Source organism: Rutidosis leptorrhynchoides, chromosome 4 (genome assembly GCF_046630445.1).
Source record: "Rutidosis leptorrhynchoides isolate AG116_Rl617_1_P2 chromosome 4, CSIRO_AGI_Rlap_v1, whole genome shotgun sequence".
NCBI classification, from domain to species: Eukaryota; Viridiplantae; Streptophyta; class Magnoliopsida; order Asterales; family Asteraceae; genus Rutidosis; species Rutidosis leptorrhynchoides.
In genome coordinates this window covers 383807031-383879119 of record NC_092336.1, presented here as the reverse complement: position 1 = coordinate 383879119, position 72089 = coordinate 383807031, and the positions used below count along the sequence as shown (strand labels likewise).

The following is a 72089-nucleotide window of genomic DNA, read 5'->3' as shown; positions in this document are numbered from 1 at the left end:
CCCTAGATTACTCAAAATTTGAAGTTTAAGGCTTCTAATCATGTTAAATAGCATCAATCTAGGTTATACAAGCATAATACATAAACAATTTAAGCATAATTACACTAAAAAGCATCAAAATCAAATTGGGTATAAAATTGCTCAAGAACACTAATTTTTGGATTAAATGGTGTTTAGGTGTAGAAATTTACCGTTTTTCTTGAGTAATTCCTTGATAGCATCCTTCTCAACATGATTTTAGTAAAAGATTTGATGATTAACGGTGAAAAAATTCGATTTTTGTGTGATATTTTCGGGTTTTTTCGCAGTATGTTTTATGGGTGTTGTGTGGACTGAGCTGTTCCAGCTCCTTTATTTTTTTTTCTGTAATTCGGTCCCTCCGCGAGTCGCGGTGTTTGACCCTTCAAACTCCGCGAGTCGCGGAGTTTGTATTTTTTTTTTTTATATATATCTTAACTAATTAAAACAATTAAGTAATTAATTCTAAAATTTTGTTTCCCTTGTTATTTAGGACGAGGTCGTTTCAGATCGATGTCCTAGTCCGTCCTTCAACAAAATTTTAAAATTTGTCTTTTTGTAGCGATTGTTTTAAAAGCTAAGATTTTTGGTTTTTTTTAATGTTTTTGGCATATTTTAATTCAATAAGATTAAAAATAATGATAATAAAAGTTCTCGTCCCTCCCTCGGGTAAAGCAATTTCGGTTTAAAGACCTAGTCTTCAACTTACGACGAATTTTAAAAATCATATTTTTAACTTAACGAAATAAAGTAAATTTTTGTTTTTAAATTCACACAACTTAAATATAAAATTCAAAATTAATATTAAAAATTCACACCAAACTTACAATTTAAAATGCATAAAAATAAAATTCATATTTTAAAAATTAAAAATTCACACCAAACTTAATTTAAAAATTCATATTATAAAATCACACCAAACTTATATTATATTTTTCAAATATTTACAATTTTAAATATATTGTTTTTACAAAGTTTACAATATTAATTTAAGATTTATATATTAATTTTAAAAACATGGTAAAAATAAAATTAAAAATCTTTTTGGCTTTTTATCCCACTTTTATCAATCAAATATTATCAAAAATATGCGCCCCTCTTTTCGGTAAAGTAATTTCGGTTCCAAGACCTAATTTAACTCATGACGAATTTTTGAAATATTTTGGGTTGATTGATTAAAGATATTTATACCTTAAGAATAAACATTAAATTTCGCAGTGATGTAATAAATTTTTGAATGATATCAATAATTTCGGTCGCCAAACCTAATTTTATTCAATACCAATTTAATACTTTATAGCGAACAAATTAGCATTTATTATCAAAAGGTTAAAAATAAAAATAAAAATAAAAACTGTACAGACTTACCTGTGAGATAGTATTCTTAGTTATATGATCTATCCCATTCATAAGATAGTCGGTTTAATTGGTTTTCCATGGTTACATAGGCGTAACCTCGAGCATTCAGTGTTTTTTCTTCTAAACATATGAACGGTCCGTCTCTGCATAAAGTAACAAATTCGGTATTTGAATAGGTTTGATTATTTGAACATTTACCTCCATGTGACCATTTTCCGCATTTGTGACATCTTTCTAGGTGTCGTGCTCTTCTTTTTGCTGCGGATTTTGATTTTCCTTTACCAAATTGTAACTTATTATCTTCGCATCTGGATTCTTTTCTTACTCCGTCCAATCTTTCTCTGATTACTGATACTATTTCACTCGGTAGTTTGTCATTATTACGTTTAGTGATCAAAGCGTGTAGCATTAGACCATGGTTTAGTTTACAGGCAGTCTTCATTTCGTAAAAACCTAAAAAAAATAAAAATTCAGAATGGGGGGAGAAGACTAGTTCTTTTGGGTCTGCTAGGGAAAGACCATTCGGGTTCCATTTTCGAGAACTACACGAAAACAGACAATCTAACTCTAACAGAAATACATATTTTCCTTTAAAGACTTGATTCTCCCCACACTTAGTTAGCTGTGGTATCGAAATTGTGATTAACTTCATTGTCAACTTCCATCGGACCATGTATGTAATGTTTAACTCTGTGACCATTAACTTTAAATTCAATTCCATTTGAATTTATTAATTCTATCATTCCATATGGGAAAACTCTTTTGACTATGAATGGTCCAGACCATCTTGATTTCAATTTTCCAGGAAATAGCTTGAATCGTGAATTGAAAAGAAGAACTCTGTCTCCTTCTTTAAATTCTTTTGAACTTCTGATTCTTTTATCATGCCATTTCTTCGTTCTTTCTTTATAGATTAACGAATTTTCGTATGCTTCATGTCTTAATTCTTCTAATTCGTTTAGTTGACTTAATCGTAGACGTCCAGCTTCATGTATATCAAGATTACATGTCTTCAAAGCCCAAAATGCTTTGTGTTCAATTTCTACTGGAAGATGACATGCTTTTCCATAAACAAGTCTAAAAGGTGTGGTTCCAATTGGAGTTTTGTAGGCTGTTCTAAAAGCCCAGAGTGCATCCTCCAATTTAATGGACCATTCCTTCTGATTTGATCCTACGGTTTTCTCTAGAATACGTTTTAAAGCTCGGTTTGTATTTTCAACTTGTCCACTAGTTTGTGGATGATAAGCAGTGGAGATTTTATGAGTTACTCCATATCTTTTAAGAACTTTCTCAAGTTGATTATTACAGAAATGAGTTCCCCGATCACTTATTAAAGCTTTCGGTGTTCCAAACCTTGCAAAAAGATGTTTTAAAAAGTTGACTACAACTCATGCATCATTAGTTGGGAGAGCTTGTGCTTCCACCCATTTAGATACATAATCAATGGCTACGAGAATATATAGATTACTATGAGATTTTGAAAATGGACCCATAAAGTCAATACCCCAAATGTCAAATACTTCACATACTTGGATGACATTTTGTGACATTTCATCACGTTGACTTATTTTTCCGGCCCTTTGACAAGCATCACAGGATTTGCAAAGAAGATGTGCATCTTTGTAAATTGTAGGCCAATAGAATCCAGCATCATAAACTTTTCTTGCTGTTAGTTGAGGCCCATAATGCCCTCCTGTTGGTCCTGTGTGACAATGGTTTAAAATTTTACTAGCTTCATCTCCGAATACACATCGGCGTATTATTCCATCTGGACAACTTTTAAACAGATGTGTGTCTTCCCAAAAATAGTGTTTTATATTACTAAAGAATTTCTTTCGTTTTTGGTACGATAATCCTTTTTCAAGGAATCCACAAACTAAGTAGTTTGCATAGTCTGCAAACCATGGAATTTCATTATAATCTATCTTCAATAGATATTCATCAGAAAAGTTGTCTTGTATGGCCGATTCATTTAGAACTTCTAATTCGTGATTTTCAAGACGAGAAAGATGATCAGTGGCGAGATTTTCTGCTCCTCTTTTATCTCGGATTTCAATATCGAACTCTTGTAAGAGTAAGATCCAGCGGATTAATCTTGGTTTAGCATCTTGTTTTGAAAATAGGTATCTAAGAGCAGAATGGTCGGTATAGACCACCGTTTTCGCTAGAACGAGATATGATCGAAATTTGTCAAAAGCAAAGACAATAGCAAGGAGTTCTTTTTCAGTAGTTGTATATTTCGTTTGTGCTCCTTGTAACGTCTTACTAGTATAATATATAGGTTGAAATCGTTTTTCAATCCTTTGTCCTAAAACGGCTCCCATTGCAAAATCACTTGCATCGCACATTAGTTCAAATGGTAGATTCCAATTTGGTGTTATCATGATCGGCGCATTAGTGAGTTTCTCTTTAAGAATATTAAAAGATTTGATACATTCATCTGAAAAGATGAATGGAGCATCCTTTTCTAGGAGTTTATTCATAGGAGTGGCAATTTTAGAAAAATCTTTTATGAAACGTCGGTAAAAACCGGCATGCCCTAGAAAACTCGTAACTCCTCTAACATTGGTGGGGTGTGGAAGTTTAGCAATTACATCTACTTTAGCTCTATCCACTTCAATTCCTTCTTTTGAAATTTTATGTCCAAGAACGATGCCTTCTTTAACCATGAAATGGCATTTCTCCCAATTAAGAACTAGATTTGATTGTTCGCATCTAATAAGCATTCATTCCAGATTAACTAGACATGATTCAAATGTATCACCGAAGACTGAAAAGTCATCCATGAAAACTTCCATACATTCTTCTATCATGTCGTGAAAAATCGCCATCATGCACCTTTGAAAGGTTGCAGGGGCGTTGCAAAGTCCAAATGGCATGCGTTTGTAAGCAAAAGTACCATAAGGGCACGTGAATGTGGTTTTTTCTTGATCTTCGGGTGCTATTGGAATTTGAAAATATCCGGAAAATCCATCAAGAAAACAATAGTAACTATTTCCGGCTAATCTTTCCAACATTTGATCAATGAAAGGTAAGGGAAAGTGATCTTTTCTGGTGGCGTCATTTAATTTTCTATAATCAATACATGCACGCCATCCTGTTACAGTCCTAGTAGGAATAAGCTCATTTTTCTCATTTGTAATGACAGTCATGCCACCCTTCTTAGGTACGCATTTAACTGGGCTTACCCATGGACTATCAGAAATTGGATAAATTAAACCTGCATCTAGCAGTTTAATAATCTCCTTCTTAACAACATCTTGCATATTAGGATTTAGTCTTCGTTGGCGTTGCACATACGTTTTATAACCTTCTTCCATAAGGATTTTATGTGTGCAATACGAAGGACTTATTCCTTTAATATCATGAATCTTCCATGCAATGGCTGGTTTATGAGCTTTCAACACAGAAATGAGTTGTGATTTCTCATTTTCAGTAAGAGAAGACGATATTATTACAGGTAATTCAGATTCACCATGTAAATTAGCGTATTCCAAATGGTTTGGAAGTGGCTTTAACTCTAATTTCGGAGGTTCTTCTATCGATGATTTATATCGATATCTGTCTTCTTCTTTTAGCATTTGAATTTCTTCTGTTGTTGGTTCATATCCATTAGCTATAAGTGTAGCTAACATTTTAGCTTCATCAATTGGTTCATTACCTTCTCCTAAAGAACATTCTCCTGTTCCTTGTAATTCTGGAAATTCTTCTAACAATTCTGCATGTGCATCTATAGTTTGAATATAATAACATGTATCATCTGCAGATTGTGGTTGTTGCATTGCTCTATCAACTGAAAAGGTAACACTCACGTCCTCTATACTTAGGGTCAGTTTCTTACCAAACACGTCTATCATTGCTCTAGCCGTGTTTAAGAATGGTCTTCCTAATATGAGAGGAACTTGAGAATCTTCTTCCATGTCCAGAACAACAAAATCTACTGGAAATACTAAAGTACCAACTTTAACTAGCATATTCTTCATTATCCCTCTAGGATATTTTATTGATCTATCGGCTAGTTGTATGCTTATTCTTGTTGGTTTCAATTCTCCAAGGTCTAGTTTAGCGTATAGTGAATACGACATTAGATTTATACTAGCACCTAAGTCTGCCAATATTTCTATTGAACTAAGACTACCCAGAAAACATGGAATTGTGAAACTTCCTGGATCAGATAGTTTTTTTGGTATCTTATTCAACAGCACTGCTGAACAATTAGCATTCATAGTAACAGCCGAGAGTTCTTCCATTTTCTTTCTATTTGAGATTAGATCTTTCAAGAATTTAGCATATCTAGGCATTCCTGAAATCACATCAATGAAAGGAAGATTTACATTTATCTGTTTAAACATATCCAAAAATTTGGATTGCTCGGCTTCAAGTTTCTCTTTCTTCATTTTACTCGGGTAAGGAAGTGGTGGTTGGTATGGTTTAACATAAGGTTTATCCTTAACTGTATTATCTTCATTAACCTTTTCAACTACCGGTTCTTTTTCCTTATCTTGATCAGGTTGTGGTTCTTGTGGAGTAGGAATAGCTTCATCAGAAGTTACAGGTATTTCAGGTGGTTTAAGTGTTGTACCACTTCTTGTGGTAATAGCTTTAGCTGTTTCATTCCGGGGGTTAGCATTTGTATCACTAGGTAAACTTCCCGGTTTTCTTTCACCTATTAATGTTGCTAGGTTACTTACTTCTTGTTCCAGATTTTGAATAGAAGCTTGTTGATTTCTAAATGCTTGAGCATTTTGTTCATTAGTTTGTTTTTGAGATGTGAAAAACTGCGTTTGAGTTTCAACTAGCTTCGTCATCATATCTTCTAAATTCGGCTTTTTATCATCGGGTTGTGGTGGTTTGTTTTGAAAATTAGGTCTTTGCTGGTTGTAAGTATTATTAGATACTTGTTGATTGCTAGGACCTTGTTGGTTGTTGTATGGAATATTTCGGTTATAATTCTGGTTTTGATTGTAAATCGTCTTGGCGGTTGATAATTATTCTGATAATTATTTCTAGGCCTTTGGTTTATGTATGAAATATTCTCTCTTTGTTCCATTGTTAATTCAATACTGAGACAATCTTTTGTCAAATGTGGTCCTCCACACTGCTCACAACTAATTCGTATTGAGTGAATATCTTTAGTCATCTTTTCCATTCGTCTCTCGACAGCATCTATCTTTGCGGAAATGAAATCTAAGTCATGGCTAGAATCGGCTCTAGCTGCTTTAGATGATCTAACGATATCTTTTTCTTGGTGCCACTCATGTGAGTGGGAAGCAGTGTTATCAATAATTTTGTAAGCATCAGTTTCGGTTTTCTTCATAATAGAACCACCAGCTGCTATATCTATGTCTTTCCTTGTAGTGATGTCGCATCCTTGGTAGAATATTTGTACTATTTGACAGGTGTCTAAACCATGTTGCGGACATCCTCTTAATAACTTTCCAAATCTTGTCCACGCCTCATATAGAGTTTCATTCGGTTTCTGTGTGAACGTAACAATTTCTCCTTGAAGTCTTACGGCTTTAGATACAGGAAAAAATTGTTTAAGAAATTTTTCAACTAAAACGTCCCATGTATCGATCGCCCCTTCAGGTAACGATTCCAACCAATCTTTGGCTTCTCCCTTTAAAGTCCAGGGAAATAACATGAGATATATCTGTTCATCCTCTACTTCTCGGATTTTAAATAGTGTGCAGATCCTATTAAAGGTACGTAGATGTTCATTTGGATCTTCCTTCGGCGCACCACTAAATTGGCATTGATTAGTCACCATGTGTAGAATTTGTCCTTTCATTTCATAATCTGGCGCATTAATGTCTGGATGAGTAATTGCTTGACCTTGGCCAGTGCGTTTAGCTCTCATTCGGTCTTCCATACTTAAAGGTTCCAGATTCTCCATAATTGAATTTGTTGAATCGGAATCACTAGAGGATTCTGATTTAATGGTTCGTTCCTCAACAATCTCTGTTTGAATGATTGGTGGTTCCGGAGGAAAATTTAATGGTTCAGGATCTATGAATCGTCCCTGAATATTCTCCGGATTCTTAATTGTGAGGTCGGGTTCAAAAAATGGATTATCGAAAATTTGAACTGGAGTACTTGGTCGACTGGATGACGATTCTAAAGAAAAATCAACGGCGGTAATATTTGCTAAATGTCTTGATCTAGTTACAGGTGGTGAACGTACAAAAGGTGGTGAACGTCTTGCTCGGTGCATTCACTGAATATCCTATTAGTTTTTGTAACACCCTAGGCAAATCCCACATCGCCCACGAACATGAGTGATTGTAACACCCTAGGCAAATCCCACATCGCCCACGAACATGAGTGATCATGGGATTATAAGGTAATACTCACGCTTAAATGACACAACGCGTTTTGGGATCACATGCTGAGTAGAAGTGCGAGTACGTTGTGGTTAAGCGTGCTCGGGCGAGAGCACTACCAGGATGGGTGACCTCCTGAGAAAGTGCTTCTCGTGTGTGGTCGCCAAGAAAAAGCCGTGCGCCTGCGGGCAAAGCGGACAATATTGTGGTCATGTTAAGCTGGGGTGTTACAGAATGGTATCAGAGCCACTCATGTGCCGTTGGGGGTGGTGGGGCAAACCTCATCGAGGACGATGAGTCCCTAAGGGGGGGGGTGAATGTAACACCCTAGGCAAATCCCACATCGCCCACGAACATGAGTGATCATGGGATTATAAGGTAATACTCACGCTTAAATGACACAACGCGTTTTGGGATCACAGGCTGAGTAGAAGTGCGAGTACGTTGTGGTTAAGCGTGCTCGGGCGAGAGCACTACCAGGATGGGTGACCTCATGGGAAAGTGCTTCTCGTGTGTGGTCGCCAAGAAAAAGCCGTGCGCCTACGGGCAAAGCGGACAATATTGTGGTCATGTTAAGCGGGGGTGTTACAGTTTTTAAAAGGAAAGAAAAATTATAATAAGTTATCCAATTAATAGACTTTTCTGATTTTGCCCACGTTTCGAATAGCCAAAAGATGCAGCAGAGGGGCAGGATTCGTTTGGTCTCAATATAATTGAGGACTGTTTGGCTCCAATAACCCGGTCCACGTACAAATCCAACTATTACTACGAACCAGAAAATTTTGATGTCTATCAATTTAACCACTTAAAATAAATTTTCGTAATTTTAAGAAATTTAGATAAGAAGTAGAAAAAAAAATCTATGTCCTAAAAACTAGAATAGCGAGAAATAAGAAAGAAAAAGAGTGCGTCGGAAAAAGGTCGAAAAAGAAAAGATCTAAAAAATAAAAGGCGTCGAAAAATAAGAAATAAAAAAGAAATGACTTATAGAACTTAAAAACACTCGACTAACCCAACCTTATTACTATCACTAACTTAAAATTATAATCGCAAATTGAGATTACTAATTGGAATGATAATTGATACATAGGTAAAAGGTGTCTAAAAATATTAAAGCTTACAAGAAAAACTATATCCCAAATGGCAATAACTTAAAAAGAAACTAAAACTTAAAAAGGCGTCGCAAAATTCTAAAGCACCTAAATCTTAGTCTAAAGAAAAAGCACTTAAGGAATTTTACGGCAAAGTCTAAAAATCTAGAAAAATAACTATGGCAAAAACTAAGTCTAAAACTAAATATGAGCTAAAAATACAAATATTACGCTAAAACGATTAAAAAGGGACAAAAATATAAAAATATACAAAAAGTTGTAAAAAGTACAAATTTTATAAAAATATTATTTTTATATTAATTATTTATTAAAACTATTAATTTTACAATTTAATTAAACTAATTTAACTAAAATATAAATTAAATAAAAAGTAAAACTAATTATAATAATAATAAGTAATTAAGGTTAATAATAATAATAATAATTAATTACTCCGTATTTAATACGAATTAGGGTTTCAGTCACGGGTGTCAGGGCTGCTCCGCGAGTCGCGGTATTCGAGGCTACAAACTCCGCGAGTCGCGGGGTTCCAATTTTCAACTCTGGTACAGTTTAAAATTCGACGTGTTTTTTTTTTATTTTATTTTTTTTCTGTTTTCTGTTTTAAAATCTAAAATATTTATATAATAAAAACTTATATTTAAAAACTAAAATAAAAATAGAACTACTTTATAATTTTAAAAATATCTTAAAAATAGATTTATATATATATTAATTTTTTTTAAATAAAAATATTTAAATAAAACTTATATATTTATAAAATAAAAATAAAGAAACTTTATAAAACTTAAATATTTGACAAAATCTTAAAAAATATATATAAATTTTTGTTTTCTTTTTATATTTTCGAATAATAAAAAACGTATTTTTACAAAAGTGAATTTTAATAAAAGTAAACTAAAAATAAAAATCTTTTTTTTTATTATATTTAGCGTTGCGCTTTCGGCGTTTAAGATTCCCCGGCAGCGGCGCCAAAAATAACTTGATGTCAAAGCTAAGGGGTATAAAATACTATTAAATTTTAGCAGGAAATACTATTAAATACGATACAATTTTACACAAGATATTTATTTATTTATTGAATGGATATACTTAAACCTTGCTACAACACTTATAGGCAGTGTACCTAATCGTACAGTAGTGTAGTTTTTAGTAAGTCCGGTTCGTTCCACAGGGAATCTTTTTCACAAAGCTTAACGCTATATTAGTTTAAATTTATAAAAATACAAATATATATATAAGTAATATTATTATTATAAAGGGGGGTTTTTACCGTTTAATGACCGGTTTGTCAATTTTAAAATTTTAGTCGCAGTTAAAACCAAATGTAAAATATTAAATAAAAGACTTAATTTAAAGCGTAAAGTAAATAACGATAATGAAATTACGAATAATAAAAGTGCGATAAAATAAACTTGCGATAATTAAAAAGTACGATAATTAAAAGTGCAATTAAATACAATAACAATAAATAAAAGTGCTATAATTAGAAGTGTAATTAAATATAAAATAAAGGAAATTAAATATGAAATAAAAGAATTATGCTTATTTAAACTTCCATAATCATGATGTTTGACGTGTTGATTTTAGTTTTATGCCCATGGGTTAATTGTCCTTTGTCCTGGATTATTTAATATGTCCGTCTGTCCATAACAGTCCATCAGTCATAAATATAAAGTGCGAGTGTCCTCGTCAAATTATTCTTATACCCGAAGTTAAATATTCCAACTAATTGGGGACTTAAACTGTAACAAGATTTTAATACTTTGTTTAATAATTACACCAGGATGTCGACTGAGTGTAACCCAAGGTTTTAATATTTTGTTATCAATTATACCAAGTGTCCTTGTACATAATTTCACCCCTGTTTTAGTTATTCTAGTGGCTATTAATCCATTCCCGTGTCCGGTTAAATGAACGATTATTCGTACATATAAATACCCCGCCCATCGTGTCCGATCGAGTGTATATGGTAATTTATAAGTACGTTCAATTGTAAATCTTTATATTAAAATTAACAAACTATCATTTAGTTAAACAAATATAAAGCCCATTAATAGCCCATAGTCTAACTTCCACAAGTGTTGTTCTTTTGTCCAAACCCCAATTATGGTACAAAGCCCAATTACCCAATTTTAGTAATTAGCCTAACATCATGATTACTTCGGATTAAATAAGCATAATAATAACTTAGCTACGAGACATTAATGTAAAAAGGTTGAACATAACTTACAATGATTAAAAATAGCGTAGCGTTACACGGACAGAATTTCGACTTACACCCTTACAACATTCGCTAACATACCCTTATTATTAGAATTATAATTAAAATTAAAATTAAAATATAAATATAAATATATTTACGTATACATATATAGAGAGAGATTGAATTTGGATGGTTTTTGCGATCAAACTGCAATTGCTTTTATAGGGAATTGAGTTCGGGGGGTCTCCGCGACTCGCGGCATTTTTTGCCTTCAAACTCCGCGAGTCGCGGAGTTTGAAATTCCAGCTCATTCATCCTTGGCTCTTTGTTTGCCGACTATTTATTTTATTAATATAATATATATATAATTTTTAAGAATTATTTATATATTATATTATATTCATGTGCATAGTTGACTTGTAATTTTTAGTCCGTTGCGTCGAGCGTTGAGAGTTGACTCTGGTCCCGTTTCCGGATTTTCGAACGTCCTTGCGTACTATTTTATATCTTGTACTTTGCGTTTTGAATCTTGTACTCTTGTAATTTCGAGACGTTTCTTATCAATAATTGGAACCTCTTTGATTGTATTTTGTACTTTTGAGCTTTTTGGTCGTTTGCGTCTTCAATTCGTCGAATCTGTCTTTTGTCTTCACCTTTTAATATTTAAACGAATATCACTTGTAAATAGAACATTTGCAACTAAAAGCTTGTCTTTCTTGGGGAATAATGCTATGAAATATATGTTCGTTTTTAGCATTATCATGACCCCACTCATGACATTTGAAGCACTGGATACCCTTCACGCCGTCTCCTGACCTAGACCTACTGTTATCACTAGATCTCTTCTCGGCAAACCTTCCCCTTCCATGACCAACCATAGCAAACCCATGCTCAAAAATGGTCACTGGATCTTCGTCTTTTATCCTGTGATAAGAATACCGGTACTATATCCTCCATCTTTACAGTAGCCTTACCATAAAGAACAGTAGTGACCATAATATCATATGAACTGAGAAGAGAGGCAAGAAGAATAAGGGTCGCACTGGATACCCTTCACGCCGCCTCCTGACCTAGACCTACTGTTATCACTAGATCTCTTCTCGGCAAACCTTCCCCTTCCATGACCAACCATAGCAAACCCATGCTCAAAAATGGTCACTGGACCTTCGTCTCTTATCCTGTGATAAGATTACCGGTACTACATCCTCCATCTTTACAGTAGCCTTACCATAAAGAACAGTAGTGATCATAATATCATACGAACTGGGAAGAGATGCAAGAAGAATAAGGGTCTTATCTTCTTCCTCAATATAAACCTCAACTTTTCCAAGTTGATCTACCGGACCATTAAACACATTCATGTGTTCAATTATATCCCAATCGTCATCCGCCATCTCAAATGGCTCCACCTTAAATTGAATACCGCCGTTTCTCGCCATCTTCAAACAAAAACTATCCGATAAACCTGGATATGCTCTGATACCACTTGTTATGACAATTTGCCTAGCGCACCCACACCAACGAAAGCGTGGATATAATTGTTTGAGGCAAACTTGCGAGAAATAATAAATGCAAAATAAAGTAACTGATAACACGACGATTTAACGTGGTTCGGCAAAACCCTGCCTACATTCACCCCAAGAGTCTCCTTTATTCTTATAATATAAAAGTACCCGGTACAAGAAAAAGTACACTATGAGTTAAACCCAAACCCAAGCCCCTTAGATTTTAGTATAAAATCTAAGTTTCTCGTAAACTCTTTTACACTCCTTACAAGAATAAAACTCTCAACCTCACAAAGAAAGGTTCCCGTTGATATTACCGATCAACTCCATATCTACTTTGTGATACCCTCACAAATAAACACACTCCGTTGATAAACCCTATCAACTATGTTTTTCTCTCATTTGTGATATCTTGATCCTCTCTCTCTTTTGGATCACTTGATCCACTCTTCGATGATCTTCTCATATCTTCATGCTATGTATTTATAGATCAACATATACATGTGAAAACTATATGTGAAACCAATAACCAACTTGACATGTGAAGATGCAAAATACAAATCAAACTTTTCCTTTGACTTCAATAAAGTTAGGCAAGCATGTGAAAGCATATAATAGTCATAGCTACTTGTTTAGCAAGCAAACTTCAATTCCAATTTGACAACATAAATGTTTGTCAATAATTTAGACTATGTCCAACAGGTTTCATAGATCCTTCTGCTGGTATTTTGTTGTCTCATTCGGATGTGGGTTTAAATGTGGGGGTGCAATCTAATTTCGGAGATCAAGATGGTAATGGTCACCTTGATTGTGGTGATACAAATAGTAAGGGTCACCTTGATTTTGGTGAAAAAAATGGTAAGGGTCGCTATGACTTTGGTGATTAAAATGATAGTTTGGGTGATGATTCTGCCATGCTTCATTCTAATTTTAATTCGGAATCCGCTAGTCGTAATGAGTACAATTTGGTTAACTTTAATGATCCAATTTCTTCACAAGTGAATGAACCATCAATGGTGGATTCTCCTTTGTTTTGTCCGGTCCAGGCAATTCAGCCCGTCAATGATGCAATGTGGGTTGTGATCCTATTATTTATGTTTAGTGTCCGGTTTCTGTGGATCTGATTGTTGTAGGTTCGAAGGTTATTTTGTCGTCAGTTTCTTGAGCGTTATATAAAGATATTAGATATTCTTAACGGGAGCTATCTATCAAGTCCCTGATTTCGACAGAGAATCGAATGGTTTGGTTGATATCAATGTGGTTAATGGCTCTTCGATTGGGAACTTTTGTAAAGGATCATCTTTGGGCCTTGCTTTGGTTGATCACGAATAAGAGATCTTTGGTAACGTTGATCCTTTTAGCGGTGTTAAAGGGCTTTCGTGTTAGAATGTTATAATTCACCCATGATTCTTATTGATCAAAGGTGCCAAATATATAGTACATGATCTGATCTCATATCCCTTGATTTTAGGGATCCTACATTTAATATGAGATATGGATAGATATGCCTACATTTAATGCTAGATATTACATAAGATATTGTCTACGTCTAATATCCGTTAACATCCCCCCACAGTTTGAGGGGGAGAGGAATGAACGGTCAAACTGGATTAAAACGCTAAAAACTAAATAACATTCTTCTTTCTGAGCAGACTGATATTCGTTGATGTGGTTGCGTATTGCTTGACTGCGTTTCCTTTTCTGTAACGTTTTTTTTACGCCGTGGCTTGCTTTGCCTATGGATTGAGCAGGACTTGGGCATAGAACTTTGTCGACGATAACCAGTCTTTATCGGAAGAGATTATTATTCTTATTATTAATTTTTTTCGAGGTTTGGAACCTAGTCTAGCTAGGCGGCTCATCCTCACACCGATTATAAATTAAATATGTATATATAAAATGATAAGTGGGGAGTGGGGTAGTTAAAAATTTAGTGGTGTAGTGGGTCGTAGTTGGTAAAAGTAAACAGATAAATAAAAGGTGATTGATTAAGGAATAAGACAATAAGGAAGAAGACTTTATTTATCATTTCCACATCTCCTTTTTAAGCCGCTCTGTTTTTGTTTTTCTTCACTCTTTGTTTTAACTTCAAAATTTCTGAGTGAAAGATCTGGAGAAGACAGTAGCCGGTTGATGGACGGAAAACATGGTGATGCCACGGTGTATATTTCAACCTTGATTTGGATGTTGTTTGCAAGAAATTGAGAAAGAAAAGAAATATAGAAGACGGGAGCTGAAACGGTGTATATTTCAACCATTATGTTGCTGCTCCGGTGGGGAGATGACGGTGTAAATTTCAACCGTGATGTGGATGCTTTTTGCAAGAAATTGAAAAAGAAAAGAAAGATAGATAGAAGACCGAATTAAAGGTTCGGTGGTTGATTGGAAGATTTGATGGGTGGTACAGCAGAAGCGGCACACATTCGGCCGACTAGGTTTTGGATCAAACCCTCTGATACCATGTTAGAATGTTATAATTTACCCATGAATCTTATTGATCAAAGATGCCAAATATATAGTACATGATCTGATCTCATATCCTTTGATTTTAGGGATCCTACATTTAATATGAGATATGAATAGATATGCCTACATTTAATGCTAGATATTACATAAGATATTGTCTACGTCCAATATCCGTTAACATTTCGGATTTAGTGTCCGTGGCAAAAAGATTGGTTAGGAACAATGGAAAAAGCCCTATTGCTATTGAGCCAATTTCGAGGTTCCTAACAGTATTTCGAGCTCCTCATTCACAGGTTTTGATGAAATAATGAATATATGGAAGGTGTTGAGAAGGGTGCTTTAATTATCAACTCTTCAAATCCGTCCTTGTCGTCGAAGAAGCCGAAGAGACCTAAAAATAAAAGGATTGTTCGAGGTGAAGAGATGGCACAATTTCCGACCTCGCAAAAGACATTTGATGTCCATTGTTTGTTTGGCGTGTTTTGTTCCCCCTCTTTGTTTAGCTTGATCTCTTTGATGTAAGTTTAGTTTATATTTGTTTCTTTGTGGTGTGCTCGAGTTTAAGTTTTAGTCCTTGTTGAGCTCGAATGTCTTTATTATCTTTGGATGTATTTAGAGCTTCATTTTTTGAATGAAGTTTTCCCTCTCGTTTACAAAGTTTCTAGTTTTTTTTTTTTTTTTTTGCCAAAAAAGTGGTAAATGAGACTATTATTACAGAATCTCCGACTATTTTACGATACAAGAATGTGAATGGGTCACATAACCATTCAAAAATATTTAATTGACTAAAATACACTTTTTAAAAAAATTTTGTCACAAAATACACTTTTTAAAAAAAAAATTTGCCAATATACATCATTGAGTCGACCAACGTTTTGGTCGACCACAATATACCTTGGTCGACCACCTCATTTTTCAAGGTGGTCGACCAAGCTTCATTGAGTTTCTGGTCGACCACCGTGTAAACATGGTCGACTACGTCTCATTTTTTCATGGTCGACTACCCCAACAAGAAAAAATGTGGGCGACCCAATACATGGTCGACTACCATGTATTGTTGAGGTGTGGAGACATTAAACAAGCTGGAAAAAGTGTCACTAAAAACTGTTAATAGACTTGCACGAATTTTGCAGATTTCGGGATGCGTGAAACCTGAATCCAGAGAAGTCGACCAACTCATTGGTCACCCGCGTTGTTTTTTTTTGCTTTGTGGTCGACCATGTGTAATTGAGGTGGTAGTCGACCATGTTTACATGGTAGTCGACCATGCTTTGAATTAAGTTTGGTCGACCACCTTGAAAAATGAGGTAGTCGACCAAGTTAAAAGGGTAGTCGACCATATTCTTGGTCGACCTAATGGTGTAAAAAGACAATTTTTTTTTCAAAAAGTGTATTTTGACGAATATCCCTTTGAAGAATAAACTTAACATTCAACTGTAATAAGATAACATTTAAGCGGGTTCATGTGACCTCATAAACTTAAACATAGCTTAGCCTCTAAAGGTCCTTGGTCCAAATCTAATAATCATGATGATCTATCAAATCATGCAAAGTCATTTGTGGTTTGAGTTGTGTATAGAGATGTCTTTTGAAAGTATCATTTTGATGTTACGTTTTCATTGAGCTGGCACTTTATTGAACGGGCTCAACTAATTGTCGTCTCCGCTACGAGCTAACAATTTGTTGAGTTGACTATTCGTTGGCTTTCAAGTTATCGTCTCTTCGTAAAATTGGCTTAGTTGAGCAGGATCATTTGATGTTGGCTCCTCGCTGAGCAACAACATTTAGTGCCGTCTCTTTGCTAAGTTGCTTGCTGCTTTAGCCACAGAGGTGGATTTTGTTAAATGACATCTTATTAAGTGTGTTGGTCGTCTTCTAGAGAAATGTATTTTATGATCTTACGTGTTTACTCGGTCATATGCATATTAAGCTTGTCTTCATCATCAAAACAAAGATCATTATGCTATTTGAATATTCGCATTGGTATACCACCAACATAGACTACTAAATCATAAGAGTAACTTTTAAATTTGTGTATTTGGTGTAATACACTAACAAATCTTAGTGTCCACTATTTTGGCTTTAGTTTGTATTTGGTTAGGTTCGGTTGGATACTCGGCCCGTAGTTTCGTTTGTCTTGTTTAGGTTGGGCCCGTTTTGTTATATTCTTGTCTGTTTGTGTTGGTGCATAATCCCAAGTTCTATTTTGTAATGAGTTCTATTCGTATTGTATTGTCTATTTTAGTCATGTGAGGATTACGTCATTAATACAATGTGTTTGGATTGTTTAATATGATGACGTGAAATGGTTCGAGCAGTTTGGTTGGCTGCTCAGACCATCGACCGATGGTAGAGACCATCGGTCGAGGGACTATCACCATCGGCCGAAGGTCCCAGACCACCGGCCGATGGTCACTGTGATTATATATAAATACGGGTTTTGGATTTCATTATTAGGTTACACACCATACACCCTCTAGCCGTTGTTTATTGCTGTGATCCTTGTCCTAGACCAAATCCCAACCGAATACAATCATCTAGGCGTCGTTTGTATCAACATATTGTTGGTTAGATCGATCCCGAAAGTGTAACTCGTATTCGATTCACCCTAGTTATTGTTTTCCGCCTTTAATCTAGGCTCTACGTTTGATCTAAGATCCAATTAGCACTTACAAAGTGGTATCAGAGCAAGACGTTGCTGATCCAAACGTTTTTGAATCGAATTCATTGTTTTTATTTTAGGGTTTTTGGTCTAAACGGGTTTTTAATCGAAAGTTGAGATTTTTACGTTTAAATCTTGTGTTTTTGGGTCTATTATTGTTCAAGGGTGTTTTTCTGAAGTTTCTATCGGTTTAGTTTAAGTCTAGAACGTCAAAATCGATCAAAATTGAAGTTTTTGTCGAAAACCCTAGCTTTTTTGCCCAGAATTCGTAAGAACAACCCTTGGCTGATTGTCTTAGACCATCGACAGTTAGTCCCGACCCTCGACCGTACGTCATACACAATCGACCGATCGTCTAGCAGTGAACCGGAGGACAGTCTTTCATAACTTAGAACCGTTTGTCTTAACCATCGGCCGTACGTCTCTTGACCTTCGACCGGTCGTCTTCTACCATCGGCCGATCGTATCTTCCATCGAATGAAGGACTAAATTTAAAGATTCTGTTACAAGTCTACACCTCCGACCGATTGTCTTGTCCATCGGTCGATCCTCTTTGGAGACAGAATCTTTTAATTGCACTTAAGTAATCTTAATCAATCTTAATCAGTCAAAATATCTGACACTAATGAACAAATGACAAATGAATACAGTGCGTTAGTAATTGCACCTGGACTACAAAAACTGTTACTTAATGAAAGTGAATCTGGATCAGCAAATAAAGTACCTAGACTTGACAATCTGAAAGACTTCTTGGACTAGAAAGTTAGGTTTGTTATTTACTTAAATGGTGTTGATTCTAGACTATGGGAATGTATTGAAAATCCGTTTATTTGGCCTTGTGAAGGTGATGGTGAACCCAAAGAAACTCAACAGTTTAGTCCTACAGAGCGTGAACAGTATAATCTTGAGTGTAGATGTTATGCTTAGCTAACACAAGCATTGTCAAAGGACATTTTCCAGCAGTTCAAAAACCGAAACAAGACCGCATATACTCTTTGGTTGGCCCTTCAATCTGCAACAGAGGGTACAGCTACTTATCGTGCAACTAAGGGTAAGATTTTGAGGGATGAATGGAGGGTGTTTGTTGCTCTTCCATCAGAGTCACTGGGACAAACTTTGGAGAGATATCGTTTACTGGTTGCAGAGATGGCAGATTATGGAATTAATGTACCCGATGATAAGGCAGTCAAGGTGTTGAAAGATGGTCTTCCAGAAAGGTGGGACCATGAGATTGAAAAGATTCAGAGCATGTACAGTACATCAGGTCGTACGTTAACGTTGACAGCTTTTACTTCCAAGCTGATGGAGAAGGATATTCAGGTAGAAGTGAAGAAGAAGAGACTTGGTTCTGTAGCTACTTCTGCATCTACTTTGGCTTCATCTTCTGGTCATGCTCCATTGCAGACAGCATATATCACAGCCAATGCTTCTCAAATGTCTGCACCACTGTCTCAGTCTGGATACTTTAATGCTAAATCACAAGCTCAGAATTCTACAATTAAGATGACTGAATCTTCTCCGACTCAACATACTCAGACTCAGACTCCTGTGTTTCAAACTGAGAATATCAAGAAGAGGCCTATCGAATCAATTCAGGAAGATATGGCTTTGGCAGCTATCCTTGTTAACTCGTACAACGATATGATTAGTGGACAACTGCTTAATAGTCATCTTGATAATGAAGACTATGATCAGATTGATGAGGATGAGCTTGAGAGGATGGATATACTTTACTGCATGGGAAGCATTGTGAGACGTGCTAGGAAGTACTTGAAGCGAACCAGACAGAGGTCGTTAAGTTTGAATCGCGATTCGAAGTTTGGTTTTGATATGTCAAAGGTTAGGTGCTACAATTGTGATGAGTATGGTCATTTTAAGAAGACTTGCACAAGACTACCCAAGCCTGGTTTTTCGGATCCTTTTCACAATACAACCATTTCAGTTACTCCACAACATGTTATTGTTGAGAAAGAATCGTCGGGTTCTGTTCAGTCTAAGGCTTTGACTACCACGTATGCTGATGAAGTGTGTGACTGGTCCATCACAGCAGATACACATAAAGCTAATGTTGTGTTTGTAGGTAAAACTGAAGCTGAAATTGAAGAAGAAAGAATCGCTAGGAGAAATGCAGGTTGTACTGGTAAGGATAATCCGAATTGCACCTGCTATGTGTGCAAATGTGATGCTAGATTGAAAAGGGCTGAGGAGATTATGAAGTTGTGCCTCAGAAATAGGATTAAAGATCGACTGTATGATAAGTTTCGCCAAGCTCGAGACCTATCAGATTTTGAGTTTACTACTGATTCGTCAGATGAAGATGATGGGATGAGTAGTCATGTTGGTACTTGGTTCAGAAAAGAGTTGGGACACTTGCTCAACCGCGATCTTGGAAGTGGTGATGAGAAGATGGTTACGGTTCAGAGTCCAGTTTGTTCAGATAAAGACGAGGGCAAAGGAGGTTATGAGGCTGATTATTCGGACAGTACGAGCTCAGAGTCTGAATCAGAATCAGATGAAGACTCTCAGGTTGGGATTCATAACTATGCATTCATGGCTAATACGTCCGGAAATGATAAGGTATGTAATGACTCAGACTCTAACTGTTCTAAATGCATAGATTATGAACAGGAAATTGAGAGGCTTGAATGTGTAATTTCTAAGCTTAATGAGATATATGTTACATGTGAGTCTTGCCCTAAGCTTAGAGTTGAACTTAAGAACCTAAGTTTAGAGAATCAGACCAACAAAAAGAACTATGATGATGCACTTTTCTACCTTAACAAACAGAAAGACTATGTTGATGTGATTAAGTCTTTAGAAAATCAGGTAGGTCACTTAAAATCAACTGTTATAGATGATGGAAAAGTGATTACTATGTATTTGGGACAGATAGAGACTCTTAAGGCAGAAAGGGACTCATTTAAATTGAAATACGAGTCTGAGAAAGCTAGGATTGACAATTAGCAGAGGATGTCTTATATGAAACAGACTTTGAATCCTCCCAAACAGCAGGGTTTAGGTTATAACCAGGTTGCCCCGCCACTTTTAGGTGAGTATATTAACAAACCAGTTGAGAAAAGTAAGGGTCCAGTTGTAGAACTAGAATATGGTAAGCCTAAAGAAACACCTGTTGAAAGTTCTGTTAAAATAGTTGAGTCGAAGAAGCCTTTAGATGTTGTCTATGAAACAGAGTCAGATACTGATATCGACACTGAGAAAGACAGCAAACCTTTTGAGCTTGTCACTAAACCGGTTACAATTCTGAAAAATCATGCTAATGCTGGTAAGATGACTGAAAGTCAAAAGGCTCAGTCTAGGAGAACTGTAACTCTCAAAGAGAATAAGAAGAAGAACACTCAGGGAGTGTCACCTAAGTTTTTTAGTAAGGGAAGGATAGATGAATCTGGTCCTAAGGTAGAACAATCACCAACAGGTGTAAGTTCCAAATCTGGTAGTGTGTCCAAGTATGTTCCGCCTGGTCGTCGACAGACTGTTAAGCAACAAGTCTCGTCACCTCCTACGACTAGACAACATACTGAATCACCTAGGAGACAGTTTTCACCAATTAGAGGCAAATTGTTTAATTCTCATGATTTTGATAATGTTAACTGCTTCAATTGTGGGAGGTTGGGACACAGGGCTATGAATTGTAGATCCATTCTACAGACACAAAGAAGGAAGGTTGATCTTAGTCCAAATCGTTCCTGTTACAGGAGATCACCTTCACCAGTGTTTAATTCTTTTTCTGTGCAAACAAATGATAAAAAGGTCTTTCAAACTAATGATTATTATAGAAAACCATTACCAAATAACACAGTTTGGAAACCTAAATCAGAAGTTAAGGGTGTTCAAAATCCTGAAGGTCATTCTGGATCTAAAGGACAATGGGTGGAGTTGCCAGTTGTTGGTGTTGATGGGAAACCCACTGCCATTCGAGCATGGGTGGCCCTCTCTAACTAATCCTCTTACTTTCATGTGCAGGTCGCCTACAATCCACGCTGCAGTACTTGGATTGTTGATAGTGGGGCGTCCAGGCACATGACAGGGAACTTGTCCTTACTTTCTAATGTGAAAACAGTGGATGGAGGACCAGTTTCTTTTGCAGGTAGTGAAGGAGGATTTATTACTGCTCAGGGTGTTATTGCTAATGAGAACGTCAGCTTTGATAAAGTTAATTTTGTAGAACAGATGTCGAACAATCTGCTTTCAGTTTCGCAAGTTGCTGACAAGAAGTATACTGTTGCTTTTGATGATAAGTTTTGTTATATCTTGAGAAAAGAGTTAGTAATTCCGGAAGACATGATTCTGATGACTGCTCCGAGGTGCAAGGATCTCTATATCCTTGATATGCGTAAGGCTCATGTTAAGGCAGCTACATGCCATCAGGCCTTTGTCTCTAAAGCTACTGAACAGGAGTCGATTATCTGGCATAAGCGTATGGGTCATCTGAGTCTAAGGAAGATGAATAATCTAGTCCACAATGAATTAGTTGAAGGTGTAAATGTTAAGAGTTTTCATATTCCTGAAGGTTGTCTTCCGTGTAAACAAGGGAAACAGACTAAGAAGTCACATTCTACCAAAAAGCATCATTCTGTTAATATTCCATTGGAGCTGTTACACATGGATCTTTTTGGTCCAGTAAATTGTAAAACTCTTACTGGAGAATCTTATTCTTTGGTAGTTACTGATGAGTATTCCCGTTTCTCGTGGATTGTAATGTTGAAGCTCAAGTCAGATACTTTCGAGCATATTAAAGTTTTGATTCTAAAGCTTGAAAGTTTATATAAATTGAAGGTAAGAAAGATTCGTACAGATAATGGTACGGAATTCAAGAACAATCAAATGCTGCTGTTTTGTAATGAAAATGGGATAAAACAACAGTTCAGTCCTGCTTATACACCACAGTCAAATGGTGTTGCTGAAAGGAAGAATAGGACTTTAATTGAAGTCGCGAGAACCATGCTAGCTGATTCGGGACTTCCAATCGTTTTCTGGGGTGAAGCAGTGAGTACAGCTTGTTATGTGATGAACAGAGTTCTAGTGGTGAAGAGACATGGTAAAACGTGTTATGAACTGCTGCATAAGAGAAAGCCTTATATTAAACATTTAGAACCTTTTGGTGCACCTTGTACTATTCTGGTACGAGACGCTGGAGGGAAATTTAATTCAAAGGTGATCTCAGGTATCTTTTTGGGATATGGGAATCCAAACAAGCATGTGTGTAATACTGAGTCTAGGTGTGTGAAAGAACGTTATGAGGTGGATATTCAGTGCAATGCTCCACCACGTGTTAGTAAAGGGTTCGCATGGCAGTTTGAATATGATAAACTGTTCGATTCTTTCAATCTTCCACCCGAGCCTACAGATGAAGAAATTCTAACTCGGATATTGTTTGATTCTCAAAATGCTACCGAGCATGTTATTCCTATTCAATCGCAGGTTCAGAATACAAGTTCTAGCTTGCAACCTAGTCCGCAGGGAGTAACAGGTCCTTTTAATTCAAATGAGGACGGGGTAGTCTATTCAAATGAAGATAGTGAGCTTGAAGATGACGAGGGAGTTAGTCGATCATGAGTGATAGAGGAACACCTTAATCCTCTATATAATCAACCACCAAATGTAACAGTGTGTGAACCGCAAACTGAAACAGGAGGTGAACGTAGATCCAATCGTGTTATCCTGCCACCTAAACGTATTAATGATTATTATGTGGATTCTAGGGGCATTCCTCACATCAGTATTCCTCTAGAAAAGACTAATGAAGCTTCTACATCTGAAGTTCCTACTACATCAGAGGTTCTCGTGACTGGTGTTAGTTCCACAGTAGCAGATGATGTTCAGACTGAGAGTGCGAATGTTGTGACAGCCTTTTATTCATCATTGAATAAGACATGAAGGATATTTGTGCATGCTCACTCATGTTATGTATGTCAAATTGAAACGAAAGATGCCTATGAGGCACTCATGTATGATGAGTGGGTTAGTGCAATGCAAGAGGAGCTGTTGCAGTTCAAACATTTAAAGGTTTGGAAGTTAGTCAATCCACCACATGGTTGTGTGCCCTATGGTCTTCGATGGGTTTTTTTAACGACTCGTCAAAGTACACTTGACGACCATCGTTATCTTGGTCCCACAGCATGATCATAACTCTATATGAATTTAATAAATAACCTTGCATTCTTTATTTAAAAATGATTTCCTATAAAGGAAATCTATCAAAATATGTAAGTTTAGAAAAACCATACATTATTAATTAACCAAAAGTTGACTAAAACAAAGTCAACAGCATCCACTATTAAATGTATCAAAATAGAATGCAAGTTATTGTTTAACAAAAGCTGCCATCATAAATATGCAGACTCTCTAAGCACAGCAGAAGCAATCAATCATGAACCTGAGAATAAAACATGCGAGTAACTGTCAACAAAAATGTTGAGTGAATTATAGGTTTAATATTGCAAACAATATTTAATAAAAACCATAAAAATTTATGTTTGAAAACATAAAAACTCCTTTTTGGACCACAAAATTATATGCTAGAAAACATATAAAAACATTATTCCATTTTCTGTGAGCCACCTGGTAACCACTTAACTATTTATTTACCCTTGCCAAACACAAAAAAAAAAATATACACCGAACAAGTGTATCTACAACAAAATACGAAGTACTAAACATTCTGATTATAAATTGCTAGCGCGACTAGCTCGAAATGGGGTTGTCAAACCCGATAGATCTATCCATAGGATTCACGTTCACCAGTAGAAACCAGTGATTACAGTTACCAGACTATGGAATATTTTTGTTCAACTCACAATGAATAATTTAAACCAACCTCCACTTGTGTCCAAAATATAAAATAAATTGCATGTATTCTCATCCCAAAAGATTTAAATAGAAAAATGGGACTATAACTCACCTTAATAGCAAACGAAGTAACCACACAAATAAGCGAACAGTAAATGAAGTAAAGTGAGCAGGAATGATCACAACGCCGACCTATAAATAAAGCAGGTCGATATAAATAACTAACTTAGGTCAAGTCTTAGTATGATAGCTATTGTACATGTTGCAAGTAGACATAGAACAACACTCAACATGTATCGGTTTGATCGGAACAGCGTACGGACACACACTTTCTATTTTTAGAAAGTTTCTATTTTTAGCAGGTTTCCATTTTTGGAAAGTTTCTATTTTTGGAAAGTTTCTATTTTTGGAAAGTTTCTATTTTTGGAAAGTTTCTAAATTTAGAAAGTTTCCATATTTAAAAAGTTGCTATTTTTGGAAAGTATATAAGTTAGGAAAGTTTCCTTAATTAGAAAGTCAACAAAAGTCAACTGAAAGTCAAAGTCAACCAAAAGTCAACTCAAAAGTCAACTTTGGTCAAATATAGTCAACATTAATTTTAAAAGTATAAGTTATATTAATAATATAGGTTATAACGTTAATTAAATTCATATATGTATAATTATGTCATAACATAAGTTTTAATTAAATTAAATGAATTATTAAAGTTAACATAAGTTTAAATGATATAATTAATATAACATAAGTATTTAATTAATTAATTAAATATTAATCATAATATAAGTATTATTAATTAATAATATATTTTAAATCATATCATAAGTATTATTAATTATTAATTAATAATGAATTATTAATCATATCATAAGTTTCTAATTATAATTATTAAATCATAAGTATTTAATAATTAAATTATAATTAAATAATAAGTAAGCCTTATAATAATTAAATGATTAATTAATCCTTATTATAAGTCTTATTATAATAATCTCATAACATAAGTTTAATACTTACCATAAGTATTTTCCATTAATAATAAAAGTATTATTAATCATAAGTTTAATTAAATGTTTGATTAAATCATAAGTAATTAATAAATGATATAATAAATATATATCATAAGTCTTAAATTAAATTAATTACTTTTTATATCATAAGTAATTTATTAATAATGAAAATCATTATTTTTATCATAAGTCATAATTAATAACCATAAGTTTTAATTAAAAGTTCATCGGGTCATAACTTGAGCTCCGGGAATCAGTTTTCGGCGAGTCTTATATATATCTTCGCCTAACCAACTCACCCTACACCTTAGTGTGCTCAAGAACACCCCAAGAACAGTAAAAAAGTCGTGACTTACAGCCACTAATCAGTTTGGATCTTCAATCCGCTCAAAATCGTGTTTTAGTCATAACGGGTGATCCGTGGCTCGGATTTCGATGGCCCGAACATGAAAGTTCATCCCATCATCATTCCTAACACACTATTACACCCTAAATACTCTAAAAATGATCACAAAGTCGGACCATACCTGTACCAATTCGTTTTCACAATTTAATCTTAACAAAACACCATTTTAATCATATCTAGAGTTCCGGGAATCGAAATGACATGAATCTGGAGTCTAAAATTAATGTCTTGATGAGAGGAACTCATATAGATACTTTAATTTCACTTTAATATCAGTTAAATAACCAGAAATGAGCGAAAAAGCTGCTGTCCCAATTTAATCAAACCGAAAACATATATATTTGAGCAATTCTATGCATACAATCATCAATACAATAACATGTAGTCATCATACTATCAATATAACATCAAAATACTGAAAAATAAAGAAAAATTGAAAAGCTAGGGTTAGGGTTTATACCCTAATCAAGAATCAAGAAATATAGATGTGTAGAGCTCGAAGAGTAGAATCCAAATATGATGAAAGCCCTTTGATCCAAGCACTAGAAGATGATTAATTGATGGTGATGATGGTGATAAAAATGGCGGCCAAGAAAGGGAGGAGGAGAGGAGATGAGAGTAAAATAGGAATTAGGTTTGATAAAGTAAAATGTGAAATGAGAAAATGAGACTAGAAAATGAAAACAAAAGGGGTATACCCCCTCCCCTTGAATTCGGCCGAACATGGTATGGGGGTTGGCCCCACTTAGGCCAAATTTGTAATTTGATAAATCTCTTGTGGCCCGAATGCCCGATCGAAGCCCGAAACGCGAAAACACGACTACGCGATTGAAAATTCGGAGAGATAACAAACACGCAACGAAAAATATATATAAACACTATATATATTCATATGACATTAAAATATCATATTTAAAATAATTAGGACTTAAAAATCCCAAAAGCTTGACCGTTGGTTTGAAAACCAAAAAGATTCGCCTGATAGAAATCCGCGACACGTAGAAACGTATAACTTAAAATATGAATATAAATATTCACATAACACATGATAATAAATATATTATTACAAAAATAATAATATAGGTCATAGAAATGACGTGGCACGAATAACAGTTAACGGTCGTTAAATAATTAACGGTAAAAGATAACGGAGAAAGTAGGGTCGTTACAGTTTTGAAGAACAAGAAGGATGAACAGAGTATTGTTATCAGAAACAAAACTAGATTGGTGGTAAAGGGATATCAACAGATCCCTGAAATTGACTATGATGAGGTTTTTGCTCCGGTTGCAAGACTGGAAGCAATCAGGATTTTCTTGGCTTTTGCATCCTTCATGGGTTTTAAAGTTTTTCAGATGGATGTTAAAAGTGCATTTTTGTACGGTGAGATCAATGAAAGAGTGTTTGTTGAACAACCACCTGGTTTCGAAGACCCGCATTTCCCAGAAAAGGTTTATTGACTTGAAAAGGCACTTTATGGTCTTCACCAAGCTCCTAGAGCATGGTATGCAACGTTGTCCAATTACATGATTGAAAATGGTTTTCGGAGAGGTGTTATTGATCAGACACTTTTCATCAAAAAGAAGGGACAACATCGTATGTTAGTGCAGGTTTATGTTGATGATATTATATTCGGGTCAATAGATTAAGGAATGGTTGATGAGTTTGAGAAAGTCATGCAGCAGAAGTTCAAGATGAGTTCGATGGGAACGATAAAGTTTTTCCTAGGTCTACAAGTAGCTCAGACGGATAAAGGTATCTTTTTGCATCAAACCAAGTATGTTGCTGATATTCTGAAGAGGTTTCAAATGGAAGCAGAAAGACCCGCTAAGACTCCGTTGTCTGTAAACCATGGGATATCACCTGATTGTGAGGGTGCTTCCGTGGACCAAACGTTATACAGGGCAATCATAGGTTCTCTAATGTATCTTACAGCTTCTCGACCAGATATCATGTTTGCGGTTTGTCTGTGTGCTCGTTATCAGGAAAATCCTAATGTTCATCATATGTTAGTGGTTAAGAAGATTCTGAGGTATTTGAAAGATACATCGAGTTTAGGGTTATGGTATCCGTGTGAGGATGGGTTTGATCTCACAGCTTACAGTGATTTTGACTATGGCGGATGCAAGAAGGATTTCAAGTCAACATCAGGAGGTTGTCAGTTTCTGGGAAGCAAACTAGTTACCTGGCAGTGTAAGAAGCAGACATCGGTGGCTCAGTCCACGTGTAAAGCAGAATACATTGCCGCGGCCAGCTGTACATCTCAGGTCATCTGGATTCAACAGCAACTACGTGACTACGGTTTGCAAATTTCTAACACTCCTATTTATGTTGATAATACTGCTGCCATAGCTGTCACTAAAAATCCCGTAAATCATTCTAAAACGAAACACATAGGGATTAAATACCATTTCATTAGAGATTGCTATGAGAAAAAGCTGATAGATCTAGTGCAGATAGACACTACAGCACAAAGGGCTGATCTCTTCATAAAAGCTTTTGATAAACCACGCTTTGATTTTCTGTTAAAGGAAATAGGTATTAAATTGCTTACTGACGTGGTTCCTGAAACTGAGATTCTCAACACAGAGGAACCTAACCAAGAGACTAAGTTGTGAAGGATTTGAAATTTCTTGTATATTATGTGTAGCTCTGCATGGTAGTTTGTAGATCATTTGCATGTTTTACTTTCTATTTGCATGATAGATTAGTTTTTGATGATTTTTTTGCATGTTTGCTTATGTTTTTTAGATACTTTTATGCTTTTGTACAGAGAAAATCAAAAAGCCATAAAAATCAGAAAAACCAGAAAAACAAATAAAAATTGAAAAATGGAAAATCCATAAAAATTTAAAAAACCTGAAAATGAGTTGCGTATTCTTTATTGTGGGAAGTGATTGCAATACTGAACTGACATGTAAGTTGTGAAAACAAGTAATACAGAATGACTGATAATGTGTTAGTGGACTTTATTAGCCTAATTCTAGATGGAGATGATCACATTAACAAAGCGTAAATATCATGATAAGGAAATCATGGAAAGGTTTACAGCGGTTGAGGGTAGTCACCTACTTATCACTGAATATGTACTGAGAAATGGTTGTTCAGAAACTCAACAGACAGTTGAGGTCTCCCCTACTACGATTTATACTAGGTAGCAAAAGGATAATTTTGTGAGTCCCCAAGGTGAGCATACTTTGTCTAGAGTGCATACTTGTTTCTATTTACCTTTAATGCTTGGACTGAAAGTCTACATCATACATGTCGGGTATCCAAAAGGGGGTGTTCTCTCTTTGAAGGGTTGAGAAGTGCAATCTTGTATCACAGACATAGAATGATTTGAATACGCAACATCATCGGGTTCTAGCTTTCAACATCAGAATTTTGGCTTTCCGTGAAGTTTCTACTAAAGTCAAAGACAGTGGTGCATCATCATCATGTATAGTTGTAGTTATTTATTTATTTTATTTTGTTTTATTTATGGAGAAAAGGCAACATCAGAAAATCCAAAAAAAAAAAATTGTATCTGTTTATTTCTTTAGTGTTGTATATAACATGGTGCATCACCTAACTGCAAGAGAATCATGGATCAAGAATTGAACAAAGTTTCAGCGATTCCTATGTTATCTAAGTCTAAGGCAACGGATAATGAACGATTTCGTTATCTACATCCGAGGGGGAGAAATTAAATCATTCAGATATAGAGAACTTAAATCATTCAGTTCAACTCACATTTGGTGATCTTTACATCTTTTGTCTGTGGTATGGGATTGTGCCTATTGACCTGGATGAGGGAATATCTTCTGGAGGATATCTTAGCGTTCCATCACTCAAATATATTTATCACTTCCATCCATCAAACATCATACATCATACGATTTCCGTTTAAGTATGGGGTTTATAGCGGTCGGTATGCGTCTTTTCAAAGGATGCAATAAATTTGAGATTCACAAGGTTATCTAAAACGAAAGGTGTAAGTTTAATGTAGAAGCTCATGGCTGACAGGGTTGCTAGAAACATCGTGAGATGGTTCTGTTCAATCAAATTGAAAGTACATTGATGTGATAAGAGGACAGCGTCAACATGTTGTGCTCAATTGTTCTACCTGAAACATCGTGCGATCTCAAATGAGGACTGACTTCGTGATCAAAGTCTAACATTGTAAAGTATTAAGGTAATTAATATAACGTGATCATCGAAGTCTGGGGTGAAAGTTGATAAATGTTTACTGATATATTTGAAAGTTGTTCTGTATATGCTTTATCAAATATGTTCATGAATGAACTGTGAAAAAAATGTCAATATAGTTCAGTTCTGATCCCCGAATCAAAAGATTTAATCAGTTTAATATGACAACTCACAAAAAGATGTGTTATTCTCCTTGTAGTGTGATTCATGATAAGCAGTTTTATTTGTTCCCATGTTGATAACATCATGTGACTGTTTATGCTCTTATTGAATGTAACTGATGTTAGAAGTTAATTCTCTGTAGGTCTAAAAGGTTAAATGTTACGGAATGCATTTGTTATAATATTGCTAATCATGACACATTGGATCTTGTACAGTTTTTTTGCTTTGTGTATTTGCATGAGCAGTCATATCTGAGATAGTTTGCATTCATCTGTTAGTTGAATGTGCATTTCTGTTTTTATATTGTAAGATTTCAACTCAGTTCTCGAAAAGGTTTACTGTGAAAGGAATCCTATGTTTCTCATTTAATTTGAAAACCAGTTGTTTAGAGCTTAAAGGAATAAAGAGTATTTGATATATACTGTGGAGATCAGTCCCAGGGGGAGTAAATGTGAAAAAGAAGGTAAAGTTTGAGTATGAAAAGTGTTAAGCAAGACCGCCGGTCGACAGTATATACCATCGGCCGAAGGACTAAGACACTCTACCGAGTGTCTAGACCATCAGGCCGAAGGATTCGACCATCGGCCGATGGTCACTGACAGGGTATAAAAGGACCCAGAGTCCAACGGGTCAGTCACTTTGTGCAAATTGTGTGATTTTACCATCGATTATCAAGTTTGAGGAACGAGCTTTTAATTTTAAGTCGTAGATACAGCTTTTTATTGTGATTCTAGCGCCGTTAACGAGGTAATCTAACTCGTTTTCATTCATTTTTAAATCGTTGATTGTAGATTCATATTTTGATTTTTAAATCGATTGTTTTTTGCTCGATATCTGTTGAAATTGTTGATATATATGTTAATCGGCCCCTTTAGCAGCTATTGTGACCAGAAATCGAACCAGAAACAACAGATTGATCGATTTGAACTTTTTATAGAAACAGATCTGATGAACTACCTTTGGCCGATAGTCTCTGACCATCGACCGATGGCGTCTCACACTCGGTCGGATGACCCTTCACTCGGTCGTAGGTCCCATCTTGATCAGTTTGTAGATGTGCTTTAGACCAACTGCCGTAGGTCTAGACCATCAGACCGATGGTCCAGTCCATCGACCGATGGTCACTTAATTGAGCCGATGGTAGCTTTTTATGTTGAATTTGAATGAATTTTTTGGTCTCTGGTAATTTCTGTTATGCCTATCTAATGTTAGTGCTTGTAGTTTGTATTAGAATGTCAGGTGGTTCCTTTGTTGGGCAATGGATGTTTAACATCGACCGTAGGAGAATTCTAGCTAGAGGACGACCCATCTTAGTGGAACAAAAGGTCATTGTGACTCGACAGACCTATAGTCCTTGGGAACAGATTGGGTGTCAAGTTTTCTTAGACATCGGGGATTATTTCTGTCCTGAATTACTGTGGGAATTTTATGCCAATGTTGCCTTAGAGGATAGTAAGAAGAAATTTGTGCACTCAGGCCTATTTAACCAACAGTATAAGTGGACTTTGGAAGAATTCTCAAACCTGTTGAATGTTCCTCACACTGGGGTTAAAATACTATATCCTAGCAAAGATCTTCGAAAGATTCCCAACAGATTCAAATTGTCTGACATAATTGCAAGGTTATGAAAGCTAGGGAAAGTAGTCAATACCGGTAGGGTTGAGATTAGTGATGACGAGGTGTCACAACAACATGAGATACACTTGAGAATAATCAAATGTAATGTGACCTTTAGAAAAGAAGGAGATAATCAGTTATCTGGTACTAAAGCCTTGTTTCTGTATTGCCTATTGAGGGTATTCAAGTGAATATGGACCACTTTCTCATTCATGTGATGAAAGATGTTCTTGAGATGGAAGAACCATTTCCGTATGCAGCCTTATTGCATAATGTGTTTGAGAAACTTGGTGTGGTTCAGTATGAGAAAAAGCTAGTACTAGAGAATCCCATTGTGGGATAAGTGTTTTTGAGTTTATGTTTCTATGTTTATCTTTGTTATTATGTATTTTCAGCGTAGCATGTAATTTGATGATTCTAGTATGTTAGCATTGATACATTATTCTATGTCTGTAATAATCGTACTTCGAACAGGGTATTGTGACTTTGATATCATAGACTGAATGATGTAATATATTCTGTTATGATAACCATGTGATGACTAAATAAGTCATGGATACTCTGTGCTGATTTGAATTGTGTTTGCAGTTATTTTCATAATGTCAGGTGTTCAAGCTGATCCAGAAAACATTGCACATGAATCAGATACTGAGTCTTCAGGGGGTCCGTTTTCTATTGATCTTCCAGGATTGAAAGCTAACAGTGGTTCCAATCTCACTGCATGTCTCAATGAGAAAGGTCCTAATGCTGGTAAGTACAAGGGTGTAATCGAGTTTCTGAAACGTTCAAGAGTATTTGCAGCTATCTCTATGCCCTGTACGGCATATTACTCACATCAGAGAGAGTTCTGGGAACGTGCAAGAGTTGAGACTGTAGATGACAGGAAGGTAATTATAAGTACTGTTTGTGGTCAGGAGATTCAGATTTCTGAAGATACGATTCGAAACACTTTCTTGTTCGAGGATGATGAGAATATGCCGAAGAAGTTGTCAAAGACAAAGATTACTGGATGTGTGTTAAGATGCAAGTATTCTGGTGATATCACAAGAGCAACAATTAAAAGAAGTGGATTTACTCCACCGTATCGATATTTGTCTCTTGTTGTGCTGAGATGTTTAAGTCCGTTACAAGGAGGTTTTGATGAACTGAGCGAGATTTATCAAGGGATGTTTGCTGCTTTAGTCTTAAAAGCTGATTTCAATTTCTCCGGGGTCATCTTTGATCAACTGGTGGAGAATGTGACGAGCAAGTTATATTTGATTTATCCAAGGTTCTTACAAATTATGGTCAACCAGCAAACTGTTGATTTGCCAAGATTGAGGAAAGATGTCATTGATTTGAAACATATGACAGATCTTACTTTCAATCGACTGAATCAAAAGAAGAGTGCTAATGATGGCAAGCTTGTGTGTCATCTTGCAAAAGAAACTTATCAGTGTCCTCCAGGGAAGAAGTGGAGAAATGAAAATAGCTTATCTGATCGAGAGCCTGATTTTGAAGTAGCGAATAGTGATGAAGAAGTGGAACAACCAGTGAATACTCAAGCTGCTGGTGGATTAGTTGATGATATTGGTGATGTTAATCCAAATGTTGGTGTTGAGGAAGCTTCAAGGGGATTAAAAAGGAGATTGGTTGAAGATGAGAGTTCTCAGGTTTCAACTAAGCTAAAATTGAAAAGAAGGTTCAAGCTGGTTTATAAAGATGCTGGTGGATCTTCAGCTGGAACTCAACCAGTGACACCGATACCGTAGACTCAAGGACAACAAACTTCACAACAACAACAACGTCCGTCAACGCAACAGTCACCACCTGTGGTTCAACAGGCCTCCCAAGAGACTGTTTCTACTCCTACTCCGGAAGCTCCGATTCATGCTGGAACTGAAGGAGGTGTTAGTTCCTCGACTCTTCACAATTTGAATGATTTGTATGTTCAAGTTATGGCTGATAATTTGAGAAGGAGGAAGGAAATGGATGAGAAAATTGAGCAGTTGAAGGAGGAGAATCGTGTTAAGTCTGAAGATGTTACAAGGCTATCGCTGCAAGTTGACCTGTTGCAAAGAAAAGTAGGTGATCAATCGTTGTTATTAACTGATGCGAAACGAGAAGCTTCTCAAGCTAAGGAGTTGACTGCATCAGCTCTGGCTAAGATGACTGCGTGGGAAGAGAAGTTTGATCTGGTGAAGATGAATGAGGATGAGACTGATAACCGAATGGTGGAGGCTCCTGTTTCCTCCAAAGCTACAGCACTGTCAGTAATTCCTCTTAAAATTGATTATAGTTTTAGTGATTTCTTTTCTAAACAGGATGAGCTCAAGCATTCTGTTGTTTATGATGAACTAGAAGAGGGAGAGATTCCTCACAACCTCTCTAGAGAAGAGCTGGACGAACTGGTGCGTCTAGAGCAAGAGGAAGCTAAAGCTGCTGACGCACAGTCCGACGATTCTCCTTCTGAGGATGAATCTTTTGGCCCAGAGATTACTGAGGATTTGAGTGATAGAGATGTTGATGGTTTGGTTGAAGATGTTACTCATGAAGATTTTCCTACATATCGAAATGATAAAAATGAAGATCTTCCTGGTTTTGAGGAGTTGTTTAGAACAAATGATGAACTTTTGGATCAAAAGTGCAAAGAGAAAGAACGAACAGAAGTTTTGCCTGAAGGATTTTTGCTAGTCAAATATCATAAGGAAAGAACTGAAAAGTTGGAAGTTGATTGGAGAGATATCTTGAGGATTAGAAAGTATTGTGAAAAACCGAAGCTTGAGCTGAAATATTTGAAGATGATTAATTTGAGAAAGAGTGCAAAAGGAAGAATTCTAGCCTAGGCTTACATTGAAGAATTCAACATGTTTGCAGTTAAGCGAGAATTTGGAGTTGATTATTTCAAACATGGTCATGAAATTCAAGTCGCTACCATACTTTGAGCTAATGCAGATTGCCAGGTTGAGGATGTTGTATTGTGGAATGAACGATCGATCTTCGTTACTGGTAAAGAAGATTCGAATTGCTTTTAATTCTCCGAATTGGGAAGGTTTTAGACCACAGTTTCCTAGAATAAGTTACAAACTTGATCCTAGAACTGGTGAATCTCGAAGGATTGTAAAGTATAAGCGGGCAAAGACTATGAAGAAGGTACCGTTGAGGAAGTTGCCGCAGAATTGGAATCAGAGGTTCAGATGGTGGTTTTACGATGATCGTTCTGAAGAAGCTGTGATTGTGTTGGAGAAGCTGAAAGAAGATGATGTTGAGTGCATTAGTGTGTTGGATCCGATTTGGTTGAGAAACTGTACCGAGGCTGATATTTTCACGTTGTATTACAACCGTATGCTCTATCGTCGAGAGAACAGGGTGCAGGCTGAACAGTATGTTAAAGTAGCTAAGCTGTGCTACTTGAACAACATGGTAATTGATCCATACGAATAAATTGGATGACGACTGAAGACTTTTAATATAGAACTAGGTCTTAGGGGGAGCTTGTTGGTGCATAATCCCAAGTTTTATTTTGTAATGAGTTCTATTCGTATTGTATTGTCTATTTCAGTCATGTGAGGATTACGTCATTAATACAATGTGTTTGGATTGTTTAATATAATGACGTGAAATGGTTCGAGCAGTTTGGTTGGCTGCTCAGACCATCGACCGATGGTAGAGACCATCGGTCGAGGGACTATCACCATCAGCCGAAGGTCCCAGACCACCGACCGATGGTCACTGTGATTATATATAAATACGGGTTTTGGGTTTCATTATTAGGTTACACACTCTACACCCTCTAGCCATTGTTTATTGCTGTGATCCTTGTCCTAGACCAAATCCCAACCGAATACAATCATCTAGGCGTCGTTTGTATCAACATATTGTTGGTTAGATCGATCCCGAAAGTGTAACTTGTATTCGATTCACCCTAGTTATTGTTTTTCGCCTTTAATCTAGGTTCTACGTTTGATCTAAGATCTAATTAGCACTTACAGTTTGTTCGGTGGTCTTCATCAGTTTGAGGAAGTATCCACTATTTTTATAGAAGTTATGTCTTTAGGGCAACAAAAAAAAAAAGTAACAAATTTTAGTAAACACTAAGGTGAAAGGCTAACTCATGTGAAAAAAATTTGAAGTGGTAAATAAGAAAGTAAAAGTTTAAGAATTGGGATGACATTAGCGGGCGATGAGCACAAATCCCTCCCATCAAAAAAATTTTTACTCGTCGGGCCTTCTCTACACGTCAACGGGTTAATGTTTAGGCCGTGCCCGTGCCCTACGAATTCCTACGACCCATGTGTTTGAAAAAAATATAGTCGTGTCTACGGATACCCAAAAACGCGAGTAAACCCGCAAATAATCATTAATTTACAATGAAATATATAAGTAATTAATGTATAGCTAAATATATCTGTGAATTAACAATACCATTGAGTTTCTTAAAAGGGTATCAAGGCTTCACGCATCGGATTTTACCTATCACGGGTATTATATACCCACCACTTGTCTATAAGGATGCGACCCATCAACGGGTACAAAGTTTTACCTGTCTCGTACTCGCAGGTAAATTTAGTAATATTTTTTTTTTAATTTACTAATTTAGCACGAATACAGATATCGCAAGCCGCGGGGTTTTCCCCATATTGTAATCCCTATTTAAAAATTAAGCTATTTATAAACTTATGTCTATGTGATTAATGGTATTTTTTTTTTGAACGGCGATATTTTTGGCATCAGTAGATCATTTCTTTCAAAGACCCTCATCATTTGCACGTAACACACACGTTCGGGCGGAAATCTGAACCCGATCGACGGTACCCGGGAACACATCCATTCGGGCAGTGGTTCCGGGTAGGAGTCCGTGAACGAATCCGGTAAAACCTCCCTATAGGGTCAATATATATCACCATTATTGGTGTTCAATTGGTTTAAAGAAATCATGTCGTCCCTAAGGATCGAACCCATGACCTCTCCCTATCCAATGACACAAATTACATGGGGAGAACCGTTGAGCTATGCCCGCAAGTTCATAAAATATATCCATTTGGGCAGTGGTTTCGGGTAGGGGTCCGTGAACGAATCCGGTAAAATGTCCCAATAGGGTCAATACATACCACCATTAATGGTAGTTAGTCAATCGATAAGTGATTATATCAAATAAATAATTAAAAAAGTTTTGATTCATGTATTAAAATATTCGTTATCTTAGAAATAATAATTAATTGCTGTACAATATTTTTTAACGTGTTAACAATAGCTTTAAAATTCTTTAAACTAAACTACTAAATAAATTCTTTAAAAATGTTGCTAGAAAAAAATAATTAGGATTTGTTTAAAGAATTTGATAAGAGATTTTATTATCGTATGTTATGAATAACCGAGATTTACATGAGCCTTTATATAGGCAAATAAAGAAACCATAAAAGGAAATTATTATCTATATCTTATAAGAACTTGAGAAAGAAGCCAAATAAATATACGTATCTATGAAGAAAACATATATCTCAACACTCCCCTTCAAGTTGGATTGTGAAGGTCACGAACACCCAACTTGCTACGTAGAAGTTTAAAACGATCTGCTCCAATAGCCTTGGTGAAAATATCTGCTGGTTGAAGCTCGGAACGAATTGCACAAGGTTTTATTTCTCCACTGGCAACCTGTTCACGAACAAAGTAACAGTCCATCTCAACATGCTTTGTACGTTCATGATACACTGGGTTTACTGCAATGAGCCTCGCTGCATCATTATCACACATCAAAGGAGTTGCTTCAGATTGTGCCACGTCAAAATCCTGAAGCAACCAACGCAACCATAAAACCTTACAAACAGTAGAAGCCATCGCCCTATACTCAGATTCGGCAGATGAACGAGATGCGATGCTTTGTTTCTTCGATCTCCAAGATATAGGAGCGTTACCAAGCGTGATGAAGTAACCTGTACAAGAGCGCTTGGTGGTTGGACAACTAAGCCAACTCGCATCACAACAAGCTATAAGATCCAAGTTTCCATGTGAAGGGAAAAATAACCCTCGTCCAGGGGTGGTTTTCAGATAACGTAGCACTCTAAATGTAGCATCCATGTGACTACGTTGTGGGTTGCTCAAGAACTGACTAAGCTGATTTACGGAGTATGTTATATCGGGTCTTGTGACTGTTAAATACAGAAGACGTCCAATCAATCTGCGATATTGTCCAGCATCAACATATCCACTATCGTCTTCTTTCTTTAGCTGAAGGTTTTGCTCCATTGGGAAACCAATCGGTCTGCACCCTTAAACTCCACAATCATCTAGAATATCAAGTGTGTATTTTCTCTGACTAATGACGAATCCTTCTGGTGATTGTACAACCTCAATGCCAAGAAAGTACTTAAGTGAACCTAAGTCTTTAATACTAAAATTTTTGTGCAAATGTTTCTTGACTTCATTAGCTTTCTCACGATTATTACCCATCAGTAGAACATCATCAACATATATTAAGGCAATGAGATGAACATCCTTAGTTTTGTACACAAACATGGAATGATCCGCCTTGGATTGTTGGAAGCCAATCTCAATTAACGACTTGGTGAATTTTTGATACCAATTTCTCGAGGCTTGTCGTAGACCATATATTGATTTTTGCAATTTGCAGACCTGAGTTTCTCGGTTTTTATCATATCCTTGAGGTATCTTCATGTATACCTCCTCATGGAGGTCTCCATGCAAGAATGCATTATTGACGTCCATTTGATCTACTAACCACTTTTTTTGAGCAGCATCGGCTAACGCACAATGGACCGTTACCAATTTGGCAACAGGGGCGAATGTTTCATGAAAATCCACTCCTTCTATCTGTGTGTAGCCTTTCGCTACTAAACGCGCTTTGTAACGTTCCACATCGCCATTCGGCTTATACTTTATCTTGTATATCCATTTTGAATCAATCGCTTTCTTGCCTTGTGGAAGATTAGTAATGACCCAGGTTTGATTGTCTTCGAGTGCTTGTATTTCTTTACTCATGGCCTCACGCCATTGTGGAATTTTCGCAGCCTGAGCAAAAGTTTTAGGTTCCTCATGAGTAGTAATAGCTGCTAAGAATGCCCGATGACTATCAGAAAATTTATTATAAGAAACAAACTGAGATATGAGATGTACCATGGTAGAACCTGAAGTGGGAATGGGATTCTCATGATTTAAGGATGGTGGCAAGTCAGTGACATAATCTTCTAAATGTTTCGGTCGAGATTTAACACGAACACTTTGTCGTGTATTTTCAGCCTCATTTTGTGAAAGAACACCAACATTAGTTTGTGCATTATCTTCACTTGTCTGTGAATTTTTGGTCATGGGATAGGAACTGTAAGTATCCACCCCATCATTAATATTATTACTTGAATCAACACCTTGATCAATTACTATATCATCATAATGATTTTGTACATCAGGTAAGGCTTCTTCCAAATACTCCTTTTCTATAGACTTGTGTCCTTCATAGTCGACGTCAAACGGAAACTTGTCCTCAACGAATGTTACATCACGACTAACCCACATCTTTTGATCCTTTATATCATAAAGCTTGTATCCCTTTTGACCCATGGGATATCCTAGAAAAACACATGATCTCCCCTTCACACCAAACTTATCTCGTTTGTAGAAATTATCGTGAACATACGCGAGACATCCAAAAACCTTCATATGATCATACGAGGGCTGTTTTCCAAGGAGAATTTCATGAGGTGTTTTGTTATCTAGAACACGACTTGGTAATTTATTAATAATGTAGGCCGCTGTGAGAACACTTTCTCCCCAAAACTCTATGGGTAATGATGCTTGAAAACGTAAAGCCCTACTCATTTCGAGCAAGTGCCTATGTTTACGTTCTACTATTCCGTTTTGTTGTGGGGTATACGGGCGCGATGTTTCCAACATAATTCCCTTCTCTTTGTAGTAATCTAGCATAAAATTAGACTGGAACTCGGAACCATTGTCCGTTCGTAACCGTTTTACTCGCTTGTTAAATTGTGTTTCAACCATGTTGCAAAATAATGTGAGATAGTAGGCCACTTCAGATTTTGCCTTCATCAAATATACCCATACCCCTCGACTATGATCATCAACAATAGATAAAAAATAATATGAACCATTAATTGAAGCATGCTGATAACGACCCCATATATCCACATGTATTAACTCAAAACATTCATTTGTATTTGAAAAACTAATGGGAAAAGGTAATCTATTTTGTTTAGCGCGAATACAAGAATCACAAAAATGACTACTAACATCTAGATTTTCTAAATGCTTTATTTTCTTGAGTACAGAATTAGAAGCGTGTCCCAATCTTCTATGCCAAAATTTCTGCTGCTTTAACACTGACATTGCCACAATCATACGTTTGGATGGCTGCAGATAGTACAGACCATCACGAACTCTACCCATCCCAATCAGGTTCTTGGAGCGTAAGTCCTGGATAAAACACATTTTAGGATAAAACTTGAGAACACAATTCAAATCGTTACTCAATCTAATCGTTACTCAATCTACTAACAGATAATAAATTGCACTTAAATTCAGGGACATGTAAAACACGTTTTAGGTTAAGGACATCAGATACTTTGATGTCTCCCACTCCTTCCACTAGAATGGTGGATCCATTCGGTATGGTCACAGAAGTATGAGTTTCATGCTCATTCGCGGGTTCGATCCAATTTTTATGGTGCGTGATGTGTTCACTTGCACCCGAATCAAGAATCCACGAATTGTGAGACTCAATTTTACCTACCATGTTTGCGTTTGGTGCACTTCTCTTCCCTTCGTTGTATGTAACAGTTGCATTAAAGAATCATAATCCTCTTTGCTAATAGTTGTTATGATTTGCTTATCTTCTTGAACAGAGGCAGCCTTGGGTAGAATGGTAGCCTGCGTTTTACCTCTACTTGATTGAGGTTTAGGGTTATTAGCCTTTTTCGTCCACCATTCCGGATAACCAATTAAATCGAAGCAACCATCAATGGTGTGTCCGAACTTTTGGCAGTATGTACACGTCTTGTCTTTAGTCTTTACATTCCGATCATCCCTCTTATATGTCGATTGATTATAGTTTCTTCTTGAATATCTTGACATATTCTTGCTCTTGGTTTGAAAAGCAGATGCATCGGTATTGACTGGTCGAGAAAAACCCACATGTCGTTGTTGCTCATCTTGGTTAACAAGATGGAAAGCTGCCCCAAGTATGGAAAGAGGAGTCCTGCTCAAAATCTGCGTTCTCACCGTTCCATATTCTTCATTTAAACCCATTAGAAAGTTGTACAATTTTTCTTTGTCACGCATTTGTGCTATTGATTTTGCCACATCGCATGTACATTCTGAACAGGTACACTTTAGTGTTGGACTCACTGATTGCATCTCATCCCACACGCCTCGTAATTTGGTGTAATATGCAGATACAGATAAGCTTTCTTGATGAATCATGGTAATGGTTATGCGTAGTTCATAAGCTCTAGGCGCATTCTCTTTGTTAAATCTTTCTTCAAGATCGATCCAGATGTATCTTGCAGTGGTAGCGTACTTCACGCTATTTTTTATTTCCTTTTCCATGGAACTTACAAGCCAGCCTCGAACCATTGCATTACATCTCTGCCAGTTCATTAAGTCCTTTGATCCTTCTTTAGGCATCGGGATCGTTCCATCGATGAATCCCATCTTGTTCTTGGCAAGAAAAGCATTAGTAATTTCACTTTTCCAGTCACTGTAATTGCCATCTCTAAGGAGATTATCTCCTACAAAATTTAACCCTGGATGGTCGGCAGAAGTAAGAAAGTACGGTGAAGTTATATCAATAACTGACCTTGTACTAGACTCTGTATCATCGCCTGCCATTGTTACAGAGTAAGTTGTCGATTGGTTTTGTTTTTATCTCGGTTAAAAGAGCACATGAAGATGAATCAATGAATTGATTCTGAATGAGTTTATTGGTTAGGGTTTTAAAGAATTTGATTTGATTTGATTTGAATGATCTTTGGGCTATTTGTGATGGACCAATTTTAGAATGAAGGAATTTAGGGTTTGAATTGGGTCGGTACGACTAACCGACGAATTTTAGGGTTTTGATTTTGATTATAGGATTTTGCTCTGATACCATAAAGAATTTGATAAGAGATTTTATTATCGTATGTTATGAATAACCGAGATTTACATGAGCCTTTATATAGGCAAATAAAGAAACCATAAAAGGAAATTATTATCTATATCTTATAAGAACTTGAGAAAGAAGCCAAATAAATATACGTATCTATGAAGAAAACATATATCTCAACATTGTTTCTAAGTTGTTGGTGGATTAGAATAATTACTTTGAAGCTGAAGTTCTTTGTCATGTGTTATGGTTTGCCCATTTTTAAATCAGAGGCTGAAGTCAAGTGGTGAATTTCAGTTATCTCTCAATTGCTTAAATGGTTCAACAAAAATGGCTCAATTAGTCTTGGGGTTTTTCAAGTTCGTGTATGTCCAACATAATTTGAAGTATCAAGATGAAGGTTTTTAGGCTATCTTCTTCAAGTTTCTAGGCATCAATTTTATGTATGGGATTGTAATCCTTGGATGCTCTTTAGTATGATTTAATTTTTTATATGGCCTTTTGATTTTTGCTTGAAAGTTTAGCTTTATGATTGTTGTGCTGAGCTTCAAGAAGTTTTATATCTTTGTTTGGTCTCTTCATCTTTTTGTTGATGTTTTCTTATTTAATGTATTCTTTCCTTTTCGTAAAATAAATAAATAAAGTGTGGGATAAATTTGGGTCGAAAGTTTTAAACATATGGGCTAAAAATGAAATAAAACTTAATTAAATAAAGGGCTATAGACTAAAGCGCCCATTTTTAAACGAACTATGACTTCGCCTTAAAAATTTAAAATGTCATCGCAAGTAGCAAGGTCCGACTTAGGCTTGCGACCATGCGAACTCCCAGTCGCAAGATACCTTTGCGACCTTGCGAATGGACGCAACCGGGCATTATCGAAAATTTTCAGATCGCGATAACTCTTGATCCGTAGCTCGTATTCAGGTACCTTTTTTTTAAGTGTGTCTTTTTTAGAGATCTATTTGTATATATTAAAATCAAATTCCTAATTTTTGTTCAAGAAACAACCGCATATTGCGAGTTGCGATTTATGTACAAATGCGTGATTTTCGAGTTATATAATGTAGTTCAAATTGAATGAGGGGATTCGTTTGGTTGTAGTCAATAATGGTGGAGAATTAAACGAATCACAAATTTATCTTGGCTCGCAAGCCGAACGCACAAGGCTCGCAGGCACCATGCGACTTGTGAGGGCATTTGGCAATTTTTTTTAGAGCGAATCGTATAGTTCGTTTGAATAATGAACGTTTTGATCAACAGCCCTTAAATAAAATGAAAATGAATTGATAGTAATTATTTTAAATATTTAATATATAAAGTAAATTACACGGAGTAATAAAAGTATTAAAATTAAAATAAATAATATTTAAAAATAAAATTAAATATTGAATTAGAAACTGAACCACTCTTTAACTTTCTTTCAAACTCTAATTCTTAGGCTGGTTTTAACCTAGCGTCACATTTGTTCCGTCATCCCACATGGCAACAAGTTTGACGCCCCTAACGCGGCGTCAAAATCTGACGCCCCGGGCGTCATTCGAAAATGTGACGGATCCAAAAGTTGTGTCAAATTTTATTCCAACAAATCAGATTTTGCCACATATTTTTACATATTATTAATTAAAAAATTTTATACCCAACTACCAATAATATTTTACCACATCACCCATTCACAAATTTTTACCGCATCACACATTCACAAATTTAACCCTCAAATTTGACACTCCTCAAAAAATACCTTGTCACATCATCAAAAAATACCTCATTTGACATTGATGTCACCGCCACGGTTAGAAACAGTCTTAGTGTCTCCTTAGATACTGAATTTGATCATTGCGATTCCGCATGCACTTAACCTTTATTAAATAAGTACCAAAATAGTGAGGAGGGATGATGCATGTAGGGGTGTAAACAAGCCGAGTTAAGCTCGAGCTCGGCTCATTTAATTTTATTAAGCTAGAGATTGAACTCGGCTCGGTTCGACCATAATATTTTAAGTTCGAGCTCGGAACTTTTGATATTTTAGAGCTCGAGCTCGACTCGTTAATTACATAATTTTTATTTTTCTTAATACTTTTTTATTTTATTATATTTTATATTTATTCTTTTTGTGATTTTTATATACATAATATAAGATTTACTATTATTCTTTTAACTATGATGTTGATATAATAGTAATTATTATTATTATATTATTATATAATATTATTAAAAAAATATAATATTTAGCGTATATAAATGAAAAACTTGTTTAGGCTCGTGAGTTTGTTCGAGCTCGGACTCGTTTACTAAACGAGCTTCAAATAAAGTTCAAATTCAGCCTCAAACTCTTTTAATTTCGACTCAAAACAAGCTTTCAACGAATTGAACTCGAGTAGTTCGGCTTATTTACCTTTGATGCATGTCATGTGCTCATGAGCATAAGTCGTTAGAGACTGCTAACCAAAACGTTAGTCGGAGCCTTTAAAGGCCCATATCCCACCGTACAGTAGCATCTAACGGCCCATATTCATCTCCTAATTTTTTTTTTTTAAAAAGAAAAAGAATAAGGAGTAAAAAATAAAAATAAAAATAAAAATAAAATAAAAGTAAAAATTAAAAGAATTATTAAAATACAAAACTACCGATAGGGTGTAGAAAAATATTGAACTGAACCACATCCCCCACTTCTTCTTCAACATAAACTTCACACATAACATAAACAAGAACACAAAAGAGGCAGACCAAAAAAAAAACCCAATTTTCTCAACTAAATTACAGAATCTTTTTTAAATACATTTAATTCGTTTAAACCATAGATTAAATCAAGTTTTCATTCTCTAACAAACAAACCCCATCATACATCACCATTTTTCTGCTGTATTCACTAACCTTTGTTCTTGTAATCATCTCTATATTTTATTCTTGTACTTTTTATACAAGATTTTATCTGGGTTTTGAATGCAAGATCTCTAAGGTATAAAACTGTTTCTAGCATAAATCGTATATCGGTATTTTAATTTTTTTCTGTATTTTTTGTTCTTAAATCTAAAAATCTTGATTTTTTACCATCAAAGTTGGAAACTTTACTGTTCTTGTAACCTCTTATTCTTTTTCCTTTTGTGAGTTTTATTTATTTTCTTAGGTTCTTCAGTGATATTTAAATGCATGATAATTTGATACTGGTTTTAGCACAGATCCTTAATTGGGTACTGTAACTCTATCATACGAATATTGAAGCTTTATCGTTCTTTCAATTTCATTATATTTACCCTCCATTCTAAGTGACTTTTCATCCTTGGATTATGTTAATTTTCTAATGTTCTTGAATGACTTTGAAATATAGGGTAAATTGCTAGATTTGATGCTGGTTTTAGCATAGATCTTGATGTGGGTATTCTTTATTTTAAATTACAATCTAATTACTGTTCATGGGTCTTATCAATTTTTAGGGTTTATTGCTAAATGGGGGATTCACTTGTTTTACAGATATAAAGATTGAAACTTTAGACTAAAAATGGATAAGTTACAGTGGGGAAATAGGAAGAGGCTAAGATTTGTGAAAGTAAAAGAGTCAACAGTTATGAATGGGAAATCAGATGCAAATGGAAATGGAAATGTTGTGAAGAAAAAAAGCACATCTCAACGTGTTGATAGAAGGGTTGTAAATGAACAAGATTCTACTCATCCTCTTCCACCTCTTAATGCTTCATCTCCTCAACGTCTCAACAGGTTGAAAACAGTTAAATTTGTATTTTCAATACTTATAATTAATTTTAGTTTTTTAATTATAAACACATTATTGAGCTTAAGTTTATTTTGGTATGGTGTTTTTTTTTTATGAAAAGCCTGAATCTTTAAATCTTTGGAGTTTGCAGTGAATTCTTGATATTTTTTTTCTTATGTAAATTTTGGTTATTTTATTGTGTGAAAAGAAACAAGTGAACATGGTTTTGTTGGAGTACCAAAGGAAAAGATAAAGTTTTGTGCTTTTTCTTTGTTGAATACATCTGAGGTCTTTTGTGTGTGAATATTTAATGAACACATTTGTGTATGTAAATCAACATTTGGATACTTTTTTGTGTTTCGGTTGGGATTTTCTAATTTTCAATCAACATTTTGATACTTTTTTATGTTTCGGTTGGATATATGTTAAATTTGTCTTAAAAATATAGAAGTATATTGGTTTTGTGGCTTATTTTCCTGTTTTCTGATTGTTTTGTTGGTCTACAACAGGAAGATAATGTCGGCACTATCATCACCGGAAAAGGAAGACCGGTATTACACAACACGGGGATCGGCTGTAGGCGGGTTTGAAGAGAGTAGCAGCAGCAAGAATGTGTTTCAAGTGGATGCAAAGAAAGAAATCAAGAAGGCTGTTTGGCCTAAACTGTTCACAACATTATCAAGCAAAGAAAAAGAAGAAGACTTTATGGCAATGAAAGGGTGTAAACTGCCTCAAAGGCCTAAGAAAAGAGCCAAGACTATTCAAAGAACCTTACTTGTAAATTTACTTGATTACCCTTTTCATTTTTGTTCTTGATGTAGTTTTCAAATTATGGTTCTTTAATTCATTCATGAATCTTGACTTGTTTAGTATGAATCTTGACTTGTTTGACTTTTGTTTTGTGATTGCAGTTAGTAAGTCCAGGTGCATGGCTATCTGATCTATGCCAAGAAAGATACGAAGTTAGAGAGAAGAAGACTAATAAGAAGGTTTGTTTACACTTTTGGTTAAATCTTAACTGAAATCTGTGATCTATGGGCTATAAAAGATCTGTACTTTTATGTGTTAATAGTTACATACTTGCATACATAACTCAAGGTTCAAAACCTTTTGTCAAATCAAGAACAATCATTTCATTATGCTAATATAAGTAATATAAGTTGCAATAATGTACTAACATGTACTTTATCTAGTTAAGTTATTTATATTACTAAAAGAAGTTGTACATCTGACTTTTGCAGAGACCAAGAGGATTGAAGGCAATGGGAAGCATGGAAAGTGACTCAGAATGAGGTTGAAGAGAAAATTGGATTTTCAGTAGGATTTTGGTTTATAGGTACAAGTTGGAAAGAGAAGTGTTATCTCTTGGTTTTTGGAAACATTTGTTTGCTCTTCTCAATATATTAGAAAACCAACAATGTACCTTTTAAATAAGTAGCAAACTAATATGTTGATCCCTTTAGGGAAATCATTAATGCTTTTTAGTGTTGTGATGGTTTTTAATATTTGTGTTCTTTTTATTTACTCAATTATTTCTCCTTTCCATCAAAATTATTTTAGCTTTGTTAATCAACAGTCTTTCAGTAGGAAAAATGACAAAATGTTAAGTAATAAGTTGCACAAAACTCTTGTATACATTGATCAACACTTGCCTTACTTTGTTGTATAGAAACATACAATTGTTATTACCATGTAGTGCAATATTTTTATGTTAATTTGATTTCTCTAATTGTATATTTCATATTTATTTTCAAAGACTGTAGGTTATTGTGACAAATAATTCAACTTTGATTCCATTCAATCATTCTAAACGCAAAAAGACAAATATGGTCCTTTCTATTCATTACCTATCGGATCATGATAACAAAATGAAACAATAAAACGAGTCAACCACATTGAGAAGAAAGTTACAGTATATAAAAAGGGCCCGAACACAAGTAAACATGTTTTACGTTTGTATAATACAATATTATAGAACACACATGGTGTACAAATAACAATTGCTAGAGGCAAATCACTACGACACTAATACATAAATGGCCAAACAAATGTGCTATTGTTTGCAACCTGCAAGTACTAAGCCAGTCGGCGTCATTTGTGCATGTCCACGTTTTCTTTCTAGTTTTAACTACAACTTGAACCAGCATACCACCTATGTCAACAAGATCAAATACTATGAATAACTAGCCCTGCCTTACCCAGAACACCAAATTTGCCCTATAATAGTACTCTCATTTTCCTAAGAATCAACTAGAAGAGGCACAACATAAGTTCGTAATAATAAGGAAACATGTGCACACAAAGAATCAACAATATACGATGATAAACTAGACTATATCATTACAATCTGAAACGTGTCCTAGATGGCTATATGAAACAAATTTCAGGCAACTCAGTTTAAACCGAAAGGCTATGCAATTACTATATATGTTTTACAAAGACAAGTGAAATCTAACTACACAAAGAATGGATGCACACTAATCTTACGTACATCGTAAGATATTCACTGTAAGTGACAGATGTAATGTCTCTTTTAGAAATTAGCTTTAACTACAAGAAAATGCTGCAGTAAATGAATGCTGTATTGCAACACAAGTAAACATACACTCCTACAGTAACATGAAAAGTTACCCAATTATGTTTCATGTTAACTTGAAAACTTTAACTAATTTAACATCAGAGTTCAAGATACTCAAGCACATCATCAGAACATAGTTCATTATAAGTAGCAGCAACAAATATGCTATCTACCTAAGTTGCTTCAAATACTAAGAAGATATTAATTGGAAACAAGATACAATAATTGATGTCCATAACAAATAAGACATAATCTACAAATTCAAGCATCAAACGTTTAACACTAACACAATATTCATAATCTGCCGTATATATTCATCTACATAATCAAGTTATTTTGAACATATAATTTAGGCCATGACCACATAAATATAGGCATCACATATCACATCACATCACATCACATCACATCACATACACCATTAAAAAACCACACAAATCGTAAAGATTAAACGATAAAGTCATACTCATAATAAACATGATCACAACATCAATAACAATAACAATTACCATTACATAATTAATATTAAAATCAATTCAGATTCGAATCGGAACCGGTGAAACTGTTCTCAGAATCGTAATCTAATTCTTAAATAAGAAAAAGCGCACACAAACAAAATTATTTAAAATTAAAATTAAACTATATATATAACAAACATAATTCGCAATAAGAATTAGAGTTACTGTACAAAATGAAAAAAGTAGGAACAATATAAATCAATCCGAATGCGAATCGGAGTAAGAATCGCGGCGACCGTGATCATAACCGGAAAAACCTCCGGCAGCGACGGAACTACGATCGGAATCATAATCCGTATCATCATCATCATCATCATCATCGTAATAATTATAAGAATAGTAATAAGCATCAGGTGGTGAAGGAGGAACACAAAAAAAGTTCCAAACACAAAGAGCAAAACGACCTAATTGTTGAAGAGGAAAACAGATTACCAGATCTAATAATTCATCGGAAGTAATTCGTTCGGAGAAACATGCTACTGACTGCCATACGTCAGCTGATACGGTGGCGACGGAAGCAACTAAAACGGTGTTGAAAACCATTGATTAATTTTGCGGTGGTTAATGGTGGTGATTGGTGGATAAAAGATGGAGGTTTGGAAGTGGATTGAATTTTGATTTTGTCAGAGACAACGATTTGTTACTGTCTGGGCCCACTTGCTTGATACTCCTATATGTTACGGAGTACAATATATTTATTTAATTTAGTAATCTAATCTATCTAATATAATATAATACGAAGTATTAATCTATATCTCTATATCTATATTTTTCAAGGTTGTAAAAGTCGCGAGTCGGGGACGCATCGTGTAACACCGGCCATTTTTTTTAAATACACAGCAGAAGACTTTATTAACAAACACAATATAAGTCACGTCATTACGTTTAAGTTTACACAACGGTGTTACGTTATCACAAAACATTATTTATACAAAAGTCCACATCAGAGTTGGGTTGTCAAACATGTCTTCTGCAATAGCACCCTTCCCGACTAGCAGTACCTAAACCTGCAAGGGGAGAATATGTGGGGGATTAGCGCACCGCTAAGTGAATGGAATCTATCTAACAGATATAGCTTAAGTCACACACAAGCTATATACTAACAATAACACATGCTAACTATCAACTAGCATACAATAAGACAATACGAGGATCGGCGGCTTGTACGAGCACACGACTCCTAGCTGATCGGACTTGAGTCTACCGATAGTCCCTGCTACTCAATTCACAGTATAGTTATCCAGATGCAAGGGATGCATCATTCACGCTATACTCTACAATCAGTAGCCTATGGACCCAACCTCCCCTAGGCACGGTTGACCTCATACAGACTCTAACCTCTCCTAGGCACGGTCTCGAGTCCCCAGTCTCCCTAGGCCCGACTGGTGCCATTCACACAGTGTACACAGAATTCACATACAACATCAGGCATACTATATTATTCTAACATGGCAATTTCTACAGTATTTTGCTACAGTATCTTGCTACAGTATTTTGCTACAGTACCCGAACTGCTACAGTGTCACTATTTGCTACAGTGTCACTATTTGCTACAGTCCGAGTTGCTACAGTACCGAGTTGCTACAGTACCACACACCCCCCCCCCCCTCCCCCCCCGAGTTGCTACAGTGTCACTATTTGTTACAGTACCGAGTTGCTACAGTGATCCTGATTGACCAGATACTTGCCCACCTTGTTGTAGCACATTACCAAACATTCTGTTTCTGGCAGCCTGAACATCACTTTCTACCATCTTAGCCATCACAACAGCTTGAGATAATGATGTAGCTGTTCTAACAAAAGTTCTGTACTCAAGCAGAATGATATTAACAAAATGCTGGATACGAGACACTTCGTATGGCACCCATTGTTGTACAAACCTCAGTTTATCCATAAACTTCTCTACTACCTCATCGATCGTCATTTGAGGTGTCATCTTCATTTCAAGAAACTCAGTCTTGATTCGGTTCATATCAAACGGATTACAATACTGTTCACACACCTTCCCATAAAACTGCTCCCATGTGATCATACTCACTTGCTCTTTTGGTATACTAGAAATCAAAGAATCCCACCAAATCATAGCCCTACCTTTCAACATTCGACTAGCATATGTTACTTTCAGCTCGGGTTCACACTGGCACGCTTCAAATACCCTTTCAATTTCTCGCAACCAATTGAGAGTTACAGTCGGATCAGTACTTCCTGAAAACTCGAAGGGTTTGCAATCACGGAAGTTCTTATAAGTACATCTTTTGGGTGGCTGCAAGTAAGATTGATGGAACATTTGCATTTGATATGGATTCATCATCATGGGATTTTGGTAAGTAAAGGTGTTTTGTGGTGATGTTACTTATGGTATCAGAGCTGGGGCCCGCATCGATGTGCACTGCGGGGACGCAGTGTCCCGAAGGGGGGAGAGTTGTAACAGACTCGTCCCACATCGGTGGGAGAGGAAAACAAAGCACTCCTTATAAGGGTGTGGATACCTCTTCTGGTATGACGCGTTTTGAGGGTGTTTACCCGAGAAGCAAATCCGTGAGGTAGAAGTGCGATCCGGGGTTGTACTAGTGCGCGGGTAGCCCGTCGGTGATCGGCTTGTGTCCAAAGCGGACAATATCATACTACGGGCTGATGGTGATGTTACTTATGGTATCAGAGTTGGGGCCCGCATCGATGTGCACTGCGGGGACGCAGTGTCCCGAAGGGGGGGAGAGTTGTAACAGACTCGTCCCACATCGGTGGGAGAGGAAAACAAAGCACTCCTTATAAGGGTGTGGATACCTCTTCTGGTATGACGCGTTTTGAGGGTGTTTACCCGAGAAGCAAATCCGTGAGGTAGAAGTGCGATCCGGGGTTGTACTAGTGCGCGGGTAGCCCGTCGGTGATCGGCTTGTGTCCAAAGCGGACAATATCATAGTTGGTATCAGAGCTGGGGCCCGCATCGATGTGCACTGCGGGGACGCAGTGTCCCGAAGGGGGGAGAGTTGTAACAGACTCGTCCCACATCGGTGGGAGAGGAAAAAAAAGCACTCCTTATAAGGGTGTGGATACCTCTTCTGGTATGACGCGTTTTGAGGGTGTTTACCCGAGAAGCAAATCCGTGAGGTAGAAGTGCGATCCGGGGTTGTACTAGTGCGCGGGTAGCCCGTCGGTGATCGGCTTGTGTCCAAAGCGGACAATATCATACTACGGGCTGATGGTGATGTTACTCATCGGTCGAGATCTAAAAAAGACGCGTCGGCCGAGTCGGGGACGCGTCGGGGACGCATCGGTCGTTGACCAACGTTGACTTTATTAATAATTTCTTAAATATATATTTATATATGTATATAATAGTTGATTCTGTACCATAAATTTTTTAAATAAGAACTTGAATTTAAATACAATCAAACTTCAAACTCAATTAATGTTACCGAATACATAATCAGTAAGGATACAGAGAAAAGAGCGGCCAAAAAAATGAAAACATACCCTAATTTTAAAACATATCACATCTTGACGAAAATTTGACTGATTTTGACCGTTGTTGACCAACTTTGTCCGTCTTTGACAGACTTTGACCGAACTTTTAGCTTTGACCGTCTTTTGAGTCGTTTTCAGAAAAACGGGACGGAGAACCCAAAAAAATGACGCATCGACCGACGCGTCGGCCAAGTCGGCCGACTTTTACAACACTGATATTTTCTAATCCGATGTCATTATTACGCTAATTCTTTTGTTAAAAAAAATTAAAAAATAAAAGAAAAAAATCTAAGCATGATAGATGATTTCATTAATCTAAATAATTTTGAATTAAAATTAAATCTTATTAATTAATTATTATTATAAAATCTTATTAATAATTATTTTAATTATTAAAATTAAATAAATTTGAATTATTTTAATTAATTATTTTGAATTGAGTACAAGAAGGTATAAAAACTAGGCAGAAAGAAATCAATTCTAAATTTATATTTAATTTATACTTTTAAAATAAAATGATAACCAATATTATCTCTTATGATTGGATGTGGATTGTTTAATATGCTTTTTAGGTGTTTGATGAAATGTTCAACTGATGAGTTTCTTAGTCGGATTCTGTGGTTTCACGGTTCATTAAACTAAATGACTTTAGCATTTACGTTCACTTAATACCTAAAACATATTATTATGATTTCACGGGTCATTTCACTGGTATTAATCTAATCTACTAGCATTAATTACTCCGTATTCAATATTTAATATTAATTCAATTTAATTTTTGGAATCGAACTTTTAGGTGACAATTTTAAAATTAAAGTTAAATTAATACGGAGTAACTAATTAAATTTCACTATTTATTTAATTCAACATTTAACGTTGTATATATTCATATTTATTTATATTTATATCTATATTATATATCAATATTTATATTTATCTAATTTAATAGCAAATCAATATCTTTTTTTGGGCAAATAAATGATTATATTATATTTATATTTTATATTTATATTAATAAAACTACTACCAACGGTTTGTCATTTAGAAGTGTCATTTTCAAATCAAAAAAAGACATTGTAGGTATTAACTCGTCTTTCTCGTCATGTTCTAGACAAAAGATGATTTCGTCTATATATGTCGGGAAGTGATTCACAAGTCGGTGACACTTAGTGGTGCTTTACAAGTCGGTGTTGTGGTGTTCACAAGTCGGTGACCCATATGTATTGGTGGGGGATTCACAAGTCGGTGACACCCTTTGATGATTCACAAGTCGGTGACACCTTATGATGATTCACAAGTCGATGACATCATACGAGTGAGACTCGACGTTATTGGTCGTCTACAAGTCGGTATTGCCATAGCGGAGAATGGTTTGGTATGTTTATGCATTGTTACGATTTAGTATATTATTGTGGCGGTTTATATACTAAGGTTGTTGATTGTTGTATGTGGTAATGTGTAACAACCCAACCCGTTATCCAACCGAAAGATTTTTTTTTTTTTTTTTTTTTTTTTTTTTTTTTTTTTTTTACAAAATCCAGTTTTTGGCCAAATGGAACGCCGCTCCTGAAACAACCCAACCCGTATTTAACACGAGTAAATTTTTTTATAATTAAACATTTGCGCCCAATTAAACGGTTACTTACAACCCATTTAACAATATCACAAGTTTAATGTTTACAAAGGCACGAAGGCCATTAATCAAATGTAATACAAGTTCGACCCACTTAAAATGATAGTTTTAATCCAAACTACACCCGAGCATGGTTTGGGGCTAAACTACCCAAAACGCTAGGTCGACTTCAAAAGCTTCAACGATAATCCAACACGGGGAACTAGTATCCAACGACCCCCTTTCCCTTGTCCGCACCTGCATCTAAAAAGATAAATAACGAGAGGGGTAAGCTAATGCTTAGTGAGTGCAATAATTATACGATTACATATACAACCTACTTACTTGCAATCACTTACGCATTTACCGCATACATGCTAGCAATATAAATAATCATACTATCACAAGTATAATGTTAAACCTTCGACCACACAAGCTAGCATAACAAAAGCATATAACTTGAACAATATAATATACTATATCACAACACACAACCATGGTTAACCAATCGTACAAAGGAATGGTACTCGAATTTCCCATCGGTGTTCATAACAACCGTTATAGTACTTAACACGTCGTACACTAACCCCACAGGTGGCATCTTAACACGTCGATGCTTCACCCCGGGTGGTGTCTTAACACGTCGACACTTCACCCCGAGTGGTGTCTTAATACATCGACACTTCACTCGTTACATCTCTTGGAGTGGCATCTTAACACGTCGATGCTTCACTCCCGAGTGGTGTCTTAACACGTCGACACTTCACTCGCCACGTGAGAAGTGGTGTCTTAACACGTCGACACTTCACAACCCATGCCCCACAAATAAATACATTATATATGCACGCATATAGTTATTCCACTCACCTTAACACGTCGGTGATGATCAAACACTTCCGTATGCTTCAAAGCAAAGTACCTAATACATTAAGTACACATTCAATACACAAACTTGTGGAATTAACCACATTACTTAACTCTTGAGCATTTAATGACCCAAATGCATTAAATAACCCACTTACACCAAAACCGCCCATAAATGGCCATGACTCATTATATATCACTAAAAGCTAGTGATTATAGTCCAATATCCATAACTAACACCATCTAGGGTATTTTCATACCCGTCTTGCCCAAACTAGGTCAACATTACCCATTTGACCCATTTTAACACTTAAACTTACAAATTTGGTCAATCTTAACCCATTTACAAATCTTTCATCATTTACAAGTGTAATAGTGACTAACAACACCATTTAACACTTACAACCTCAATTCATATGACCAAAACCCTAGACTAACACCATTTGGGTTTTCTTGCATCATATTAACCCAAATCCATCCATTAAGTCCCCAAATGGGTTTTACAAGACTCAAATGGCCAAACCCTAGCCATAAATTAACTAAAACTCAAAATACGGAATTAAGACTTACCAACAATATCCACTCGTAGCTACGAACGAGGAGAACAACTTTAATTCTTGCTCCAAGGTTTGATTCACAAATCTTCACTCTCAAATCTCACTTTAAAATCAAATGGGTTTTATGTTTTGAGAGGAAATAGAGAAAGAAAATGGAAAAGAAATGAAATAAAATGGATAAGTGGTGGAGATTAAATGCCCCAATCAGATCTACACACAAAAGGATGAAATTGCCCTTGGACCACTTATTTTAAGAACTGAAACAGGAACCAGTTCGCCAGTATGGTCGCGGCGCGACCCACTTTGCCGCGGCGCGGCATTTCACAGATTTATCGAGCTATTTTGATCCCCTCCTGAATCTGGTTCGTGTTAAATGTCGCGGCGCGACTAGGACCACCGCGGTGCGGCGAATGCCTACGTCTGACCAGTTTGACAACTTTAATCCAACTATTGATTTAAACAACTTGTACACCTTGTTCATGCTTCCTATAAACGTCTAAACTTCGTCTTTAAGCCTCACATGACTTAACATCATCCAAAACCCATGCATATACTCATACATGCATTCTCAATATATATATATATATATATATATATATATATATATATATATATATATATATATATATACACGTTTACACAACAACTAATACTTTAATTTATTTATCATATAAACGAACGAGTTATAAGCAAACTAACGATTAAATAAGTACCTTTCGACATGTATGGGAAAACGGGATGTTACAACTCTCCCCCACTTGAATCGGAGCTCGTCCTCGCGATCTAAGCCGCATGGCAAGCCGGAAGATAAACCAAAACAAACTCTTCGGATTCCCACGTAAACCCGGAACCCTTTCGATGCCGCCATTGGACTTTAAAAGTCCTCACTTCTTTGTTACGCAACAATTTGACCCTAGCTTGTTGTTCAAGGTAATTTCATCTAATGGCACCCAAGTTGAGTCATCCGCAAGACACCTACGGAGATGGGAAACATGAAATGTGTTATGGATCCCGCAAGATCTTCGGGAAACTCTAGTCTATAAGCAACCTCACCAACACTTGCCAAAACCTTGAAAGAACCAATAAACCGAGGAGCTAACTTTCCCCGTTTTTGAAACCGAATAACACCTTTCCATGGCGAAACTTTAAGCATCACCATGTCACCTTCTTGAAACTCAATCATTCACCTTCCTTTATCGGCATAAGATTTTTGTCTATCTTGCGCCGCTTTAAGTCGAGCCCGAATCATCTCAATCTTACTATTCGTCTCTAATACCAAATCGGTACTCCCGATTTCTCTTTGACCCACTTCACCCCAACAAATAGGAGTTCGACATCTACGCCCATAAAGCATCTCATAAGGTGGCATTCCAATACTAGTGTGGTAACTATTATTGTACGAGAATTCCACCAATGGTAAGCGCTCATCCCAACTACCACCGAAATCAATCACACACGCCCTTAGCATATCCTCCAGCGTTTGATTCGTACGCTACGTTTGACCTTCCGTTTGAGGATGATACGCCGTGCTCATTTTCAATTGAGTACCCATATCTTCATGAAACTTATTCCAAAACCGAGAAGTGAAACGAGTATCTCGATCTGAAACAATAGATATATAGGAACCCCATGTCTCGATATCACTTCCTCGATAAACAACTTGGACAAGGTCTCCGACGATATCGTTTCCCGAATGGGAAGAAACAAAGCACTCTTCGTTAATCTATCAACTATCACCCAAATCGTATCATATTGGGTTCGCGCCGTCCTTGGTAACTTGGTAATGAAGTCCATTGTAATGTGCTCCCATTTCCATTTCGGGACTTCCAATGGTTGTAACTTACCGTACGACTTTTGGTGTTCGGCTTTGACTTGCAAACACGTGACGCATTGTTCAACATACTTAACAACATCACATTTCATGCCGGGCCACCAATACTCTTTCTTCAAATCGTAGTACATCTTTGTTGCACCCGGATGAATGGAATACTTTGACTTATGCACTTCATCAAGTAGCACCCTTCGGTAATCGCCCATATTGGGTACCCACACTCTACCTTGAAAGGAGCCTAAGGTAATGGACTCCGTTTGCCCCACGATTCGTTCTTCATGCTTGTTGTTAACAAAAGCTTCAATTTGAATCTCACCGAGCTTCACAAGAAAATCGTTAGTAATAATCATGCGTAAGGATCCTAATTGTATTGCCGGATGTTGACTCTTTCGACTCAACGCATTCGCGACCACGTTCGCCTTACCCGGATGATAGAGTATCTCACAATCATAATCCTTTACCAGATCCATCCACCTATGTTGACGATAATTCAAATCTCGTTGATTAAAGAGATGTTTCAAACTCTTATGATCCGAATAAATTGTACACTTGACACCATACAAGTAGTGGCGCCAAATTTTCAACGCATGTACCACCGCCGCCAATTCAAGATCATGAGTCGGGTATCTCTTTTCGTGTTCCTTTAATTGTCGAGAGGCGTAAGCGATGACTTTACCTCTTTGCATTAGAACACACACGATTCCATTTAATGAGGCATCACAATAAACCTTCATATCTTCGATTCCCTCCGGTAATACCAACACCGGAGCTTGACACAATTTCTCCTTTAACAATTGGAAAGCAATTTCTTGCTCGTTTTCCCAATTAAACCTCACGTTTGTCCTTGTCAACTTCGTCAAAGGAGAAGCAATTTTAGAAAAGTCTTGGATAAACCGACGATAATAATCGGCCAATCCGAGAAAACTTCTAATTTCCGTAGGCGTAGTAGGTTTTCCCCAATTTTTCACCGTCTCTATCTTCCCCGGATCTACTTGAATACCATCTTTATTCACAATATGGCCAAGGAATTGTACCTCTCTTAGCCAAAATTCACATTTGGAGAATTTAGCATACAACTTCTACTTCCGCAACGTCTTCAATACTTCACGCAAATGATGTTCATGTTCCTTCATACTCTTCGAATAGACAAGTATGTCGTCAATGAACACAATCATCGACTTGTCCAACATAGGTTGGCACACTCGGTTCATAAGATCCATGAATGCCGCCGGTGCATTCATAAGACCAAAAGGCATAAATACAAACTCAAAGTGCCCATAACGCGTTCGAAAGGCCGTTTTCTCAATATCTTCCTCACGTACCCGTACTTGACTACTTGATGATAACCAGACCGTAAGTCAATCTTAGAAAAATACGTTGCACCTTGGAGTTGGTCAAACAAATCGTCAATCCGAGGCAATGGATAACGGTTCTTGATTTTCACTTTGTTTAACTCCCGATAATCGATGCACATCCGCATACTACCATCTTTCTTTTTCACAAATAAAACCAGAGCACCCCATGGCGAAGCACTCGATCGAATGAAACCCTTTTCAAGCAACTCTTGGGTCTGATTTAACAATTCTTGCATTTCTGTCGGCGCTAAACGATAAGGAGTTTTAGCAATGGGAGTAGCTCCCGGAACCAACTCAATGCGAAATTCGACTTGTCTTTCCGCCGGAACACCCGGTAACTCGTCCGGAAAAACGTCTTCAAATTCACTAACCACCAGAATTTCACGAATAGATGGTGGTTCATCACGAGTATCAACTACATGGGCAAGAAAAACCATACCACCACTCTTAAGAAAACGTCGCGCCCGTGCATAAGTGCATAATGATATGAGTCTTCTTCGTTTATCGCCATGAATAATCAACTCTCCCCCACTTGGGGTCTTCACACGAATGAACTTATCATGGCATGCAATATCGGCTCTATAATGATCGAGCCAATCCATACCAACAACAATATCAAACTCACCCAAGGTCATCAGAATGAGATCAATTTTAAACGTTTTGGTACCAAACACAACATTAAAATCCTTACACACATCAACCCCTAGCACCGTCTTACCATCGGCTATTTCGACTTCTACCGGATGACTTAACTTAGCTAGCGGTTTGTTAAGCTTAGACACAAATCGAGGCGACACAAAAGAAAAATTAGCACCGCTATCAAATAATATCCTTGCCAGATTAGAGTTAACCATGAAAGTACCTGAGACAACTTCATTGGATTGTTTGGCCTCATCATTGGTCATCAAATAATTTCGCCCCTTAGCCGTGCCCGCCGCTTTCTCCAATCTCTTAACATGATCACCCCGTAAATCGGGACACTCCGTCCTTCGGTGCCCTTCTTTACCACAATTAAAACAAGTGAGCTTGGTTGTAGATGATGGTTTCGGACAATCACGAGCCATGTGCCCCTTTTGTCCACAATTGTAGCACGCATAAGTGAAATCTCCGGAAGCACCTTTCTTTACACTACCAACACTCTCGGAGCCCTTCTTGTTCTTTTTGTTCGAAAAGTTCGAATGACTAGTAGCTTCAAACTTCTTTTTGCCAAAGGTAAAGCCACCCTTTCTCAAGATGAGCGACTCAAAACCTTTGGCCATATCGAACAACTCATCAAAACTTTTTACTACGTTCACACTAATCTTCTCTTGATAGTTATCGTTCAATATTCGATAGAAGTCTTCCTTCAACATTTTATCATTCCCGACATACTCCGGGCAAAATTGGGTTTTCGACAAGAAAACGGATTTAAGAGTGTTCAAATCCATCGACCCTTGCCTCAAGGAATGCAACTCGTCCTTAAGTCTAGTACGATCGGCTGAAGTTCGGTACTCTTGGAAAAACTCCATCTTGAACTAGTCCCAAGTAAAATCCATACATTGCTCTTTACCATAAAGTTGGATTTTCGCATCCCACCACAACTTAGCATCGCCCCTCAAAATGCTACAACCATACCTCGTCTTTTTATCAAGAGGGCATTTTTCATGACCCGTCCTAATCCATCTGGACGAATACATTACATTTGGTTACATCGCGAGGTACTTGACCTCTATATGATACATTTTACAAACATTGCATTCGTTTTTAAAAGACAAGCTTTCATTACATCGAAAGTTGACGGCATGCATACCATTTCATAATATATCCAACTATAATTGACTTAATAATAATCTTGATGAACTTGATGACTCGAATGCAACGTCTTTTGAAATATGTCATGAATGACTCCAAGTAATATCTCTAATATGAGTAAATGCACAGCGGGAGATTTCTTTCGTACATGAGAATAAACATGCTTTAAAGTGTCAACCAAAAGGTTGGTGAGTTCATTAGTTTATCATAATCATTCATTTTCATCATTTTAATAGACCACAAGAATTTCATTTCCAGTTCTCATAAATATACGTCCCATGCATAGAGACAAAAATCATTCATATGGATTGAACACCTGGTAACCGACATTAACAAGATGCATATAAGAATATCCCCTATCATTCCGGGAAATCCTTCGGACATGATAAAACAACATCGAAGTACTAAAGCATCCGGTACTTTGGATGGGGTTCGTTAGGCCCAATAGATCTATCTTTAGGATTCCCGTCAATTAGTAGACTGGTTTACTAATTCTTAGGTTACCAAGCAAAAGGGGCATATTCGGCTTCGATCATTCAACCATATAATGTAGTTTCGATTACTTGTGTCTATTTTGGAAAACATTTATAAAAGCAGCGCATGTATTCTCTGTCCCAAAAATATATATTGCAAAAGCATTTAAAAAGGGAGCAAATGAAACTCACCATACTGTATTTTGTAGTAAAAATACATATGACGACATTTAACAATGCAGGGTTGACCTCAGATTCACGAACCTATATCATATGTATATTTATTAATATAAATTTATTAGTTGTAATCGAACAAATATATATATATATATATATATATATATATATATATATATATATATATATATATATATATATATATATATATATATAAATTTATTAGTTATATCCCTTTTTTTTATTAATAATATATATATGTTTCTTATATTTATTTTGTTATATAAAAATATTAATCTCGTTATGTTATATGTATTAAATAAATTTATATATAAATATCATTTATTTGTTAAAGTAGTATTTTAAGATAATATTTTAAGTGATAACAATAATAATAATAATAATATTAATAATAATAATTAATAATAATAATAATAATAAAAATAAAAATTTAGTATTGGAAACTACCTCACTAGCTTTTTCTAAAAAGAATTCTCACGAGCAGGGATTGAACCCACGACCTCTCGCTTAACCACCCACACCTTTAACCATTCTTCTGTCTGTGTTTTTCTGTCTTAACACCCAACTCATATCTATATAAATAGTATCTCTATAACTTGGCCCAACATATAATAGATTAAAGATTCAACCCATAAACAAACACGGCCCAACAGTGATTTACGGCCCAACAACAATTTAGTCCACTAACACGTTTTTAGAACCTAATAGCTAGATCAGTTCATGGTCCAAATAAATAAATAAAAATTTTACTGAAACTATCGACCTCTTCCTGATTCATCTTATCATCATCGATATTAACATCTTTTTCATAACATCATCATCATCACTTCATCATCATCTTCGTAACGTCATCATCATCATTTCATCATCATCTTCTTAACATCATCATCATCATCACGACTTGATCATAACATCACCATACAAGATCATCATCATCAATCCTACTTATTACAGTTTCATCATCATCATTAATAACATAAGATCAGGATCATAACCATCTTCGTTATATTATCATCGGTTATTATCACCATCTCACTCATCGTTCCATGTCATGATCATATTCATCATCATCGTCGTTGCTTTAGCAGAATAGAGATAGAACAGAATTATAGCGAAAACAATAGGTGTATATGTGGTATTTTTGGGTCTGTGAAATCATCGAACAAAATAGAAAAGAGAACGGTAACTAATAAAAGGGATATCGAGCAATAAGCAGTAGTTCTTGGCGGTTGTAAGTGGTGATCGGTTTAGAGAGACAAGCAATAACAGGAGTATGTGATGGCCGGCGAGGGTTTCAAAAGTAAACAGAAAAGGTAGCGTAGCAGCAGCAGTAAGGGTGTATGGTTCACAAAGTAAACGAACATCGGCTGCAACAGTGAACAAGAATAAAATGGGTTTTGTTTTGGGTTTGATTAAAATAGTACGTAGTAGCAACAAATGGTGGTCTGTATGGTTCTGTGGTGGTTTACGATATTGTTTAAGAGAAACCCGGGGATAAAACAACATCATAATGCGAGAAATAAAGCAGGTAGATAGCGAGTTCAACCAAGGTACCAGCCTGAAACTGAAAACTAGCTGGGTTTAAATGAAACTTACACTGCATCCTCTCGTTATAATATATGTATAGTTGTTGGTGTATGAAAACATAATAGATAGCAGCAATAGTATGTAACTCGTTGATCTTGGTATGATTTACACTTAAACAGAAGTAACAAATAATAGTGGTTGCTGTGAACCATTCAGACAGAATCAAGATGCAGTAGTTTGATGATGGAAAGTGTTATGATGGTGGTTAAATGGTTTTGAAGTGGGTGATGATAAGGTGACCGGTGGGTGTTGGGGGGTGGATAATTGGCGATGACGGTGTTGAAAGTTGTGGTCACAAGGAAGAAAATGGTATTAATGTATGCATATGTTATCTAGTATGTATATATATATTTAATAGATAGGAAAAGAAAAAAATATAAAAGAAAGAGCTCGGTTGTTTAATAGAAAGAAAGAATAGAGGGTAGTAAGTTGGTTTTAAAGCATGAGATGTAATCTGTATGCATGTATATATAATATATCAAAATGAAAATGAAATAATTGTTTAGTCAATTGGAAACAGAAACTTATATAATATAATATTAATAATAATAAATAATAAATAATATGATGATGACTTTTAAGATCACAGCACAATGATTCAAATGATAATTGTAATAGTGCAGCAGCTATAAGAATTTAATTATTGTACCGACAGTCTTTACGGGTATTATATCGTGTCCATTGCTAAACAGTTAAAATATAAAAGTGTTCCTAAAAATCCCAAATTTTTAGATTAAATATATTTAATTATTTCACTCATTAACTGTTTGAAACCTGATCAAAAAGGTTTGATAATTATTTATTTTCTGTTCCAATTTATATGTACGGAGTACTAATATTTAAACTTAAAAAGGTAAAAATACTTTTAACAAATCTAAAATCTTCGTAATCGATTTACAGTTCAACTTTTATTTTAATCCATCATAAACTTATATTAAATCTATATGAATGCTAACGAAATGTCAACCGAGTATTACTGACGTTTACTAATTAAGCTCGAAATCATTTATATTCCCTTTCTATATATAAACAGTTTTAAAATAGCAAAGTTAATTACTAAAACAAATATATTATATATTTTTTAAACAAATAGATCTAATATAACTTTATATATATTTACAAGTAATATTTATATACATATTTATATATCTATATATTCTATAGTTTCCATTAATCGCATTTTATTTTATTTATTTTTACAATATAAATCCTAATAATCATATTATATAATATTCTAAATTATATTTCAAATTATAAATACCTATTTAAATATATATGTTATCTATTTACAAATAGTTGTTCGTGAATCGTCTAGAATCGGTCGAAAGTCAAATGAATATATGAAACAGTTCAAAATATTTGTGACTCAACATTACAGACTTTGCTTATTGTGTTGAAATAATATAAAGATCAAGTTTAAATTTGGTTGGAAATTTCCGGGTCATCACAGTACCTACCCGTTAAAGAAATTTCGTCCCGAAATTTGAGTGAGGTGGTCATGGCTAACAATAAAAAATGTTTTCATGACGAATAAGAGCTGATAAATAGAGTTTTATTACTGTTGAGTAATATGGATAAGATAATTCGACTACTCGAAGAGTACGAGTGAAGCTATCACAAAAGAGTGAAATGAGAAAATAAAGTTTCGTCATAACTTTTACTAGTCATGGTTGAATTTAGAAAATAAGGTGCGTCTTAACTTTTGACGTAGAGGGTTGAATTCCGGAATTCAAGGAATTTAAAGAAAATCTTCGAAATCTAAAAGATTTGATTCTTCGGCGAATTATGATCTCTATAATTAAATACGGTGATCTGCCTCGATTACTCTGTCTGGTATTTCCACTATAAATTCTACCTTTTATGTTCCATTAGTTTTCACCAATCCTATACTTTCTTTCTTAGTTCATATATCCAAAAGATTATAATAATACTTAATCCGGTTCTAAAATAAAGTTTCGTATATCGCTTGTTTTACACGATTTTCACCCGTAACAATGGTAGCTAATCATTGTTACGCGAGCACCTCACATTAACTTGCTAGTACAATGTCTATCTTTAGGATTCTCGTCAATTAGTAGACTGGTTTACTAATTCTTAGGTTACCAAGCAAAAGGGGCATATTCGGCTTCGATCATTCAACCATATAATGTAGTTTCGACACCGGCTGCAACAGTGAACAAGAATCAAATGGGTTTTGTTTTGGGTTTGATTAAAATAGTACGTAGTAGCAAAAAATGGTGGTCTGTATGGGTCTGTGGTGGTTTACGATATTGTTTAAGAGAAACCCGGGGATAAAACAACATCATAATGCTAGAAATAAAGCAGGTAGATAGCGAGTTCAACCAAGGTACCAGCCTGAAACTGAAAACTAGCTGGGTTTAAATGAAACTTACACTGCATCCTATCGTTATAGTATATGTATAGTTGTTGGTGTATGAAAACATAATAGATAGCAGCAATAGTATGTAACTCGTTGATCTTGGTATGATTTACACATAAACAGAAGTAACAAATAATGGTGGTTGCTGTGAACCATTCGGACAGAATCAAGATGCAGTAGTTTGATGATGGAAAGTGTTATGATGGTGGTTAAATGGTTTTAAAGTGGGTGGTGATAAGGTGACCGGTGGGTGTTGGGGGGTGGATAATTGGCGATGGCGGTGATGAAAGTTGTGGTCACAAGGAAGAAAATGGTATTAATGTATGCATATGTTATCTAGTATGTATATATATATGTATATATATATATATATGTATATATATATATATATATATATATATTTAATAGATAGGAAAAGAAAAAAAAATATAAAAGAAAGAGCTCGGTTGTTTAATAGAAAGAAAGAATAGAGGGTAGCAAGTGGGTTTTAAAGCATGAGATGTAATCTGTATGCATGTATATATAATATATCAAAATGAAAATGAAATAATTGTTTAGTCAATTGGAAACAGAAACTTATATAATATAATATTAATAATAATAAATAATAAATAATATGATGATGATTTTAAGATCACAGCACAATGATTCAAATGATAATTGTAATAGTGCAGTAGCCATAAGAATTTAATTATTGTACCGACAGTCTTTACGGGTATTATATCGTGTCCATTGCTAAACAGTTAAAATATAAAAGTGTTCCTAAAAATCCCAAATTTTTAGATTAAATATATTTAATTATTTCACTCATTAACTGTTTGAAACCTGATCAAAAAGGTTTGATAATTATTTATTTTCTGTTCCAATTTATATGTACGGAGTACTAATATTTAAAATTAAAAAGGTAAAAATATTTTTAACAAATCTAAAATCTTCGTAATCGATTTACAGTTCAACTTTTATTTTAATCCATCATAAACTTATATTAAATCTATATAAATGCTAACGAAATGTCAACCGAGTATTACTGACGTTTACTAATTAAGCTCGAAATCATTTATATTCCCTTTCTATATATAAACAGTTTTAAAATAGCAAAGTTAATTACTAAAACAAATATATTATATATTTTTTAAACAAATAGATCTAATATAACTTTATATATATTTACAAGTAATATTTATATACATATTTATATATCTATATATTCTATAGTTTCCATTAATCGCATTTTATTTTATTTATTTTTACAATATAAATCCTAATAATCATATTATATAATATAATAAATTATATTTCAAATTATAAATACCTATTTAAATATATATGTTATCTATTTACAAATAGTTGTTCATGAATCGTCGGGAATCGGTCGAAAGTCAAACGAATATATGAAACAGTTCAAAATATTTGTGACTCAACATTACAGAATTTGCTTATCGTGTCGAAATAATATAAAGATCAAGTTTAAATTTGGTTGGAAATTTCTGGGTCATCACAGTACCTACCCGTTAAAGAAATTTCCTCCCGAAATTTGAGTGAGGTGGTCATGGCTAACAATAAAAAATGTTTTCATGACGAATACGAGCTGATAAATAGAGTTTTATTACTGTTGAGTAATATGGATAAGATAATTCGACTACTCGAAGAGTACGAGTGAAGCTATCACAAAAGAGTGAAATAAGAAAATAAAGTTTCGTCATAACTTTTACTAGTCATGGTTGAATTTAGAAAATAAGGTGCGTCTTAACTTTTGACGTAGAGGGCTGAATTCCGAAATTCAAGGAATCTAAAGAAAATCTTCGAAATCTAAAAGATTTGATTCTTCGGCAAATTAAGATCTCTATAATTAAATACGGTGATCTGCCTCGATTACTCTGTCTGGTATTTCCACTATAAAGTCTACCTTTTCCGTTCCATTAGTTTTCACCATTACTATACTTTCTTTCTTAGTTCATATATCTAAAAGATTATAATAATGCTTAATCCGGTTCTAAAATAAAGTTTCGTATATCGCTTGTTTTACACGATTTTCACCCGTAACAATGGTAGCTAATCATTGTTACGTGAGCACCTCACATTAACTTGCTAGTACAATGTCTATTTCGCTTGATGGATTACAACCACAACACAAAACAATTAGCGTAAGGTTAGATCACATAAACCTAAGCACTAACAATTCGCGATCCAACCCGAAGTCCTACAAGTCCTGCATAAAACGCATGCACAATAAAGATTAAGTCTAGGCACCTATCTCAAGTTGCCTAAATCCCTTAGACCATGCTCTGATACCACTTGAAACAACCTAACCCGTATTTAACACGAGTAATTTTTTTTATAATTAAACATTTGCGCCCAATTAAACGGTTACTTACAACCCATTTAACAATATCACAATTTAATGTTTACAAAGGCACGGAGGCCATTAATCAAATGTAAATCAAGTTCGACCCACTTAAAATGATAGTTTTAATCCAAACTACACCCGAGCATGGTTTGGGGCTAAACTACCCAAAACGCTAGGTCGACTTCAATAACTTCAAAGATAATCCAACACGGGGAACTAGTGTGACGACCCGAAAATTTTGACTAATTTTAAACCAAACTCTCAATACGATTTCATATTTAAAAACGATAAGTAAAGTCTGTTAGGTTGAGTCTAAAAATTTTTGAACTATTTCATATATCCATTTGACCTTCGACTATTCTCGACGATTCATGAACAACTATTTGAAAATAGATACATATATTTAAATATATATAAATGTATATAATAAATTGAAATATAATTGAATATATATATATATATATATATATATATGATTGCTCGCAAGACTGTACTGTTTTTGGTCTCATTTAAGGATTGCTTTTACTTTGGTAATTATTTGAAGTATGGATAGATGGATTATAAACTTGATAATGATATTATTTTAATTATCTGTAAATTTTTAGTAACATCATATACAGTGAATATAATTGTTGCTATATGACTTTTAGCTTAAATTTTGATCCGTGAATTAAAAGTGTAACTAATCGACGGAATATTATGAATAGAAAATGGCAGCTGGATCTTTCTATTGTTGCACGATCATTTGTTTCAATCATTCATCTATTATTGGTTTATTATTATTATATTGTTAAAAGTATATATTTTAGTACTCAATTGGTTACCCATGATTTGTGAATTGAAATGATTGATATTAATTTTTGATTTTATTTACACTCTTGCAAAATTTTGTTATCAATTCCTTTCACTCATTCACCTCACAAACACCATCACACTCAATTTCTCATTTGTTGCTTTCTGGGTACTGTTTGAAAAGAAGCAATAGTATCACCACTCAAAATTGATTGCTAATAACTTTTGATGGAAAGTAACACTAATGCACTGTACCACTTTTTGCTTCTTCCTTTGAATAATTAAACACCATCTTGTATCTAAATAATGTTATTATTATTAAGATATATACATATATATCCTATATACCTATATATCGATACACATATAGATATGTGAAGATACCAACCAAAAACTGAACACCCATCATTTCTCTTCTTCTCTTTATTATTTTCATCTTCCACATTCTCCTAACTTCGATACTATTTCTATGACTTTGCCCCAGCTTCAAATCCTTTGAAACCATAAAAACATTCGATCAATAGAAAACCACAAATTGTTTACTACATCTATTTCTATTACAAACCAAAGTAAGTAAATAAAACCCATAGAAAAGCTTACATGTTTTATTACTTCTACTGTGAGCTGCTGCTTGACCAAAGTCACCACCAATGTACCAACCATCATCACTGCCACATTCGGTAAACACCACCACCTTCGTTCAAGTATTGAAGAACCATTGTCAACCAACAAGCCACCATATAAAACCACCATTAACAACCACCCCATAACTATCGTGAGCCCCCATGACTATCCCCATCAAACTGCTACTACTCGTTACAATTTTTCCTGCCCGATGTATCTGTTGGAACAAACCAAACCGCTATCACCTTAACACCTTGTGATCACCCACCACACACAACCCTATACCACCACCACCACAGACCCTACAGATAACCAAACATCATCATCAATCTAAATCACTCTCAATCACCACTTGCTACACCACTTGCTACACCACTAAACTCCTACTACTGCTGCTATAGTTACTTCTTGTTTCAAACAGACCCACAATCACCCACGACCACTTTCACCTCTTCCATGTGAACCACCACAATCATATTCCTTGTATTTATTCTATGTTTCCCTTTCAAACTGCCACATAACCCCTACTAATTACGTTGAGTTCCTGTTGAAAACCACAATTAGAACCTCCATTAAACCATCATAAATCACCATTTGTAATATGTCAATTTTGCTATTATCCTTCATAACCTAAAACAATCATCAACTTAATCATTGAATATTGTTTCTGTTGCCATCAAGGGGCCGAGTACAGCTGGTCAATTAGGTACCTTTTGAATTTGAAACAACCTTTTGTATCCTTCCTTATTGTCTGTTATGATATTGATAGTGGACAATGATGTGGAGTGGGGGTAGGTTATTGTTGTTTTGGTACATAAAATATTAGATTTGAATATGATAATATGTCTGAAAGATTCCAATGTACAACTTGCTACCTATCTATTTCCATTTTAAAAATCAAACGCAAATAGACACCTCATAACCCACTAGGATTTCGCCTACTGTGTTGTTTACAAACTAAAAAGCGTTTTATATTACTTGGGCCGTAATTAATATTTGGGCTGTAATCCTTTTCCTTGTTAGGCCACCCTATTTCTACTCTCTAATTGGGCCGCCAAAAACCCACCACAACCATGGACACTCATCAAACCCCCTTGAATCGAGTTGCTACTATTTCTCTTAGTTTTTTCTTTGTTTTCGGATACTAACGATCATGGATATGTTTGAATACCATCTTCTATCTCTACTTTGAATCACCATTTAACCATCATCAAGACATCTCCATCGAACACCCCTCACCACCCTTACACGTCTAGCTTTAACAACCAGACACCACCATCATTAACTAAATGGCTCTTGTGTTTTGCTCGATGAAATCATAAACCATCACACATCATTGTTTTTCGCTGCAAGTGTTTAACCGAGGAGAAGTGATGATGATCCGTATGATGAGATGATGATGTTGATAGATGTCACTAATATGATTATGATAATGGTTAGTGATAATATGTGGTGAGTATGATAATGATATTATGATCATAGCGAATGAAGATGTTAATGATGTGAAAGAAGAAGGAAAACAGAATAATAGAGGAATGATGATAATCATGATAAAAACTTTACGACTGTACTCTAATATAAATAGCAGATATAAATCTCGTGGGCTATTGTAGGCTAAGTGGGCTCTCTTGAAATCGGGCCAATATAAGGATTATGATCCAATACAAATGATACAATATTAGTGCTTATAGATCCGGTTAACGGATTCACAAATTAAATAAATGGCGATGATATCGTTATGTTACTGATGATGTTAGGATTAAGATAATGATGCTGATAATGATCGTGATGATCATGGTTATGATGATCAGAGTACATGATAATGATTAACATGATGTAGTTTTATGATGATAGTTTAAGTTAATCATGGTGATGATAAGCGTTCGATTATGATGATGTGATAATAACGGTTTGGTGATGTTGATCAAAACAAATGAAGATGATATAAATGATAGGTTTGATACACGATAGTGTATGATTTGATGATGGTGGTATAATGATAAAAAGATTGATGATGAAGATATATTTGGGTTTTATGTTATGAAGATGAAAAACAGAAATATACGGGTTATATAGAATTAAGGATATTATCGGGTTAGCGGGACGTCGCGGGTTCAAACCCGGACTTGGGCATTTTTTTAGGACTACTTCTTTGAGGTAGTTATTTATTTATTTACTTATCATTATTATTATTCTTATCATTAATATTATTATAGTTATTAAAATAAATGTTAGTAATATTATTAGTAAAATCATTATTTTTATTGTTATTATTATTAGTAGTATTATTATCATTATCATTATTATCTTCATTATTATTATTATTATAATAATAATAATAATAATAATAATTATTATTATAATTATTATAATTATAATAATTATTATTATTATAATAATAATAATAATAATAATAATAATAATAATAATAATAATAATAATTATTATTATTATTATTATTATTATTATTATTATTATTATTATTATTATTATTATTATTACTAATATTATTATGATTACTACTTTTACATTAACAATATTATTATAACAAATAAATACTTTCTATACAAGTGTATATATATACCAACTACCATAATATTATATATAATTATATATATAAAGATTATTTATATAAATATTTACATATAACAAATTATTGATTTTAAATATAATATTAAACTATATAAATATTAACTATTTTAAATATGTACAAATTAAATATATAAGATATATAATATAAGATATAATATATGAATTTATTTGATTTCGATTATGTGTGTTAATATATACATAAATGATATAGGTTCGTGAATCCGAGGCCAACCCTGCATTGTTCAGTTGTTCAATGCCGTCATATGTATTTTTACTACAAAATACAGTATTGTGAGTTTCATTTGCTCCCTTTTTAAATGCTTTTGCAATATATATTTTTGGGACTGAGAATACATGCGCTTTTATAAATGTTTAACGAAATAGACACAAGTAATTGAAACTACATTCTATGGTTGAATGATCGAAGCCGAATATGCCCCTTTTTGCTTGGTAGCCTAAGAATTAGTAAACCGATCTACTAATTGACTCGAATCCTAAAGATAGATCTATCGGGCCTAACAAACCCCATCCGTTGTAGCGGATGCTTTAGTACTTTGAGTTTTTTTTTGTATCATGTCTGATGGATGTCCCGGAATGATGGGGATATTCTTATATGTATCTTGTTAATGTTGGTTACCAGGTGTTCAATCCATATGAATTATTTTTTTGTCTCTATGCATGTGACGTATATTTATGAGAAATGGAAATGAAAATCTTGTGGTCTATTAAAATGATGAAAATGATCGATTATGATAAACTAATGAACTCACCAACCTTTTGGTTGACTCTTTAAAGCATGTTTATTCTCAGGATTAAAAGAAATCTTCCGTTGTGCATTTGCTCATTTTAAAGATATTACTTGGAATCATTCATGGCATATTTCAAAAGA

At 35.2% G+C, this 72089-nt stretch overlaps 4 protein-coding genes across 6 annotated transcripts; 1 reads left to right on the top strand and 3 right to left on the bottom strand.

Moving 5' to 3' along the window:
• Window positions 1-37329: 37329 nt before the first annotated feature.
• On the bottom strand, window positions 37330-38061 carry LOC139841882 (secreted RxLR effector protein 161-like). The gene has a single exon (XM_071832073.1). It carries the CDS (start codon window positions 38059-38061, stop codon window positions 37330-37332), a length of 732 nt encoding a protein of 243 aa, XP_071688174.1.
• Window positions 38062-40572: 2511 nt separating this feature from the next.
• LOC139841881 (uncharacterized) lies at window positions 40573-41673 on the bottom strand. Its single transcript, XM_071832072.1, has one exon. It carries the CDS (start codon window positions 41671-41673, stop codon window positions 40573-40575), a length of 1101 nt encoding a protein of 366 aa, XP_071688173.1.
• Window positions 41674-44644: 2971 nt separating this feature from the next.
• On the top strand, window positions 44645-47102 carry LOC139844053 (uncharacterized). Of its 3 annotated transcripts, none has more exons than XM_071834263.1 (6): window positions 44645-44886; window positions 45256-45299; window positions 45399-45641; window positions 46146-46413; window positions 46548-46625; window positions 46878-47101. In XM_071834263.1, exons 3-6 carry the CDS (start codon window positions 45427-45429, stop codon window positions 46926-46928), a joined length of 612 nt encoding a protein of 203 aa, XP_071690364.1. In that variant the 5' UTR covers window positions 44645-44886; window positions 45256-45299; window positions 45399-45426; the 3' UTR covers window positions 46929-47101. The 3 variants fall into 3 exon arrangements, with proteins under 3 accessions (XP_071690364.1, XP_071690366.1, XP_071690365.1); XM_071834264.1 differs by lacking the exon at window positions 44645-44886 and adding an exon at window positions 44952-45118; XM_071834265.1 differs by lacking the exon at window positions 45256-45299 and having other exon boundaries at window positions 46878-47102.
• A 1590-nt stretch (window positions 47103-48692) lies between these two features.
• Window positions 48693-49419, bottom strand: LOC139844860 (uncharacterized). The gene has a single exon (XM_071835082.1). The coding sequence runs from the start codon at window positions 49273-49275 to the stop codon at window positions 48931-48933; it is 345 nt and encodes a 114-aa protein (XP_071691183.1). The 5' UTR covers window positions 49276-49419; the 3' UTR covers window positions 48693-48930.
• Window positions 49420-72089: the final 22670 nt, after the last annotated feature.

What these genes read in the sequence shown, in the direction of transcription:
- LOC139844053 (XM_071834265.1), top strand. Translation starts at nt 45,427, where the DNA reads ATGGATAAGTTACAGTGGGGAAATAGGAAGAGGCTAAGATTTGTGAAA. An exon ending in TCTCCTCAACGTCTCAACAG is followed by an intron (nt 45,642 to 46,145) that starts GTTGAAAACAGT and finishes GGTCTACAACAG; the next exon opens with GAAGATAATGTCGGCACTAT. An exon ending in CTATTCAAAGAACCTTACTT is followed by an intron (nt 46,414 to 46,547) that starts GTAAATTTACTT and finishes TTGTGATTGCAG; the next exon opens with TTAGTAAGTCCAGGTGCATG.
- LOC139841881 (XM_071832072.1), bottom strand. Translation starts at nt 41,673, where the DNA reads ATGGCAGGCGATGATACAGAGTCTAGTACAAGGTCAGTTATTGATATA.
- LOC139841882 (XM_071832073.1), bottom strand. Translation starts at nt 38,061, where the DNA reads ATGGAGCAAAACCTTCAGCTAAAGAAAGAAGACGATAGTGGATATGTT.
- LOC139844860 (XM_071835082.1), bottom strand. Translation starts at nt 49,275, where the DNA reads ATGGTTTTCAACACCGTTTTAGTTGCTTCCGTCGCCACCGTATCAGCT.